The 72,089-nt window shown below is 39.4% G+C and overlaps 1 protein-coding gene across 2 annotated transcripts; it reads right to left on the bottom strand.

Moving 5' to 3' along the window:
• Nucleotides 1-37,346: 37,346 nt before the first annotated feature.
• Nucleotides 37,347-68,077, bottom strand: GAS2L3 (growth arrest specific 2 like 3). 2 transcript variants are annotated; one of them, XM_059934763.1, is made up of 9 exons: nucleotides 68,008-68,077; nucleotides 56,796-56,843; nucleotides 51,670-51,838; nucleotides 50,403-50,518; nucleotides 47,648-47,789; nucleotides 43,399-43,462; nucleotides 42,569-42,707; nucleotides 40,249-40,356; nucleotides 37,347-38,723 (listed from the first exon to the last, which is right to left on the bottom strand). In XM_059934763.1, the coding sequence occupies exons 2-9, from the start codon at nucleotides 56,817-56,819 to the stop codon at nucleotides 37,389-37,391; spliced, it is 2,097 nt and encodes a 698-aa protein (XP_059790746.1). In that variant the 5' UTR covers nucleotides 56,820-56,843; nucleotides 68,008-68,077; the 3' UTR covers nucleotides 37,347-37,388. The 2 variants fall into 2 exon arrangements, with proteins under 2 accessions (XP_059790746.1, XP_059790747.1); XM_059934764.1 differs by lacking the exon at nucleotides 68,008-68,077 and adding an exon at nucleotides 57,741-57,791.
• Between the last annotated feature and the right edge of the window lie 4,012 nt (nucleotides 68,078-72,089).

Raw genomic sequence — 72,089 nt, 5'->3', positions numbered from 1 at the left:
GACAGGGAGAATTGATTGGCTCATTCATTCATTTATTCAACAATAAATTGCTGAACTATCTAGAGGTAAATTTTTCAGACATTTCAAAGCTGGGTCTGCATGTGTAGAACTCTCTCTCTCTCTCTCTCTCTCCCACCCTTAGCTACACTTTCCTCTGACAGGCTCTTTTCACATGGGCCAAAGACAGCCCCCAGCTTTGTCTGCTAGCTTAGCAACCTCAGCTGAAATAGGGAGCCTCTTTCTCAACAGCTCTGGCAAAAGTGCTGAGGCTGGTCCTCAGTGGTCCGGGTGAGTCATGTGTCCATCCCTGAGCCACTCGTGTGCTTCCAAATTGGGACTTCAAGCTCAAGCAACCCACTCCCTGGTGGAGCTGGACGTGGGATCAGTCCCACCCAAGCCTTATGGATGAAGAGTGGAAGGAGTGACTTCCTTAATGAAAAGTAGGGTGCTAATACCAAAAGAAGGGAGGCTGGACACTGGGAAGGCAAAAGCAAAAGATACACACAACTATAGGTCAGCTCTTGAACCTAGAGATGAGGTAGGGGAGGTGGTTCAGAGAGAACCTCATGGAAGAGTTGATGTGTGAAATAGGTTTCAAAGGGCCTTTGGAATTCAGCTGACAGATCAGAGATTTCAAAGCAAAGGGAAGACTATGTATACAGACCTAAGCACGTGAGACCGTGTGGCTTATTTAGAGGCAATGAGTAGGGTTAGGATATGATTTGAGGAGAAAACAATGTGGCAGGGAAGATGGGCAAGCATGAAGCCAGCGTGAAGGTCTTTGTGTGCCCAAACGAAGATAATTCCGGCACGCGTGTCTTCACACTTAAGGAGATTTTCCATGCTATTTCATTGACATTAAAGAAATGAATCTAGCACAAAAGAAAACTGAAGACCGAAATGATAATTTCTCTTTGTATATCCATTGCCTGGCACATATGGGCCCAATAAATGTTTATAGATCTGAAATGAAATGTCTTCTGAGCTAAATAAGATCATTTCTCTCCACCATACCCACATAGAATAGTGCTGGTACATTTTAAGTGCTCAATAAGCATTAGCTATTATGTCTTCATGGTCATTAAGTCAATTTTTGATGATATATACTTATCTTTCATCATTCCTCAGACTTTAGCTAATTTACTGTTACTTAATTCTCAGAAAACTTGAAATTAGAGTTGGAGATGCATTTAACTCAGCAACATTATTTTGCAGATTTGTACCTAAATCAGCAGCAACAACAACAAAAACTTAATACTGCTGTCTGGTGATTTAGAAAATATAAGTCAACTTTTGTATTTGGAAACTGTAAGATAAAGGGGATCCACAAACACCACATAGAGAGTGGGTCTGCAAGATTGGTAAGGATTATTTTTCATTTGAGTAAGACAAGGTCAGTTCACCCTTTGATGAGTTTCTCAATCTCGTTTCTTTGCTGGCTAGTCTTCCCACTTTCCCAGAGCTCCTAGGAATCTATAAAATAACAGATGATCATGCCAACCACTCCTCTTGGGGTTATTATTATTACATATGTATAATAACCACAAGGTTATGAAACTAGATGTCAACAAGAATCAATTAAAACATTGAAAGAGTAATGGTGTAAAGAAACTGGAATTCCATCCCTAGCCAGAATCCCCATCTGCCTGTGGCTTCCTCGTCATGTGCAGTGGTTGAGGGGGCAGAGAATCCTCTGGGCATATTTCCCACAGAGGCCTCTATGGGATGTTCTTGGTCTCCCTTTCGCTTGCCCCAGAACCTCAGTTTTGGGTTTGTCTCTGTCAGTCATTTTGAAACCTTATGTTCACACTTGATAGCCTTAATGGAGGGAGAGAGGAGAAACCATTCATTGTTAATTCGATAAAGATCTATCAAGAACCTACAACATGTCAGGAACATTCTAGAAACTGGGGTTACAGAATCTCTGCCCTCATGGAGTTTTCATTCGCATGAAGGGAGACACATATTAAGCAAATAAATATATAACGTGAGATGGTAATAATATCCAATATATAGGCAGAGAAGGAGGGACAGGAGAGCAGGAAATGGGTGATCAGGGAAGGCATCCCTTTGAAGATGAAATGTGAACAAAGACCTGAAGGATATAAGGGAACAGCCATGCTGATCGTTGAGGGAAGACTGTTCCAGAAACTGGAACAGCAAGTACAGATGTCTTGAGGAGGAATGTATCTGGTGTGATAGAGGAAGGCCAGAAACCCAGTGTGTCCAGGACAAAAAGAAAAAAAGGGACAATAATAGGAGATTACATCAAAAGGGAACAGACACTGCAAGGTCCCTGTCGGCAGCTGGGAATATCCACAATTTTTTTCTTTGTAGTCACCTTATGTGTCTCCTCTGTGTGCTGTCATTTCCTGCTTCTCTTACCTTTACTCAGCAGACATTGTCCTTTCTCTTTCTCAGGAATATTTGTCATTTTTACTGCCCAGAATCCCACACCTCCTTTTCTAAAGCAGCAAGGTGATTTTTTTTTTGGAAAGAGCATCTCTCCCATTGCTTCTGTCAAAGTGCTCCCCACGGCTGCCTCAGCCCAACCAATCACACTGTCTGTCCCTGGAATTAGAGTCTTCACCAAGATGAACTGAGGCTTAATCAACTTGACTAGGGTTCCCCCAAAAGACTGTCCAGTAGTTTCTGGTCCCTGGTTCCCCAAAGCTGCCCTGGTGTCTATCCTTTCTGGAACTTGACTATCTAGCTCTTCTTTCAATTCCATAATCTAACCAAGACTTTCCAGTAAATTTATTTTTAACTTAACAAAGCACCCCTAACTTATCATCAACCACCCTGGCTCTTCTTCCTGTCATGACTCATATCATATGGTCCCCATTAATGCTAAGTTGTGGACTTGTGGGAACCTGTCCTTTCATAGCTAAAATAATTTGTCATTATAACACTAAATTTTCAATCTGAAGAAAATGTTAGCATTTTCCAACTGATTTATCAGGATAGTTGTTTTTTTTTAAGCAAAACCATTGTTTGCTATGATTTGACACATTGGGAAGAAAAAGTTACCACCACTACAAGGGATAGAATAAAATAAATAAATTCTTAAAGAGAAGGGATTAGAACATCACAATGAAACACACAAACTCTGGAATCACACAGCTTGAGTCTGCAGCTCAGCTCTGCCATCTGGCAGCTATTCAATCTTAGGCAAAGATTTATCTTTGGTTCCCCTGGAAGCAAACCCTGAGACAAGGACTCTAGTGCAAATATATGTCTCGGAAGTGATCCCAGGAAACACCAGTAGGGGAAGAGAGAGGGAAGGGGAGGCAGCCAACAGAAGGTTCTTTATCAATACAGGTAACTATGGGTCACTGGGTACAATCTTGCGAGGAGTCTCTGCGAGCCAGCACAGAAAAATGCCCCTCAGTTCTCTCCCACCCAAGGAGCAGGGGAGCTGGGGTATTTAGACACCAACTCCATCAGTCATTGGTTAAAGGGTGCTGGGGGGGCAGGGGTTTGTTGGGATCGGAATGGACGTATTCCCCAGCACTTCTAGCCTCCTCCAGCGGCCAGGGAAACAGATGCAGATCCTGGCAGTGGAAAGCCAGCCAGTGCCCACTGAAACGGTGACACGGGAGGGAGTACTGACCGCTCCCACTACACTACTTAGCTCTGTAAGCATCAGGTTCCCCATGTGTAAAATAGAATAATAATAATAGCACCCCACAGGGTGGGTATGAAGATGAAATGAGATGATGTGTGAGTAGCTGCGTGGCACATGAGTACACTGAGAGTTTGTACATGTTGAACATCGTGAAGGAGACAAAGAGGGAAGCCCATGGAAAGCCCAAGAGGAATCAGTAGGGAGAAATGGGAGGTGGTGAATGGGAAAACAACAAAAAAAACTTTTATGAATTAAAACATACAAAACAGACTTCGCGAAAGAAGCAATATTCTCAGCACATTCCAGCAGCAAACAGGCTTTCTGCAAAGAATTTTCAAGAGGTTTGCTTCTTGAGAGTCAGGAAGAAAGTTTGAACAGCAAAACCCGCCGTTCCCTGAAGGTTGGTAAATACAGCGGCTGGAAAGAGGAAAAAAGGGAAAGGATCTGTTTTTCTGAAACTATGCTTCTACCTTACTCTCTCTATCCGTGAGGAGGGTAGTTAGTTCTTTCAGTATGACAAGCACACAAGTTTCTGCCTTTTCTAAGATGGAAAGAAAATTAGTTCCTAAAGGCATTTCTTTCTTTCCAACAAGTCCTGTAGCTCCACATCCATAGGTGGGGGGAGGGTTGGGTAGGGGGAGGAGAAGAGAAACAGTAGATGATTCACCATTTGTGCCTCGGGAGGTACGAAGTGCTGGAGAGAAAACAAAGGGCCTTCAGCTGTGTGGAGGTGGGTTTGTTATTTTCTTTGGGTGTGGGAGAGAAGGCTAAGGAGACTTTTGAGCTGAGACCTGAAGGAAATCAATCAGCCATGGAGAAGAGTATTAAATGGCAAGTACAAAGGCCCTGAGGCAGGAAAGTGCTTAGTGTGTTTGAAGCACACAAAGGAAGCCTCTGTGGCTGGAACAGATAGAACCTGGACAGCCTTCCCAGAGGCTGAGGTGGGCCTGAGGGAAGGAAAGGGCAGGGAGGGAAGTGGAGGGGAGGGGAGGGGAGTGGAGGGAAGTGGGGGAGGGGAGTGGGGGAGGGGAGGGGAGGACAGTAAGCAGACGAGTGACATGATCACACTCACATTTTAGCAGGATCCCCCTGGCTGCTGATTTGAGAACAGGCCGTCCAGAAGCAAGGGTGGACACAGGAAGCCCAGGGAGGGAGGTGTCGTGGTCTGAAAGCGGGTTGGAAAAGAATTTCCAGACACAAGGCAGAATGTAAAGAAGATAGAATTTATTAGAGGGAAGGGTCGCTGCCAGAACAGCAGGCCGACTTCCTAGTAGTCTGGGAGAGTCCAGCCTGAACATGTGCTATTGATCAGTTTTTATAGCCAGAAAGGAATGGTCCGAGGTGAAAATTTCGTTTACTGATTGGTCGAGGCACATATACCTTCCTTCTATAGGGTGGGAGTGGGACAGGCCAGATGCCTTTCCTTATTTGGGACAGGTCCTGTTGCCCAGGTGGGCGTCATCGCCCAGGTGGGCTCAGGAATTTCGTAACCATCGCAACATGGTGGGGAGGGCGAGTAAGAGTCGGGTAGGGGGTGTAACACTGACACTTTTTCAGGCAGGGTCATCCTTTGTCCTTGGAGCACCACAGGAGGCGCCTGTAATAATCCAGGTGAGTGATGATGTGGCTTGGACCAGGGTGGTCATGGTGGTGGTAAGAGCTATTCATATTCTGGATCTACTGTGAACAGAGGGTCAAAAGAATTTGCAGATGAATTGGATGTGGGGTATGAGAGAGTAGAGAGGAATCAAGGAAGTCTCAACTTATTCAGTAAAACAACTTGTACTATGTGCCAGACACTGTCCTGGACACTGGAAATGCAACAAAAAAAATTTCTGCCTTCATGAAGGGTTTTCTCTAGTGGGGGAAACTGACCATAAAAAATACAAATATTCAGTATGTTAGGTATGCTGGATGGTGGTGAAGTGCTAACAAAACCAAAACAAGGATAGGGAATGTCAGGGGTAGGGATTGCAATTATAAAAGAGGGTTTCAGGAAGTCCTTGCTGAGAAGATAAGATCGGAACAAAGACCTGAAGGAGTGAACCGTGTGGTTATCCTGGGGAACAGCAGAGGGAACAACAAGTGCAAAGGCCCTGAGGGTTTTAGCACACTGATTTTGTGATGCCAATTAGACATCAAAGTGGAGCTGTCAAGTAGGTAGCTGGATGCATATTATGGAGAAGACTTTCTCAGTGGTTCTCTTGGCTTTGGGCTCACCCTCTTCCAGGTAAGGTGAACAACCGTCCTGGTTTCCCTGGGACTGAAGGGTTTTCCAGGACACAGAACTTTCAGTGCTAAAAGCAGGACAGTCCTGGGTACAAACAGTTGTTCACCCTAATTCCAGGTCATCCTGCATCTTTCTGTCAGAGGGATTCTTCTAAAACATAATCCTAAAAAATAGATCCTAAAAATCCTTCAGTTTTTCCTTCTAGCATGAAGGATCAAAGTTAAAGTTCTGTAGAACTCAGCACAAAAGTCCCTCCCACACTGGCCCCAGCATCTCTCCTGCCCCTCCTGCACCAGCAACCCATTATCTACCAGCTGCCCTCAAAGCCAACACATCTTTCTCAACAACCATCCAGCACTATGGCATCATTGCTTCTTGAATAAGTTGAGATATTTTAAATTGCCCACTACTGGCTTTCATACATCTGTTCTCTTTGCCCATCCCATCCCCCCCCCCTACTTCTCTGTGTCGCTAAAATACTTCTCTTGCTTAAGTCTCATTTCAAGGGCTACCTCCTGAAAGCCTTCCGGGTTGATATAGATATTGTATCTGCATGTCCATGGGGCTCGCTGTATCCTGCTAAGGGCTGAATCCAGGTGTGGTGGGTCCCAAATCTTATATAATTTGAGGATACTCTTTAAGAAAAATAATACAAAATTTCAAATACAGATTTAGGTATAAGAGTGAATATTTACTTAGAAGGGACACATACAAATGAGGAGTCCTGAGGCGTTGCAGTAAATTGCCCTCTGATCCCACTCTTTCCACCCTGTGTGGAAATTGGAGGTTCCCTTGTCTATCTCCCTCCCTAGGCTGTGAGACACCTGGGGGCAGATAACTTACCTGCTATGTCTTTGCATCCCAAGTGCCTGGTACGTGGAAGCAGCTCAATGGATGTTTGTTGACTGCCGAAATGAATGGTCAGGCTGGTGGTGACAAAGAACACTGGTCTGTGAGTCAGATCCTGGTTTTAGTGACACCTGCCAAGGACCAGTTGTATCACCTGAAGATAAGGAACAAGGAACTTAACCTCCCAGATATTAAAAGCCATTAGGTGACCTACCTGTGTGAAATGGCTAGGTAGACTGCCTGGCCAGAAGAGGCACTTAATAAATACTTGTTTCTCCTCTTTTCTTACCCTTGGGTTCTGTTTCCCTTCCATCAGTCACAGGCCCTCAGGGCTGGAATACAAGCCAGGAAATGGGACCCACTCTCTGTGAATACATGAACTTGTTTAGCTCCGCTGTCTTACATTTCAGAACGACAATCAGTGTTGCAGCTGAAATATTTTCCCTGCCGCTCATGAGTTAAGATTATTTAATTGATCTTTTAACCCTCCTATTTGTCTGCAGGTCAGCAGGAACATCCATAATGTGCCACTGTGCACTTGAACTCAGTCCAGGGTCTGTAAATAAGGATGGGAGAGTGCTGTTTCTGCTATTTAAGCCAATCAATGTTATTGTTTTAAAGGAACCAATTTCCTTCCTTGTAAACGCAAGTATATAATAAATAAATAATTCAGCATCCCTGAAATATTTATTATAGGCAGGTAGCATTTGCTCTCTGAGAAAAGCAACTTGTCTAAGAATTGGATGCCGTTGGGTACCAGCGGCTCCAGTAATCATAGACTCTGTCTGTTGCTTTCCATCATTTGTCTACTGCTCAAAGCAACCTTGGGAGTTAGGAAGTGTCTCCATTTTAAAGATGAATAAACACAAGAGTTATTAAATAAGTGTACAGAGCCAGTAAGTCCAGGAGACAGTATTGTAACTGGTCTCTTTCGGGCACACCTCTACTTTCTGTGCTGGGGAAGAATTACAGTCCACTTTATAAGTGTCAGCTCTTATAAAGGACAACAATCCCTGGGATTTCTTTCCAGATGAGCCATTCTGCTTCTCTGTACTGCCGGCATAGAACCAAGAATTTATTATACCGTGCATCACATCTCATTCCCTGTCCCCGGGTCAACAGCCGGCATCCCAAACCAGTCTGTGGTCTCTAAGGCTGAGTCGTGTGTTTGGACTAATGAAGATCTTCAGATGACAGCCCTGTGCATTTCTTTTCAAAATCTCTGCTTTTGAGATGACCTAGCTCACCTGGGTGTTTGCTAAATGTTATTCAGGTGGCTGTTACAGTCAGTCACTGCTTTTTCTTGGATGGAGATCACCAGTTGTTGATGATGATGATGGTGGGGATGGTTAAAGCTATGATTAACCCAGTACTTACTACATGCCAAGGACTGTGCTGACAACTTTGCAAAATGTCATTTAATTCTTAGAAAAACCCTTTGAGGTGGATGTTAATGTCTTCATTTTTTAACTGAGATGCTTGAGGCCTAAGAAGTTGCAGAAAATAACTAGTTCTAAACCACACAGGTAATAAGTAACCAGCACAACCAGGAGTCCAACTGGGGTCTCACCAATCATACAATGGATGCCCTGAGCCACTGTGACACCTCCAGTGGGAGAAGAGTCGGTATTCGCCATTAACTAACGTAAGCTCTAGTCATATGTAGGAGATATCTTTATTTCTAGGCAAAGGGTATCCATTCACCTATCCACCCATCCACTCATCCATCCATCCATCCCTCCATACATTTCCTCACACAGACCATTCCCTTTGACTGGAATGTTGCTCTGATCTCCCCGTAACTGTGGAGCTAACCCCCTTCTCCACCCTTAAGTCTCATTTTTAAGTTTCACCTCCTCCTGGAAGTTTTCCTAGCCTGACATTGTGTCCCATCTCTGTGCCCTCATGGTGCTCTATTTATCCTACTCAGGGGTGGATCCAGATTTTGCGGGGCCTGAACTACAAGGTACAGTCAAGGAGAATGACTTCCAGGGTAGAAACTCAAATGAAACAGGGCAACTAGACCTTAACTTCATTTCCTCTTTGAGTTTTGGGGTTTCCTGGATACTCAGTGTAGCATCATCATGGCCCTTTATAACTTAATGTTTAATCCAAGTGTTGGTGTTTTATTTTTCTAAAGTATCGAACCATTTCCGCTCTAGATACACCAAGCTTCAAAGGATTGAACACTATAATCGCTGTGATTCAGGTTTAAGTTGCTGAGCCTTAGATTCGACATCCCCACAGTTGTAGCCAATAGAAAAGTGAGAGCAAACAGCGTTGACCTAACCTGAGGCCCTAAATGCCAACACCTGTCATGATCATTTCAGTGGTCAGCTTAATTTGCAACGTGTGTTTATCAGATCTATTTCCGCTTATACAGACTTTGTTAAAACCAGATCACAATAAATATTATATTGTGTTAATAACCCATGCTGAAACTTAGAGATGTTTGCTTCTTACATACAATTCACAGGAACTCAGCGAATGTTATTATCCGTATTTTACCTGTATGGAAACTGAATCTGAGAGGTGTGATCTCCTTAAGGTCACACAAGCTAGTAAAAAGTAGAGCAAACCGAGTTATGATTACAATGTAAATGTCCTTTGTCCATACTGAATCTCCCAAGAACCAAATCATAAAACTAGACTTCATGGCTTCAGCGATCCTATTATAGATTTACACTTCTGCATGCAAATTAGTCTCACTAGAGAATGATAGATTGACATGGGCGACCCAAAGTAGTCAATATTTCTGCAAGTGGTAATTCCCAAGAGCCTGTATTGGAGCTCTCTAAGTATTACTCCCTTTCATTTACTTTGCTTTATTGTAATTATGGAATTCCCCCTCTGCTGCGACTGGTGAGTAGACGATGCCCTGAAATCTTACGTTGATTTAGATGGGATCATCTCTTTTGTTAATACTTCAGCTCAAACCTTCTCCGGAGAATGTTTGCTTATAAATCCCTAGATGTTTCTAGAGCTAACGTGAGACTCTTGGTCCTCAGAGGAATTTAAAGGAAAGCTATAAGTTGGTCATCAGAAGTCCCTTTGTGAGTTCCTGATGCTGTCTGGGGCACCAGGGCACCGGATCAGGCTTCCTCCTAATTCTGCTTCTCTGCCAATCAAGTGAAACAACCCCATGTCATATTCGTTTCTACTCTTCTGTGGCACAAGCTGTTTATCATCAGAATAAGCAGACTTGAAATTATAGGTGGAGCCCATGGTCCCCTCTCTCCCTTCCACCCCAGGCCACACTTCTTGGGAGTAAAAGGGTAATAATGGGATTACATTTACAGTAACAAATCATATTTCTCTACATCTCTCCCACTCCCCTGTCCCACCTTGTTTCCCCCAATTAGTTCTGGAAAGCCTGGGGTGGGGCCTCATGGACTCACCAGTACAGGATCCTGGGCATCCTCCTACGAGCCACTATTTCAGCCCCATTGCTGAAGTCTCTGCCCAGGTCAAACCACAGGGAGCAGGCCCAGTGTGGTACTCCCTCTGGTGCCCAGTAGAGGGCACTGTTTCCCATCACACCATTGCCATGGCTTTGCCTGCCTTTGCTCCTGAGGCACTGGGGTCCAGGAGAGCTGTCCACAGGCCCCCCTCCCTGTGGCGACCACAGCTGCCGCCATCCTTCACACTCTCTGCACTGGCCCTTCAAGTCTCACCATGACGCCACAGCTGCTTTGCCAGAAGGAGGAAGCGCTCTTTCCGTGCCTTTTGGACCCTCCCCAGGGCATGGCCCAAAGCAGGGCCAACTTGTGTTCCAGACACTCAGAGACGTGTGAGAGCAGCTCTTGGGTTTCTACAGTGGCTTCTCCTCTAGGACTCTGGGGGGAGCACTGGGAGGTGGCCTGCCCTGTACTCAAACCACTCCTGCCTCAGGCCGCTGGGACATTGTTCTTGGGCTGAATTTGTGTGCCTGCACCTCTGTCCTTAGCACCAGTTCTTCCCCAGGAGGATCTAATGGTCCTTCAAGCAAAGAGGATCCTGCTGGGCCCACCCACCAGTCTTTTCCCGGTACAGGTGAATCCAAGTAGCAAAAAGAGGTGTGCTCAAAACACCTGCTTCCAGCCCTGGGGTTACCAGCACTCAACTCCAAAACATGCAAGAACTTGTTGGGGTACTGGGTTGGTTGAATTCCACAAAGCAAGTTCAGCAGATTCTTCCCACTTGACACTGAAATTTTCAGGCATGAGAGGTCACTGCTGCACCCGTATCCCCACTCTAAACACACCACCATGGACGGGGTGGAAAGTCCACGCCGGCCACAAACTCATGCCAGGGACAGCCGTTCTGTGTCACCTCCACTGATCTTCCAGGCCTGAAATCAGCCAGGACATCTGTTAGCTCCTGCTTGAGGTGCCCCCTTCTTAGCAGTTGCTAAGGTACTTTAGAGCAGTAGTCCAGAAAAATGCAGCAATTGTGAGAATCTTTGCAATTCTGGAATCCCTGCAATATGCCTGCATTGTGATGGTACCTACATAAACCTCATGATTTCTTCTCTGGGAATTTTGCTTTTCTGAAAGACTGTTTGCAACTGGCCCCTTTGACAGCAACAAATACTGTGGGTTCTGATAGGACAAACTTCCTCCTGGAAAAAGTTGCAGAAAGAGGATAAATGAGGCCAAAACAAATACACATGGTAGCCCCCCAAAACATACCAACTCCAATGTTCGTATTTCCCTGACCTTCGAGTTTCAACTCCGGCTCATGCGGGGATTGCCTGCTGACAAAAATGTCAGTGCAATTGCTATCTGTTAGACTCACCCTTGGCTTCTCTCTCACCTGGAAAAATAATAACCTGACAAACACGGAATACCCTCAACACATATTCAATGCTCTGTTCATGTTGTTGCGCTTATAGGACAAATGGGGAGAATATAAGCAAGATGTTGACAGTGAGCAATGATCACTACCTGAGCAAGCACTGTTCTCAGCGCAGTCTGGTTTAGTCTGGGTAGAGTGAGGGAAAATTCAAGGGCACAGAGCAAATGGCAGAAGCCTTGAGAGATGCCCTAGACTTTTGTACACAGTTCTAGCAACCATCGATTCCCTAACATGAGCCAGGTGCTGTGAAGTGCTTACCCAGGTCCCCTCTTAATGTGCACAGCAGGTACCCTGAAGTGTGAATTATCATCCCTATTTATAACCCAGGAAACTGGGGCTCTTTGGTGACTTGCCATGGCTTTGCCAATGGCAAAGAAAAAGATCCTTGAGATTCTGACCAAGTCCTTAAATCATGACTGTATTACTCAAAACTCAGTTGCAAGAGACAGAAACTCAACTCAAACTAGCTTACGGGGGTGGTGGGGGGAGGAATTTATAGATGATCCAACTTCAGGCATGGCTAGATCCAGGGACTAACATATGTCACATGGACTAACTCTGTCTCTTTTTATTGATCTTTTCTATCTCCACTTGCCACTGCTTCATTTTGTGTATGTGAACTTTCTTCTCCTGCAGAGTTTCCTCCATAAAACCAGGAAGATGACCATAAATGGTTCCAGCCAACATTACCATTTATCTCACAATTCCAGAGGAAGAGAGAGCCTTCTCTTTCAGAATGCATGTGTAATCTCTCAAAGAAGAGGCTGGCTCTGTTCAGGTCACGTCCTGCTTATCCTTAAACCAGTCACCATGGTGGAGAGGTTAAGTCCCATGATTGACAGCCAACCAAGGCCACATGGAGAGGGAAGTTTGGTGGCCCATTGAAAGGAAGGTTGCTGTACAAACAACCCATGTGTTAATAGAACTACTAGGGACTTTAGTTAGATGTAATCCCTTATGAACTTGGATCTGCTGGTTTTCATGGTGTAATTTCCTTTCGTTTTACATGCTCTCCATTATCTGTGGTATACTCATGGAAATGGGATCAGAATGACAAAGGAGGAAGCCCCAAGGTTTGCGTATGTGTTTTAAAATTAAAGAGCCAGTGATTACCGGTTTTCTTTCTAGAACAAAAAGTATGTTGTTAAAATAGAGTTGCTGGAATCTTTTAAAAACTGTTTTAAGAGAATGCAGCATCACCTTGTGGTGTTCTTGCCAAAAATGTTTAACCCAAATTTAATCACGAAGGAAGAATCAGATAAGTGCAAAAAACTGGCTTGGACTCTCCAAAAAAGTCAGTTTCATAAAAGACCACACACACACACACACACACACAAACACACACACTCTAAAAGGCTGAGGAACCACACCAGGTTAAGGTGACTCAAGAGTCATGACAATTAAATAATTAAATACAGTGTGAGATCTTTGATTAGATCCTGGATTTACAAAAAAATTATAAGTGGCATTATTAAGACAATTTAGAAAGTTCAGTACTAAGATCTATATATTAGGTAATGATATCGTTTTCAATGTTGCATTTTCTGAGTGTGACTGTGGTTATGTAGAAGAATGTCCTTGGTCTTGGGAGAACATGCTGAAGTATTTAGGGATAAAGAGTCAGGATGATGCAGCTAATTTTTAAATGGTTCAGGGGGGAAAAATGTACACATAGACAGGGAGAGATAGAGGTGAGAGAGATGACAGAGTGTGAGAGGGTGAGCATGTGGCCAAATGTTAAGAATTGGTGAATCTAGGTGAAAGGTATATGGGTGTCATTAAATATATTCTATTCTTATACTTTTTCTCTAGGTTTCAAATTTTTCCAAATCAAATATTGTTGAGAAGGGGAAAAGAAATTTAGGTACAGTCTCATAACAACCTAAAATCTAACTCCCTCACCCATAATACAGTAAGTGAAGCCCGAAAAACTCACCGTGTAAAATGCGGGGTCATTATTGCCAGGTTAGTTAAATGACAGGCCAGTCTTAACAGCAAGAGCTGCAAGATCCATATCGGTTCACGTCCGGGCCGCTGAGGTTGGCGCCACCTGGTGGCAGTTGTCTGCTTCAGCGTCAATAAGGATGGGGACTGTTCTGGGTCCTGTATCAGTGGTGATTCCAGGAATCGCTAGGAAGTAGCACCCATGTCCTTGACCCGATTCGGGAGAGTGGCCAGGAGTATTCTGGAAACAAGGAGACCATTTCGTGGGCAGGGGTCGAGGTGAAGGCAGCCTGGGGCCAGTCTATGTGGGAAGTGCTGGCGTCCAGAGGCTGCCTGGCAGTGACAGTGAACGGCAGGCTTAGCTGCTCTCTGCCTGCAACAAAGTCCCTGGTTATGGGAACCTAATGTCCATCCGTGCAGTAGGGAAGTAGCTGGAAGAGTTTGACACAGCTCCGGGCTCAGAAGGGGGCATCATTTAGCCAGCGACAGCTAGGTCATATAGAATGTCACACCAGCAATTTCTAAAAATCAACAATTTAGAAATTATTTGATGCATCGTTTTCACTACAACTTACTTTGTTTAAAGCAGTTTTATTAGAGAACAAAAGGGAATGTATTTAAAAATTTTTATTTATATGCGAATTTAGGTGACTGTTGTTTTAAACTATTTTTAATATCACCTGTGTGCACATGTATGTTTTGAATAACCTATATATGTACATACACATGGGTATATATAAAAAATATACACACACATATATACACACATAGACACCCAGGAAGTATTCTAGCTTGTTTTCTGAATGGAAAATTGGTTACATAGTAATACATGTGCCCTTTCCCCACTGCTTCATTCTTTTTTTTTTTTTAATGCTGTTAATCTGAATAGCATACATGGTGTAGGTTATTTAATAAATCATAAAATCTTAACCATAAAACCATAAGTCTTAGTAAAATTTGCTAAGATTTATATCTTGCCTATTTTTAGAAAAGACTTGATGTGGTTTATTATGCTAAATCACATATAAAACAAGACAATGAAAAATATTTAGAAGATTGAAAAACCATCAAAAGAAGAGAGGAGCATGTGGTAAGCTAAATCATCCAAGTTTAGCTTTGGATTTCTTGGGGAACAAAAAGGAAACAAGATGGGCTGTTGCTTCTGGCTCTGCACCAGGGTCTAGTCTGGCTGGAAGGACTCCCAAGTGAGCAGGACAAATGGAGACAAGGAGTCGCTCAGTGGTAGCAGCTGGTGACACCAAAACTAGAGGAGTAGCATTGTGAGGGCATGGTGAGAGGCCATACTCTAAAAGCCACCAGAGCGCTCTGAATGGGCTGCCCAAGCCAAGAGGCCCAGAGCAGGGATTGGAACACCAATGAGACTAGGAAAGAGCATTCCTGAAGAACAGCTGGGTTTTTTCCCATGGTTTGGGAGGGAAAGCAGTATTTTTAAGACCAGGGATGCACAGGGCATAGATATATCTCTTCACCCCATAAAAGAAACCTATGTTCATCTTTCATATAAAGGGCGTTTGAGTCACATGGCGACTCTGGATTTTCTATAAATGGCACAGAAATGTTCTTCCATGAATGCTTCTCCTAATACTCCTCTACAAAAGATAGGACCCATGGTTTTGAAAAGGCTGGATAAGAGCTAAATGCATTTTGTGAAAATTAATAGCATTTCTGCAAACCACTGAGAAGTTATTAAGAAATATAATGAGAAAGAGATTCCAGTTGCAGTCGCAAGAAAAAAACATACTTGGGAATAATTTCTATGAGAAATGTGTATGACCTCTTTAAAGAAAATACAAAATTTTGCTTAAAGAGTTAAAATACTTGATTAATGGAAAGGTATACCATATTGGAAAACTAAATAGCATGTCAATTCTTTGCAGATTCATTCATAGATGAATTCCAACAGAATCATTTTCGTGGGAAAAAAAGGAAAATATTTTAAAGTTCATGTGAAGCAGTAAACAAAGGTAAATGTAGAATAACTTTCAAAAAGCAGTAGTAATGTCGTTGGTGGTAAAAAGTCTTACATGGTAGAAGATTCTAAAGCAAAATTTGAAATAGTGTGGTAATCTTTCAAGAACAGATCATTGGACTAGAATAAACATAGAAGATGGAGATCCTATTACATATAAGAATTTAAATGATTTTTCACAAAGCCATCACCAAATAACGTAGAGGAGAGAATAATTCAACAAATGGTACTAAGATACGTGACTATCAATTTGGCAGAAAAATAATTATTTAGGTTTTTATCTTACACATGTACCCCAGTAAGTTTCAAAAGGATTAAGTCTTTATATACAAAACTCAGACCATTTTTTTTAAAGTAAAATTAAATTAAATTAAAATTTATCAAACTTCTGGGGGCAGTGCAACTTTCCAAACTTGGGAGTGCGAGAGGTTTTACTGCACACAATTTTGAAACTTCTTCACATAAAAAATATAACCAAGGAAAAGACAGGTCGTCTGGAAAAACTATCTATACAACAAGGACATAGGCAGCAGTTAATATTTTTTACCTTTATGTAATAACATTCATGCACATTAGCAAGAAGACCACTATGATTGCTGGGGATAAAAATGAGCAAAGGACATTAATAGGAGAAATTGTTCAGCCTCAGTAGCGTAGTCAAAGAAATAAGAAGGAAAAGAACCGCAAATTAGCATTTTTCATTAAGTGAGTAAAACTTTAGGGAAAAAAGGTTACTACCCAGAGTTGGGGAAGGGAGAGAAGTGATGTGGAAGGTGTGCTCTGATCCCTCTGGCGGCGTAGGAAACCGAGAAAAGTTGTTTGAAAAGCAGTTGGCGATATTTATCAATAAATATAAAAACATGTTAACACTGATTAGTAATCCTAATAAAATTAATTTTATTTCTGACAAATCAAAATATTTTTAGATTAATTGCACTAAAGGGTTTTTCTTTTGTTTGAAGCTACTAGCACATAAAGTTGATGCACAAACTTTTTAGATATCAAGAAAAAATTCCCGCTGCCAGAACCACTCTTCCCTACAGCCCGACATCTTTGTTCTCCATTATGAATGCATTTGCGGAGTATCCCGAGCCTGATGTTAAGTTCGAGTAACTAGTAAATCTCAAGGTGGCTTAGAATTCTTTCTTCCCTCAGTAATGTGACCAGTCTTTCATCTAACAAGTATTTACTGCGCACGATCTGTATGCACACACTGGGGAGGGGTACACAGATTAGTAAGACTCAATTCGTGCCCGCAGGAAGTTTGGAGCCTGGCAGAGGAGTGTATATGTCATTTCAGGAGCATCCAGGCAAAAATCCAAAGTAGAAAAGAAAAAAATCACTATGAAAAATACCAAATGCTTTACAACACATCTGTTTTGAGATATCTACTGTATGCACATCACACCATCTTCAATGCAGGTTTCAAGAATGATTACAGTGCTGATCTCATATTACTTCATTAGTAAGTGAAAAAGCAACAGAAACTCAGTAGCGAAAAGCATCCTGAGGTGACCAGTCCTCGTCAGAGGCTCAGAGGTGGTGAGCAAAAGGTGACCACACACACATGGACCGCACACACTGACAGTTCCAGGAGAGAAGCAGGAGAGGTGGGAAGATGCAGAGAGATACTGAACCTCTCCTTTCCCTCTGGGATTCGCTGTGTGATATTTATTCTGACCTGAGAAGGGATGTGTTTGGTGTTTTAACACATGAATCCACTATCCACAAGAACCAGGATCTGCAAATACACATTCACAGGCTTGCCAGCCCTGGTCCAAAGTGGAAGGGCTTCTCGTGGTAAATTCCTCTTCATTCCCCGCTCAGAAGTTTGCTAAACTTCTTTCTGCACTAAGGAGCCACATTCTGCTTTTACCCACGTATTTGTGTACGTTTTATGTATTAAAAGGTGTCTAGTGTATAGTAAGCACTTAAACAAAAGGTTGTTTGGGTAAGGTTAATCCGGGCAGGCTGCACTGAAGAAGTGACTACCAAGGTGCTTCTTATGGAAAGAAGCTCATGTATAAGGCTATTTTATAAAGTTGATTTTTGTCATAAGCTTAATGCTTCACCTTAGCGTTCACTTCTGACGCTATTTCTTTGAACCACTGCATACTTGGTATGCATTGATTTTATCTGCTCCTAGAGACCTTAAGCAGTGAATAGAGGTTAATTTGTTATCTGGTCCACTGATTTTTCTCCTAAGAGAATGGATTTCATTTTCAGCATTTCCATCTATCAATTGCTACTCATACTTAAATGGATTCTCCTAGCTAACTTCTGTTGATGTCTAATATATTTTCGTTTTTTAATAAATTTTTTTTAAAAAATATTTATTTATTTATTATTTATTTTTGGTTGTGCTGGGTCTTCGTTTCTGTGCGAGGGCTTTCTCTAGTTGCGGCAAGTGGGGGCCACTCTTCATCGCGGTGCGCGGGCCTCTCACTATCGCGGCCTCTCTTGTTGTGGAGCACAGGCTCCAGACGCGCAGGCTCAGTAGTTGTGGCTCATGGGCGTAGTTGCTCCGCGGCATGTGGGATCTTCCCAGACCAGGGCTCGAACCCATGTCCCTTGCATTGGCAGGCAGATTCTCAACCACTGCGCCACCAGGGAAGCCCTATAAATTTTTTTTTTGGCCATGCCGCATGGCATGCGGGGTGATCTTAGTTCCCCGACCAGGGATCAAACCCATGGTCCCTGCAGTAGAAGCACAGAGTCTTAACCAGTGGACTGCCAAGGAAGTCCCTAATATTTTCTGAGTTACGCAATATACCTGTGGTTATTGTAGTATTTGGTCATGACTGTTTGCTCCCATACCTCATTCTTATTTCCAAACTCCCCAGAGTGTTGCAGATTATATGGGAGGTCTCCAATAAATAGTAACCCTATTCTTTGTCCAGGCTCTGGGCAAGATGAGAACTAAAATAATGAGTAAGGATAGAAGCCAAAATACCAATGTGATTCAAAATAGAAGCTAGATGGGAGGGTAGAGTTTAGGGTATTAACCAAATGGGCCTGTTGACTGGATTAGGCAAATTTAAGTACCAAATTCTGGGCAGAAATGAACTAGAAAATCTTCCCGACTCCCACCCACCCACCCACCCATCTCCCCCATACTTCTTAGAATTGCAGAGTAGAGTAGATATTCTCTCTGGGCAGGCAAACTCCTTCACAAAAGGAGTAAGGGGAGAATTCTTCCTATATTTACATGTCAGGTAAATTACTGCCTCCCTGGGGTGGAGTGAGGAAAGGGAGAGAGGTCAGGAGTTAAACTGATTGAGTGTCCTTCATTGGAAGGAAACATCAGGAGATGAGAAAAAGGGTTCCCCACTAACAAGATGCATATTGAGAGGCAATAACAAGAAATGGGAAGAGCAAGGAAATAAAAATCAAAATATTTGGCATTAATCCTGATTTTCATATTTTCTAGCCATGAAAACTTAAACAAATAAGAGCATCTCCCTGAGCCTCAGCTTTCTCATCTGTAAAATGGAGATAATATCTGTTCTTCTTACCCTCCAAAGTTTTTACAAGATGACATAAAATAATGCAACATTAAAAACTGTTAAGCATGATGATATGGTATTAGCAGATAAAAACTTACACAAAATCCTAACCGAAAATCATAGGTCAAGAGTTTGACCTCTTTGTGGATGGTTTCTTTCTCTCAGCTCTCAAGCAGCGTGTGGCTACTGTTATACTTGTTTCTTAAAAGGCTTCTAAGTTCCTTCACCATCCTTCTGTGCAGTTCTTGCTGTCACTCTAAGGTGACAAGAAATCCCCCAGGGACCTCCTGGACATTTCTGCCTCAGGTCCCCATCCCACTCCCCGTACTGTGTGGGCCCTCTGCTTTCCCCCGGAGCCCCTGCAGATGAGAGCTCGGAACTGGTTCATCTAATGAAGCACACGAGTAGTTCCTGAGAGGATTGTTATACCTGGTCCCTCACAATAGCTTGATTCTCCCTGATATATGGGCAGGAAATCTGAGGCGAACTTGTTCCTCCTCCAAGGCCCTTATCTTCATGAGTAGCAGCAGCAACTTCTTGGTTGCTAAGCTGAAAATCTGATCTGGGCTTCATTGCTGGTTTCTCCAGTGTCCTATTTAACCCTATAAACATGTTTGATATATTTTTCTGCCTTATCTTTTCTTTCAATATTTACTTTTTTTTTTTTTTAAGAATATTTAGCTCCTGTATTTTTTTTTTTTTAAACTTTGGGTTTTATTTATTTATTTATTTATTTATTTATTTATGGCTGTGTTGGGTCTTCGTTTCTGTGTGAGGGCTTCCTCTAGTTGTGGCAAGTGGGGGCCACTCTTCATCGCGGTGCGCGGGCCTCTCATTATCGCGGCCTCTCTTGTTGCGAAGCACAGGCTCCAGACGCGCAGGCTCAGTAATTGTGGCTCACGGGCCTAGTTGCTCCGTGGCATGTGGGATCTTCCCAGACCAGGGCTCGAACCCGTGTCCCCTGCATTGGCAGGCAGATTCTCAACCACTGCGCCACCAGGGAAGCCCTCAATATTTGATTTTTAAAAGTCAAATAAATTGGTTTCCAGTCACAATAGAGAAGTAAGAGTACATGGAATCTTTTCATTCCAGCCCAGATACATTAAAATGATAGTTTATATAGCCTCAAATTTAAAAATCTATAGTCACAATTAAAAAAAAAAGTTATTGTGGAACAGGAAGAGTCATCCAGAGTAATGAGTGAGGGATGAGGCCACAAGCTTACAAACTCATGCAGTAATCCAAACCCAAGAAAGATACTAACAAACCAAATAGGAAAGTTTATTAGCCAAAGAAATAGAAATGTAGCAATCCCCAAAGGATTTTTACTTACCTTGAAATCTTAAAAGAGATAAAGGATGGAGGCTGTAATCAAGAGCAAAGAATTATGAAAAACTACTAATAAAATAAAATAACAGAGAGTAAAATAGCAGATAGTCCAAATTACATCAGTAATCACAATAAATGTAGCTAGATTAAATTCACATAATAGACTTCTAGATTGAATGAAACAAGCAAAATATTTGCATGTGACACACCAAAGTGGAATCATTCCATTTCTTTTGAGCTGAGTGTGTATATATGCGTGTGTATATTATATGTGTGTTTCACAAGGGAGAGGGGGTAGGTTAATTCAATCTATATGCTCTTTGCAGAAGATTCTGGTGGCACATAAAAGTTTTTGTTGGTCCCAGTAGCACAATTTTAACTTTTGCATACATTCTTTTACAAGGTGTAATTCAATTAATTGAAATTTGTTTCATTGAAAGTTCATCTGAAATGTGCAAAATACTAATATAAAGCAGATCATAGTGGATATTCAAAAGGGTGGTGTCTATAAGAATGATTAAGAGACACTGCAAAATATCAGCTGGTTTATTCACTGTATGAGAAATAGGTCAACATTACCATTTTATTCTAAATGCAGTCATTAAAATCTTAGAGAGAGAAAATTTCACATATCACTGATTATTCATTTGACAATTTTAGCTAGAAGCTCTTCATTCTTTCCTGGGGCCTGTATAAATCAATTGTAACAAACTGTGCAATTATCATTCTTGCAACTGACTGCTTGGGGCAGATTTAAATTCCATTTTGCAAGCGAGCCAAAAACTCTCCTTTGCTTCCTAAGCTCAAAAGCCAGAAAGCAGCTGAAAGATGGTCACTGCTTTGTTCTTGAAGGGGGCTAATTACAGAGTTGTCTGTCTGCCTAGGATGGGCTCTTGCAGCCAGTGTGTAAATAGGGACAATTAGAGCTCTTTTTTCAAGCAGACATTATTTCTAAATAAAGAAACAGAACTAAAGATTTTAATTACTCTCATAGGAATTGTAACATTGAACAGAACCTGACCATTTTTTTCCCCTGACAATTCAGTTCAATGAACATGACAATTCTGTCACAAGAATGTTCTAATTTTAACATTTCTACAGATGGTTTGGTAGGAACGTGAAGTTGAGTCCTCCCTTCTTTCCTCACTAGATTTATTTTAATCCTACATCACAGTCAGTTTAAAATAATTTGCATAGTATTGGAATATGTATGTGTTTTGTTCCTACACCTTCTTAGAAGCATTATTTTTACATTTAAAAATATTCAACTAATCAATCATTTATTAAACCCTACACAGATTTTCCAAGCATTGCCCTTAACGCTTAGGAAACATTTTCTTGCTTAGTCCTCCTACCTACGTTAGGAGGGTTATTCTCAATTCATAGTTGAGGAAATTGAGGTGTGGTTACTTGACCAAGGTCACATAGCTAGTGAGTGGTGGAGCTGTGATTTAAATCTAGCCGACTTCCAGAGCCCTTTCCTGCCAGCAGAATTTAGAAAGCAGTACCAAACCGTGCCTGTTCCCATTAGGGAACTTGGCGAGGGAGACACGAGACATTATCAGGGGCCTTAGGAACAAAGGTAGGAATTTTGGCTTTGTGTGTGTGTGTGTGTGTGTGTGTGTGTGTGTGTGTGTGTGTGTGTGTGTGTGTGTTTCTAGGGGAGGGAGCCCTGAAGTCTTGGAGTTTGGAAGGTTATGGGGATCAGGACTGGGTGAGAGTGGTCTTGGCAGATTTTAGGTTGTGGTCCAAGATCAAATGACTGACCTTTCTCCTGGATCTGTTAGGCTTGTGGAAAGATGACTGCTTTGAGATGCTCCTTCTTTCTCTCATTTATTTTTATTCTGTATCCGTGTTCTGAACCTGATCCCGTTGCTTTATCTCACTGACTTTCCCCTCCTCTCTGTTCTGAGAGGATTTATTATCCACATGACACAAGTCAGTGGTTCGTTATGTATTGTTTTAGACTCTGTTTATTTTTTTTCAGAGTCATATGCCTCTGCTCAGATGGAATCACCCGATCCCTCTGAATGACTCATTTGGTGGGAACAACAAAACCAGGTTGCTGGAATGTTCTCTAACCCACAAAACCCCTCTGTGGGTAAGAAAAATTATATCATTTTGTTATTGTTCATTAAAAAGTAATCAGTGTTTCTCTGTTTCTTTTTTACATCCAGACCTAGAATTGTGTGTAGTATATAGGCTTGAGATTTAAAAATTAACTGGGATGCAAGGCGGGGTAGGCAGGTGCTAAAGAAAAAAAAGAGGCAGGGGAGTCATTTTACAATTTAATTGTGATCTCAGTGTTTCTCCCTCTCTCTTTTGCTTTTTCTTGGAAGGACAGTGTCACAGGTCAAGTGCTCCTGGAAAAAAGACTCTGAGATGGAGATCTTGCATGCATCCTGTCTACCGGGGAGTGCTCTCAGGTCAACACCTGGAAGGGAAGGGAAGGAGGCAGGACTGGGCAGAAGAAGGTGGGCTGTGATGCTATCACAAGAGACACTTCAGCTGACCCTGCAGGGAGCTCTGAAGCCTGGGTGGCCCTTCAGAAGGGTCCCGAATTAAGGAACGAGGAATGAGCCTTTACACCCATGTATCAAGCAGTCATTGACTGCAGGCTGCCCCCAGAAATGAAGTGTATCCATCCAAACAAAGCCAGTTAGGAATTGGGGAAGTTCAAAACTCAGGTGAGAGTAAGATGATGAACCTGCCAGCACTCCAGGCAGCTGGAGGAGTGAGTGCTTCAGTCCTGAAAGCTGGGGCTGCATCCATTAGAGGAGGTTCGGGAGGGGGGTTTGTTTCTTAATTATGAAATATTTAAGATGTACAAATGGAGAATAATATAACAAATACCCACATACCCATAATCCAGTTTATGAAACAGAACATTACAAATTCAGCTGAATTATATACTTAGTGTAGCTTTACGCAATCCCATTTCCTTCCCTCCCTGAAGAAGTAACCCCCATTCTAAGCCTGATGTTTCTCTTCTTCAGGTGAGGCAACCAATTGTCTTGGTGTGCCTGAAAATGGAGGGTTTCCAGGATATGGAACTTTCAGTGGTAAAACAAATTTCTAGGCAAACTGAGATGGTTGGTCACCTTAACAGGCATATTTTATACTTTTACTACATTTATATCAATTCATAAATAATATATTGTATTATATTCTATGTTTAAACTTTATGTAAAGAGGATCCTTATGCATTATTATTCTACACCTTGCTTATTTTAAAAACTCAATATAACGTTTGTGAGATTGAGTCATGTGGATAATTATAGCTCAAGTTCATTCATGTCACAGCTCCAGAAGATTCCACCACTGGGATACAACCACAATTTATTTATCCATTCTGCTGCTGGTGAGACATTTTGGTTGTTTCTAGCTGTTTGTTTCAAACTGTGCTACCATTTAGCACTATTGTTTCTGTCTCCAAGCACACGTCTGAGAATTTTCCTGTGTAGGAGTAGAATTACTGGACTGTCTTGTACACCCATCTTCACTTTTACTAGATAACTGGAAAACTGCCCTCCAACATAATTGGACTAATTTTCCTCCCCATTAGCTGTGTTTGAGGGTGGCTATTTCTCCACATCTTTACCAAAGTTTGGTATTATCAGACTTTGAAAATAAGTCTTTGAAAATAAGACTTTGAAATCTAAGGGATATGAAATTCTGTGTTTTTTTTTTTAACAAAAATCTGTTTATACTGTTCCCTACTGATGTTTATGTGTGCTAAAATGTAAATATTCATCAGATTCTGATTCTGTAGGATAACGACTTTGTTCTCACTGTGGACTCCAGGTGTAATTACTTTTTGAATACACAGAAACCATCACAATGCTTGTCACAGAGCAATCACTCAGTATATGCTTGTTGACTTAATGATCGGATCCATCAAATGTTCTATTTCTTGAGAATGTTTTCTTTCTTAAATATTTATGGAGGACCGAATAATCATTCATTCATTCAGCAAATGTTTATCAAATACCTACCATGTTCCAGGCACTGTTCCAAGTGTGGGCATGTAGCAGTGAAATAAACAAAATCCCTGCCCTTGTGAGGCTCATATTCTAGTCTTACGTACTTAGCTCCAAACTGCAGTAGATGAAGATACAGCGCATCAGTGAGGCATGAAGTGGTCAGAGAAGGTCATATGAGGGAGATGAAGCTAGGCTAGCCTTGGAGGATGGTGCGCTTAAGGTATCCAGAGGGAAGATACAGGGGCACTGAGATGGAAGAGAAAGTAATGTCTTTGTAGCAATGAAAAGAGGAGTGTTCAGGTGAGTAGAAGGATTTAAAGTTGGAACCAGAGAGTAGACCCAACAAAGGGCCTTGGAAGGAAGCTCAGAAATTCGAATTTGTGGAGTGAGAAACCCTGACTAAATGTTTTGTAACAAGGAAGCAACATGACAAAAGATCTGTTCCAGGAAGATAGGTCTGGTTGTCACCTGCAGAATGTGTTTAGTGTGAAAAGTCTGGAGTCTGGTGGTCAAACAGAGGCTGCTGCAAAAAGCCAGAAGCCTGGGAGTCTCCTAGACTCCCCCCCCCATACCCTGTCACCTCCACACACACACCTGCATCCAGGGAGTGGCCAAGTTGCATTGATCCAGTCTCTCTAGTAGCTCCTGGAGTCACAATGTTGGTAGACGGTTTTCCTAAAAGGCAAACCTGATCATGTCACTTCTCTGTTTCACATCCATCAACTGCCTCCATACGCCTCACAACACAATCCGAGTTCCAAGACATGGTTCACAAGGCCTCACATGGCCTAGCTTTGCCCACCTGTTCCCACGCCCTCAGAGCTCTGCATTCCAAACCGTGCATGATGTTTCACATTTCCGTGCCTCAGGACCCTGCCACTCCCTCTACTCAAAACATGTTTCCCCAAATGTCTGAAATCTCTTGTTTTTCTTTCAAGGTCCAGCTACTGCATTAGCTTCTTAGAGAAGCCTTCCCGTGACACATGGAGCGCTTACCACTCATTCCCAATGAACACCTCCATACACTCATCACATTGTGTCTGCAGGTTTGCTTACCAGTTTGTCTTCCTGCTAAAGAGTGAGTTTTTTGACAGCATGATCTCTGTCAAACCGTGGGCATAAACAGTACTTCTATTAGGGTCGACTCATATCTATTTTATTCACCATTACCCAAAGCCGAGCACATATGTGCCAGTAATAAATCTTCGTTGACATCATGGAAGACAGAAGGTACTTAATAAATGTTGAATGAACGCATGAGTGAATGGGTTGCAAGTGTAAGGTCATGGCAGGGGAGCTGAACTAAATTTTACAACCACCTAGGGATTCATATCTTTTGACTCACTGCCTATTGATTAAAATTTGTAAAGCTAGCCACCTGCAGGAACCCAGTTTATATAATATTTAGTGTCCCCTTTGTGACATGCCTAATGTTGTATGGCTCACAGACAGACCTTTATTTGGCGTATCTGTGCTGTTGAAGATGATGATGATATACTTATTATTAAATAACAAGTATCCTCAGTTTGTGATTAAACAAATGGCAGTATCAAGGGGCTTAATCACTAACTCAGTCTCACCCCATAACTAAAGATTCCGCATGCCACAACGAAGATCTCGCACGTGGCAACAAAGATGCCACGTGCCGCAACTAAGACCCGGCGCAGCCAAATAAATAAATAAATATTAAAAAAAAAAAAAAAGATGTAAAATCTCCCAGTTTACTGCCCTCACCCAGAGACATTTTCCTTCTTAGCTGACATTTCTTTTTTTGTGCACATTCCATTCATTTGCAAGTGAGGTCAAGCCATTTAACTTCAAATAAAGCCAGCCAGAGCATATGACCTTGAGATTTAAAACCACAAAATGAGAACAAAGTGAACAATCATTTTGTGTACTTTCTGGATATCACAGATCTCTTTTCAGATGAAAGGTCATTACATGGGGTGTTCTCCTGCAACTTCAAAAGGAAAGGGAAACATTAGAAGAGGCCAACAAATTATTCGTGTTGACATGCTCTAAAGCCTCGACTCAGTGCCCAGCTCATAGTAGGTCCTCACTTGACTGAATGAATGTTCATTCCTATTTGTTGTTATTAAGCTCTCGTATATGGCTACTTTTGACAATCATTGTATCTGTAAGATTCATTATGTTGTTGTGTATAGCAGTAGTTATTGCTGTTGTACTACTCAATTTTAAGAATATACCACAATTAATCCACTTGTTAAAAAGCTATCTATCTCTCCTCCATTGGATTTCTTTTGCACTTTTGTCAAAAATCAATTGGGTGTATTTGTGTGGATCTATTTCTAAATTCTCTGCACTTGATCTACCATTACCACACTTTTTTTAAATTCATATTTTCCACAAATATTTATTGAGCATCTGCTAGGTGCTAAGTACTTTGTTAGGCACTGCAAAGAGAGTGGAGACTCGTTTTCTTGGGTTTTTTTTGTTTTTTGCTTTGTTTTTTTAGCTTCCATATATGAGAGATCAGATGGTACTTGTCTTTCTGTCTGACTTATTTCACTTATCATAATGCCCTCAAGATCCATCCATGTTATTGCAAATGGCAAAATTTCCATCTATTTTATGGCTGAATAATATTCCATAATTATAAATCATATATTTATATGGCACTTCTTTATCCATTCGTCCATTGATGGGCACTTAGGTTGCTTCCATATATGGGCTATAATAAATAACGCTGCTATGAAAGTTGGGGTGTATATATCTTTTCAAGTTAGCACTTTCGTTTTTTTCAGTTATATACCCAGAAATAGAATCGCTGGATCATATGGTAACTGTATTTTTAATTTTTTGAGGAACCTCCATACTGTTTTCCATAGTGGCTACACAAATTTACATTCCTACCAACCATGTACAAGGGTTCCCTTTTCTCCACATCATGGCCAACACTTATTTCTTGTCTTTTTGATAATAGCCATTCTAACAGGTGTGAGGTGATATCTCATCTTGATCTTGATTTGCATTTCCCTGATGATTAGTGATGTTGAGCATCTTTTCATGTGTCTGTTGGCCATCTACATGTCTTCTTTCGAGAAACATCTATTCAGGTCTTCTGCCCATTTTTTAATTGGATTGTTTTCTTGCTATTGAGTTGTATGAGTGCTTCATATATTTTGGTGGTTAACCCCTTATCAAATACATGATTTGCAAATATTTTCTCCCATTCAATAGGTTGCCGTTTCATTTCGTTAATGGTTTCCTTTGCTGTGCAGTTTTTACTTTGATGTAGTCCCACTTGTTCATTTTTGTTTTTGTTGCTTTTGATTTCCTAATTTCTATTACCAGTATCAAAGATGGCAACTATACAAAAATTAGGAAAAAAGCAACTCTTTATTATGTTTGTAATTTTTATTCTTGAGAATTATTTCACTTTGTATCTTGATTTTGTTTGAAGAGAGTCCAAGCATTTCCTTCCTCTCTTTGACATCGTTATAGCTATAAATAAATTACCTTAACTCTTTCTTTTCCTTTGATAACTTTCCTTTTGCTTCCTGAACCAAGGCCAAATTCTTGAGCCAGGCCTTTAGATTTTACATAGTATGGATCCTATTCCCTGCTGTTCCTCTGCAAGCACCTTACACTGTAGCCCAAAGGAACCCTCTGCTATTTCCATACATGGTCCAGAATTTGCTACCTTTGCTCACACAGATGCCTCCAGCTGGAATACTCTTTTGTGCTGGCTGCAGCAGGAGTGGCAGGATTCAGAGCTTCAGCTATGGCTCAAGACAGGCTCCACCACTTACTGCTGTGTGACTCTTGAGTGAGGTACTTGTGCTGGTGACTCACCTGTTTGCTCTCAGACCCACCTCTTCCCTTTCCCCTTCAGGCTGTGTTTCCTAGACTCCAGCGTCAGCCAATGGAAGGCAGCAGTGGGCCGCTAGAGGGCGGGAGAAGGGGGAAGCCAGAGTGTTCCTCCTCTTCTCCGTGCAGCGGACAGCATCTCTGGCAGCAGCTCCCTCTCCTCCTTGGCTGTAGCTCCCGCCAGACTGGCCTGCTGTGGTTTCAGCTTCCTGAGGTGGAAAGAGAGGGAAGGAGTCCCGAGGATCTCTGCTGAGCCCCGCACCCGGCTATTCCTGAAGCAGTAAGACACACCCGCTGCAATTCTCATTTATGCGAGCCAAGATATTCTCTTTTAAAACTTAAGCCATTTTGGCTTGAGTTTTTCTACCATTAGCAACAAATAATCTTTATTAATTTAATCCCTCAATTAATTTACCTTCTCACTCATAGAGTAAGTGAAGAAAACTATTCTTAAATCACTATAAAGTAGGGTAGAAAATGCCATTTGCTGTAGGAGACAGAAGAGAGAGGGTGACTCCCATTGGGACCTGTGGTGGGAATAGAGCCAAGGCATTTGGCCTTTATTCAGGTTGGAATGGAAGCCCAGGAAGGTTTTTGAGCAGTGGTGTGTCAGGATTCAAGCTGAGCTGTAGGCAGATTACTGTGGGCTCAGTGTGGGCCTGCAGGGCAACTGCACAACTCCAGAGGGAGCCATTGACCTAGAATACACCATGAATGATGCGCCTAGAGCTGTACAATGTGCAGCCTTGAGCCATGCAGAGAGGCTGAAAGTGTGGTCAAAGAGCTACTGGGAGGCTATTGTCTTCCAGGAGAGAGGTGAGAAGGCCGTGAACTTGGGAAGTACCACAGGGAGGGGGATGAATTTGAGACACATTCTAAAATTATTTGAAAGTTTCAATGTGAGGAGAGGAAGGGATGTCAACAGAAATAGGGGAGTTGGGAGGAAGAGCAGATTTGGTGGAGATGGAAATTTTCTTTTTAGGTAAGAGATTTTGAGGTAGTAATGGGAGAAGGCAGATGGCTACTGACAGTGGAAGTGGGACTCAGGGAAACTGGGCTGAAAATAAAGATCTGGAAATCATTCACAGAGAACTGGAAGGAAGGGTGGGAGGGAGGAGGGAGGAAGGGAAGAAGAAAGGAAGAAAGGAGGAAAAAGAAAGAAGAAAAAAAGGAAGGAAGGGAGGAGAAAGCGAGAGAGAAAGAGAAAGAAAGAAAGAAAGAAGAAAGAAAGGAAGGAAGGAAGGGAGGAGAAAGAGAGAGAAAGAGAAAGAAAGAAAGAGAAAGAGAGAAGGGAAGGGAAGGGAGGGAAGGAGGAAGGGAGGAAGGAAGAAAGAGAAAGGAAGGAAGGAAAGAAGGAAGGAAGGAAGAGAAGGGAAATATTTTTTTGTTAGAAGAGGGCCAAGGAATAAATGGTCCTCAGGGAGTAGCTACATGAAAAGGGCAGAGAGGGAACACAAGTCAGAACACAGGAGTGAGGGATCAGAGAATCATGAGAAAAATCAGAATCGCGTCACGAGGACCAAGGGAGGAATTTCAAAAAGGAGGGGCTGGCCATTCCCATGACCCTCCTCCCTGCCACAGTAATCCCTGAAGTGTTCGTCAAGATGGAGCTTCCATCAACCTGGGTCCCCAAGCAACTAAGATGAGCAGAGCCCTAGATGTCCCTGATGGACATCTAGCATGACTGAGAAGTAACCTTTGTTGCTATAAGCCATGAAGAGTGTTTTCTTTTTTGTAGCAAAGCCTAGCCCATCCTGACCAACATGTGGTGGCCACTTGGGGATGTGGGAGAAAAAGAAGAGAGAAAGTGTGATTAGAGACTTGAGCATGTTTGTAGGATTAAGGGGGAAAGGCTGGGGAAAAGAGAGAAATTGGATGTAAGAGAAGGTATAGCTGGTTAGCCTTGGCTCTGGAGGAGGCCAAGGGCTGTGTTACTTCTGTGCACACCAGCATACCACAGATCAGACACACTGGATACATTGCCAACACACCTAACTAGGAGACACTTGTGACAGGCAATTTATGACCAGCACACTTCTCTGCCCAGTGAATCACTTCTGGAGAAAGCTAAAGAGCTGATGATCAAGTATTTGCTGAGATGATTAAGTGTCAGGCCTGCTGCTCACAGGTTGGTGTGACTTCCAGAGGAATGGAAGAAACATCTCCTCAGTGCCTCAGTCTCCTCATCTATAAAATGGGGATAGTAATAGAGTCTACCTCACAGAGTTGTAAAAATTAAATAAGTTACTACACATAAAGCATTTAGAACAGCATCTGGCACAAAGTGAGTTCTATTTAAGTATGATTTCAGAACCCCTTCAGGTTTTAGGATAAGCTCTAAATATGGTGATGAAATCTACTAATAGTTTCTTTTTTTTTTTTCCTGCAATCACTTAAACAGCAAGGAAGAATTGTAAGGAACAGCAAAGTTCTGGTTTCCAAGGAGGTAAACAGGCACTGATGAATATATTTAACATCTCTACCAGCTTCAAAACTAGTGTTATTAAATAAAAATCAATCTTAATTTATCTTATGCAGCTGTGCCATTTCAGCTAATAGGAATTCCTTAGGGAAAAAACAATCAAAGACTCAGCACAGGTAAAAGCCCTTGAATACTTTCAAGGAGTCATTGAAAATCATACTGGGACAGAATTTCAGGGTTAGAAATGATTCTGGCTGATAAAATACATTCTGGGCATCTCAGACGGTGTCTACAAAATACCAAAACCACCAAGAGAAAAAGTCAAAAGATCCGTTGTTTTTTAACATGATTCCCAAGCACTGGTTTCACTGATAGTTTTAACAAATTGATAAATTGTTTTGACACTGTAGTGTAAGGGTTGGAGAGGCTTCTTTAGAAGTTGGGAAGCGAGGGTCTAGAACATTCTCTCTCCCACTCAGAAAAAGGTTTTGAAATATCCCAGAGTGGGCCAATTCAGGGAAAGCTGGTGAGTCTCCAAGATCCAGGGATACAACAAACACTGCTGATTTGAACATTATTTATACCTGTCCTCAGTAACATCCACGTACTTGAGCATTTCCAGCCATCAAAAGTGCAGATTTGGATTTCGGAGGTCATATTGGCCTCAATGACCTTGAAAGAAAAGGTCAGTGCTGGAAATTGAAGGCTCCTTGATGCAAAGAGACCTCCCTATGTAGCTCAGGCCAAATTCAACCCAACTCTGGGCTTCTTTACCAAGAGAACTGGACAAATCAGTCATGCCTAGCCTTTTAAGGAAAACTGGCTGCAGCTTCTGCTAAGACAAGTGAACCAAGCTATTCCTTACGTCAAGGTAGCCATGCTCTAGACCACGTGACCTATCTGTTCACCATGCTGGTTCATCAAGGGGGATGGGTATATGGAGGGCAGCCAACTCATTGGTTGACTACTGACCTGTGCAGTGGCCTGGAGCAAAAAACTGCCCAAAATAGAACAATGGTAATTAACTAAACCAATCAGATTCTCTCTTGAGACTTTGAAGGGGTAAATGGTATCAGGTAGTTTTTGTTTGTTTGGTTGGTTGGCTGGGTTTTTTCAAAGATGCAAGAAAACCCACAAAGAGGATCAGAAGCTTGGAGGCTGGCTAGATTTATGTTCCTGGCAGAGCACCAAAGTGAAGGGGGGAACTCGGGCTGCAGAAGGGAGATGAGATTACCTGTCTCTAGAGCTCCCTATGTTTCTCAGCGACTCCAGTTCCAATTTCTGTGAGGCTCACTGTACAGATATTTCTGGGTTGCTGCCGGATTCCTATTGTCCTTTAGGTTCTATGTATCCATAAAACAACACAGTACTAAAGAAAACTGAAGTGAATCTGTTTCTTGCAACCAAAAGAGCTGCCCTAACACACCAGGTCTTCCCAGGACGCCTATGGGTCCCTTGGGGCTACAGGCCAGCCAGGAAGATGCTTCAAAGGCCCAGAAGGTGCTGTTCTGTGAGTCATAGCAATGCATTTTACAGGACAATTTTCCTGTCACCTGCTGAGGCAGTAGGAGGAGGCACTGAGATGTCAAATCACAGGGAGCATCTGCTCGAAGCTGTGTTCCTCCAACATAACTGAGGTGGCTGGAGGGAGACCAGCCTTCCCACAGGCAGCTGGTTTGAGATCCCACCTCAGTCTGTGGCACACTTGTTAAGACCAAGGTGGAGTTTGTGGTGGGGTCAGGGTGGGAATGAATCCCCACTGTCACAGGAAACATTCTAGAGTTAGAAGAGCATCCTTGTATTAGAGATGGGTGCTTCTTGATGGCTTATCCAGAGAAAGCTCACATTTCTTTCTGTTTCCCATACCTTGTTTAGGACTTGATTCTTTCTGCTCTATTTTCTGAGAAACAGTTGGTGGTGAATGACTCTTGTTCTTAAGGCTCAGATACAAATAAATACAAGTTTTTCACTTTTTCCTATGGGCTCCTGATCCGAAGCAATATGAGAAAAGACAGGCGGTTTTCACCAAGGTATCTTATCCCAGAAAGAACTGAGTGGGCTACAGTCAAAAAGAACATCATACTTTTTTTTTTTTAACCACTTGAATGAAGACTGTCCTCTCCTGGAGAGCAGTGACCAGTCTTACTACTGTATCCCTAGCATCTAGCTTAGTGTCTGCCACAGACACTCAGAAAAATTGTTTGCTAAATGAGCAAATGAGTGAGTTGGTGTTTCAGTGCCTTGTGGTTGAGTAGATTGTTTTGGAATAATCATCAATACAGGTAATACAAGGAATCTGCTGGGCTAGACCCAATGCATTTAGGACCCACTGAAGGGGCCAGCAATCGGGGTAACTCACATAGCTCCCGGGAACCACTGCCTTGACTTCACTCTGCTGCTCACAGGTTGGTGTGACTTCAGTAGCTAACATGCTCTATCAACAAACTCCCTGGGCTCAGTTTCCTCATCTGTTCAATGTGAGGACTGAATAAGGCAGTAGCAGGACCCTTGCTAATCTAAGTCTATACATGATGCTCTGAGTATCTTCTCAAACCCTGAAAATAAATATTTTAAAACAAAAACCTGGATAGTAAGTTGGGAAGTTCCTAACATTTTTCTTCTGTAAAAGTGCAGCATTCTCTGTTATTTAATGTAATGGAAGAAATCCATAACTTCAAGGCCTCTCTTATTACTGCCCTCTTCCCCTCTCCTGTCCATTCCCCTCCAGAAATAACCAGGTCATATCTGCAGGCTTCTTCAAACACTACCACAACATTTCCTCAGGAAAAAATCCTTTCACACACCATGCAATAAGTATTGCGCCTGGCAGAACACAGACAATTCAGAAATATTATATATTGTTTTATCATTGCCATCTCTCAAAACAAATCACTTCATCACCATACATACATCTTTTAAGATAAATCCCAAGTGTTTGCCGAGCATTTTTTACATTAGTCAATTATCCTCACCAGTGGCTGTGACTAATCAAAAGTAGTGTCATCATATTCAGATATGCAAACTGGCTATAGCCACAGCCAACTTCAAGAATATATCACTATACCTCATGAACTGATACAAAAGTCTTGCTCAACCCAGAAAGGATTCCTGTGATGTTTCTACACAATGTGAGAATTCAGGAATTTAGTTTTAAGTGACTACTGAAATAAACTTTGTTACATAAGCTACATGAAGATAAATAAACCAAAAGTTTAAAAAAAAAAAAAAGGAAAGGAAAAAAAAAAGAATCAACACCTAAATCATTTTTTAATGTCTGTATGGTGTTCTATTTTATGGTCATAACAATATTAATGATGTGTTATGATTAACATCCTTATAGCTAAATCTTTGCATGTATTATTTTTTCAAGATCGAGTCATATTGTGTTTTTCTACAAGAACAAAACAGTATATTTATAGGAAAATAGCTAATTTAATAAAATATGTGTCTTTATATTTTCAGATTTACTGGCAAGTGTTTCATTAATATTTTCCTAATATTCCCCAAAATTTCATAACATGAACTTGTTTAAAATTTTTACATTCACAAATGATTAGGAAAATATAATAAGAATTTTGATTTTGTCTAAGTGGTGTTTTTGTTTTCATTTGGAAACATCACAGAAAATACATATTTAATTAACTGCTTTTTATAATTGCTCTGATCATGAATATAGGATAAAATGAATATTTCAAGAATATTCTCACTGTATCAAAGTGTGAAATTAAAACAGAATTGCAGGAGTTGGAAATTCCTACTGTCAGTAGCCTTCTGTGAACACAATACTTGTGTGATCCATAGAATTCTGCTTTCATAACTAATAAATTATTTCTGTCATCAGAGATTATTAAATATGAGTCTAGCCTTACTGAGACAAACTTCTAGTAGATACAACAACTTGCGGAACAAATACCGTTACTTAATGGCAAAACCTTGATAATCTCCTAGGAGCAGTGAAATAAATTCCACAGGTATCAGAAGGGCATTTTAAATAGCAATAAAATTAAAACTATCCTCAAATTATTAATGCTTCATATATGCAATTTCTGACATGAACCAAGTGATCAGAATGTATTCAGAACACACAAAAATGTAAATTGAGGACTTGGTATATATGTTTAAACTTTAATACCTGAGAAAATATAAGTTAAAATCTGATACAAACACTGCTAGCACAAGAAAATATACACAAATTTGGATTCAGATGGAGTCAGTACGTAAACCTGGATATGACTGTATCATGACAACTTGTTAGTAAAGCCTTTTAAAGAAGTAACAGATTTTTGTATCAGATATATATTGCAGAAGGAACAGTAATTTTTTTTCTCAAAAAATTTCCCTTACCAATTAAGAACTGTTAACTCAGTGTGGAGAGGAAAGTTAGAGATCATCTAATTTATCTAAGCATTTTAAAGATATAAGCCTTAAACACCTACTGTAAGCTCAAACAATGCAAAAATAATCAGCATTTCATTTTCCTCTGAAGATTAATTTGATATGTTAGTCACGTTAACAAATTATAGAAACGAAAAATAAAAATATTTCATTGTTTTTTGAAAGTACACATTATTTCTTCTTCCAGGTACTTCAGTAATTTAAGCTTAATATTCATTTTACTAAATATTAAACAAAAAGAAACTTTTAAAATCTTGCACTACTATTAAGAAGAAATGATAATTTCTTTCTAACTTCAACAATGTACTTTTAAAATTGTGAAAACAATTAGAAACACTAGGTCTTTAAGGGCATTTCAAAATATATTTGAAGAAAGGATCTTTCAGCCACTGCTTACTTTAAAAAAAAATTTATTTTGGAAGAGTAAGCTATATATAAATAAAAATTCATCCAATGTGAATATAATTGGAGAAATTCCCTGATCATGAATACTGGATAAAATGTGTATTTCAAGAATATTCTCACTGTATCAAAGTATGAAATTATAACAGAATTATAGGAGTTGGAAATTCCTACCATCAGTAGCCCGATGAAGATAGGGCTATTTATGAATTAACTTACAATTTTTCAAAAAAATAAAACCAGTTCTTGGAACTGCCAGATGACACTTTTATTCCTGAAGTTACTGATACAGAATTGTTTGGTCTTACAAAGGAATAGACTCCTTCTTAAAGGTAAAATTCTTCCTCTTTGAAAGATGCATTAAATATTTCTCATCACTAAAAATGTAAAGCTTCTAGTACTTCTTGAACACTGACTTCACTTTCCAAAGATGTAAATATTATCTCCCTCAATGCCCAGATCAACAGTGGAACTCAACTAAATATTTGGTGACTGTCTCTTTTAAGGAGAGAAGCATCAATTATTTCAAAAACTAGCCTGCATACAGCTTTGATTTTAACTGTATTTCTCAGACAAAAGATAGCTTAGTTTTATACAAAAGTTTCTTGCTTTATAATCTACAAACATCAGTAGTCAGCTTAAGATGCTTATTCTATGATTGCACATTTGTGTGAACCATTATTTTTCTTTAGAAAACACATTTTAGTTTAAAATAGGGAAACACAAACCTCAATACTGAATATAATAACCTGTGATAGCTGATAATACTGTAAAGTTATTAAACACACCCCTAAAACTTCTGAAAGTACATTAACAATTTTTAAAATAGCCACAATCTATTAAAAAACATATTATTTACAAATATCATCCTAGATCGATAAGAGTCTATATAGTCACTACATGATCTGGGTAAGTTCCTTGGAGAATCTGCCTACAGAACAGAAAATGCTGCATACATACTGTCCATTTGCCACTGGAAAACTGAAGGCAGCATGACTTTATTGAAGAAAATTAACATAACTGGAAAACTCTAATTAAAACTTGTATTATTGTGCTAAAGAAAAATAGTAATCACATGACAGAATTTTTATGTAGCACCACTTTAATATTCTTTACTATCACCTTAATTTTAAGATTGTTAAAACATTATTCTGATGTTAAACAACATTATTTTAATGTAAAAATTGATATCTGCACTCACAGAAAATTAATTATTAAAAAATATTTCTAATATGCTAAAAGCTACTAAATCATTTCCCCTTTCACATTGCACAATGTCCATCTAAAATATAAGGTATAAGTTCTTATAAATAATATGTGAAAAAATTTTTTCCAAGTTTCAATTTATATTTCAATACCTTAATTTTATTTTTTTACCAAAAATATTGGTAACAAAATATTACCAAGGTTAATAGAAGTCAGTTAAAAAAATCAGTTCCTTCTGATTTGGAAAGCTTAAAAAATTTTTAAATAATAACAATTCTACCAAACCCAGAGTAACAGTAAGCTAATCAGCAGCAGCCATTGGTACTTAATATTGTTCCATCAGGCAATCCTGATCAGGAAACGAAATAAGATGTCTTTTGTAAGACAAGTGCCAAACCGTTGCTTTTAAACTAAAATGCAATAACTTATATTAAGAGCACCTCTGTTTCTATTAGCAGGTAATAACCTCCATATTTAACACATATTCAAAATACAGCAACTATAGTTATAAACCTAGTAGTGTTATTTAACTTTACATTTCCATTAATGGGCAGACATTAACAAAGATGTCATGGACTGAAAATCATATAAATGTCTATAACTAATAAGAATCTCCTGGTGATTTTACCACTGTTCACGTTAAAAGGGTACCTTCTGGTGAATTCAGGTATGTGAATTCTGATGAGTCCCCTCCTCGCCCCAACCTCTACCCCCATCTTATTGTACTTAATGTCTGAACCTATTTGGATAAACACAAATAGAAGAAACTTTTAAGGTGTGCAGCTAACACATTCACTCTCTTTCTTTCCTCTGTTCTCTTAGAATGACACATTATGTTTATTTTCTAGGTTTCTTACTTCCAGTCATAACAAAATAATGATCATCGTCTTCCGTCTTCTTTGCAGAAGGTTTTTTATCTCCACTAACTGCCTCCTTGCCAGATGAGGGTGGTTTCCTGGTTGCAGCCGGGGCTTTGCCACTTTTGGAAGGCCCTTTGGCTAAGCACTGGCTCTTGGTGGCAGTCTGTGCTGACTTTGGTTCAGGTTGTGCTTTGGCAGAAGACTGGGGAAGACTCACAATGGACAGCGGGGTACGGCCTGGGGACCTAGAGGAGCTGGGTCCTGTCTTCTGGGACATGCTTTTATTCTGAGGCTGCTTTTTGGCAACTGAAACCATATTCTTATCTTTCGACTTCTCTGCAGCTTTTGCAGGAGCAACTGAGGTTACAGAAAGTGGCTGGTTTAAATTCAAGGCTGACTTAAGTTTCTGTGCTGGCATTGCCCCCGCTTGCAGAGCTCCAACACGTGGCTGAGACTGTGTTCTCAGACCCGTGGTTATGGTTTTGGAACTGGATGTTGTCACTTTTGCAGGAGACTGGAAAGGAGGAGAAGGGTTAGGCCTTAGGTGCAGATTTGCCTTAGGTGGCTTTGGACACTTTGATGATGAATTTAAATGTGTAGCTGAGTGAGAGACTGCATAATCCCTGGAAGACGCATGATGGTGTTTCAAATGCTTTGGTTCAATTTTTCCAGGACACTTATTTGGCAAAAGTGTAGACTCAGGTACATCTCTTGACTTCTGGGCTGGAATAAGCTTGGCCTTTGGAGTACTGGGTGATGAGATACATTTTCTCAACGACTCAGATACACAAGGTGCAGTTCTTAATAAAGCTGGTGAAAAAGTGCTTTTACCTGCTGGATTTAAAGAAGCAGATGAAGATGATGCATCGTTTGAAGGAGACTGCGGTTTCTTTGCTACACCCTTTGAAGATGTGAGGTTGAGATGAGAGGACGCTGCTGGAGAATTTGGAAATTTAGAACGGACTGACCCACAGGCCAGACTGCCTCCTTTCAGGGAAGATGCTGGTGGCAACACACCTGGCAGACGTACCTGCTTCTCTTTGCTCCTTGGAATACCAACTGGTGTGCCAGGTTTTGAATTTTGTTTCTGAAACATGCTAACTGCTGACAAAGGATTCATTTCAGGAGGCTGAGCTGCTCTGGCGGACAAATCAGGCACACTTTCATTAGAAACTCCTTTTTGAAATGCTAGAATTTTCTGTTCTAGTGTAGCAAACTGTAATATTCGACAGGGGTCATATTTAAGCAAAAATCCTTGAAGAGTATCCCAGCCTCCACCGACACGGACCATGACATGTTTTCCATGAAGCATCTTTCCCCCAAAAGAAAGTAAAAAATAAAGCTGTAAAACTGTAAGGTGCAGTTACGGTTCATTAGCAGTCATAGTCTGTGATGTCTGTGACTATGAAATTCAGTGTATTTGCCAACAGCTTCACTATAAATTGCCAGTCTCTTTCTTGTATTACTAAAGTAATAAATTTAATTCATATTGAATCATGCAACTAACAACAGAGAATCCTCCAGTTTGTAAGGAAGATATTTACACATCCTAAAAATCCAAATTACTAATACGCAAAACTGCAAGGACTGAATATTGAAGGAAGAAAGGAAAAGGGAGAGTAAAGGAGGGGAGGAGAGAAAAAAAGTCTCATACTAAAGAAAAACATAATTACAGAAGAAAGATAAAAACTACCGAAACTTGTATGTTAGAATTTAATAAATTACTTTCATATGTATCACATCAATTTAATCTTTCAAAAACTTTGATACAATTTATTACTAGTTTTTCTTTGCAGATGAGAAAATTATGGCTCTGAGAGATTAAGGAAACTGTCCCAAACCACACAGCTTGGCCTGGCCTCAAACGTACCAGGCTACCCAACCCAAAAGGTGCTTTTGTGTTGATAAGATATATCCTGGGTCTGCCAGTGCAGCCCAAGCTGGACGGACTCAGACCCCTATTCATTCAGCAGGCAAATCTGCACGGTCGTATGAGACTGCTCTGCAAATTTTAACTCTAAATCCCATGCTCTGTGCACTATCACTATATCATACTGCTTAAAAAAAGAAAGCTAATTAAAAGACAAAATGCATATACCTGTTTCTGTATGAGTTGAACAGGGTATGGGGAGCTAATGATAATATATGAAATAAAAGAAAATATAGGTGGTAAAATTATATTTTTTACATACTTTTATATTACATTCCTAAATTGGGAATAGAACAGCTCTTGTATCAATAAGTGGACAGAATGATGAACAGGTAAACTTCAATCTCCTTATCAGCAAAGGGGACAATTAATCAATTGCAAATTACAGATGGGACAAAGGAAGAAAATAAGCATGTATATTAGCATATTAGTATAGATGCTGATGCTGTGTCAGTGAAAAAAAGGCTTCATACTTAAGACTCAAAGTCTATATTATTATCAACTGCAATGTTTCTATTTCTTTTTCTTCTTACTGACATTTAATCTTATTAGATGTTCTGGTTTTGCTTTTTTCTTCTTCTTATGATAGAAAATTATTCCTCTTTAGGAAATCTAAAAAATGGAACAAGTTACCTGAGGTATTCAAAGATTTTTCCCCCCAATTATATTCAATGTCCAAATAGTCTTAGCTTAATTAGTTGTTTGCTATGTTAAGCATGTTTACCTAAACACATTATATACTCTTGAAAATATTCCATATATTTCCTCCTATACAGTGAAATTCTTCCATTAATAACATCCTCTATTCCAATTTTTTAAAAAGTAAAAGGGGAACGAAAGAAGGTTGGTAAAGCAATAAATACAATTTCAAAACAAGATCTAAACAGGATGTAAACGGTGGACTTACTCTTATAAAAAGTATTTTATCTCCTAGTCGATACCGTCCTTCAGATAAGTACTCAATAGAAAATCGATGAGAACAACTACAAGGAGGGTCTTCAGCAATGTGTTTAACCTAAGATTAAAAATAAATGACAAGATTTAGTGCTTGTGACAAAAACTATTTTGTTTAATGTTAAAATGCAAGGTTATTTGATAGTTGGGAAAATCAAACTCAAAGATAAAAATTTAAAGACAGTTCAACTATTTATTATCTCTTCTCTTTTACTTGTTGACAAATATTGAGATTAGACATTAGCTAATCTAATAAAACCTAACAGTGAGGAAGTCTGGAGTCTCTCTCTCTCTCTCTCTGCCCAAGTGCAATAAGGCTCGTCGTGTACTCACTGATCACCGGAGAAGGTCTGTGAATGTGTACACAGTGAAGTCAATTCAAAACACATTCATTCAGTCATAGGAAACAGTTCATTACTAAGCTTGAATTGTTTTAAGACTTGGATTAATATATCTGTCAAATCAAAGATGGACCAGTCAGATAAAGTTTAACCAGGAATTTTCACTTGTCCCTTAACACCATGTGAAAGTAATACTGTATGTATGGGGGAATATCCAGATTTGTTCCAAAGTTACTGTTAAAATAGGCAGAGATGCATTTATAGCTATTGGGCTGGGCAAAAAGTTCATTCGGGTCTTTCCGTAACATCTTACGAAAAACCCAAGCGAACTTTTTGGCCTATCCAATATTCACCCAAGACTAGGTAAATTCTAAAAATTTCAACTCAAGAGGCATTTTTCTAAAAGCACTCACTTTGTTTCAATAGTCTGCTAAGGAGATGAGAACTGAGGAGAAAATCCTACCTCTACTCCTCAAGGGGCTTACAGAATTTTTAACTGCAGTACATATCTTAAAAATGGTAAAAACTGGAATAAAAATTAAAATTCAGAATTCTTTATTTAAAACATGGAAATTAATATAAATTGATTAAATGAAAATATTTGCTGAGATATGTTTGATTTGAAAAAAAAGTCACATATCAGCCACTATGGAAACCATTTTGTTTTCCTAAAATTATATTTTTGAAAAAGGCCATGTATATTTTTCTCAACTACTTGTCACACAGAGTATAACTAAACAAATTCACTTAATTGAATTTAGGCATGATGTTAAAGAAAGTCTCTTCAGATATACCCAACTTACCTGAGCACTAACAGAAATTTATGAGTGTCTTAATTATCTACACAAAATGGACACATGTGGATTCACCCGGGCCTGATCAGAAGGGTCCGGATTTATCTCCCTACATCATTCATTTAATAAAATAACATGATCATAAATAGAACTGATTTTCATAAGCCATTCAATGAAGTTTATCTTGTTCACAGTCCGGTTATATGAGCACATATGTACACACATGCATACACACACATACATACCACATGCATAAGATGGCTAAAAAATATTCTGAACTTGGGTAAAGAATTTACAATTATTTGAACCATTTACAAGTTAGATAACAAAGTAATTTGAAACGAGGTAATTATTTCAGTCATTATTTTCTATCCATTAAGGTTTCTTAGGTACACAGAATTGCAGTTGTATATTTCTTAACAGCACTCAAAATAATGAATCAGATAATAATTGTTCCTTAATTTTAAACACGACCATAAGATCTCAGCAGGTCACGTATGTATAGGTGGACTCTGAATATATTCATATAGCACATATATATTTAAAGAAATGTGTTCCTTTTAGTTTTCATAACAAGCTTGCAGGCATGAAGGGTCACTTATTTTCTTTGTTTAAAATACCCAAATACCACTTATATTCAGCAGTACAAATCAGCACTAACCCACAATCTAAATAAGTTGGTGAGCCTAAAAGGAGTAAGTGTTGTGAATAAAAAATGTTCTCTTCTGGTTTTAGCTATTGTGTAATTAACATTTTAACATTAAAGGAAATAGCTAAAGAAATTAAAATCATCTGTAAAGGTACTACCCTAATATCAATTATTTTCATTCTCCTTGTTCTGATACATACTTTTCACAAAATAAACATTTTTCTTGTTGCTATATAGTCTTTATAATGATTACAAAAAATGATTATTCTGCTAAAATAGTAAATCCTAATTTACCTAGCCATTGCCCAATTTGAGAGTATTTACATTGCTTCAAATTTTTCAGCCTTATAAATAATACTGCAATAAATACTTTCATTCATGCTACTTTTTTTTCCCTCTTCAAGTATAATAAAAATGAAAGAGGAACACTTTTGGCAAACTATGAGATTCTGACGCATCACAGTTGAAAGAAAGTGTGCAATTACTTACAGCTTCGTGAAGCTCTTCATGCTGACAGCATGATTTTGGAATGCTGATGGAATCTTCAGGCCCAGAGGTATTAAGTAAGGTCTCTTCTAGCTCAATTTCTTTCTCAAATTTTACTAATACTGGAGGCTCAACCCCATATCTGAAAACCAATCATGAGATCTCATCAAACAAGTGAAGTCTGAGCCAACTACTTCCATGTATATCACAATAGGTTATCTTCTGTATGACTCTCTTCTACCAGTTGTTTCACTGGGACATCTGGAAATGCTTTATAATGTCCCACAGATTGCCAAAAATTCAGATTATCATCTTTACATCATAGTATATATATATTTGGGTTACTGGATGCTCCCAACATTCAATCAGGGATCCTAAACGTACCTTTAAAAATCAGCTTGTTAAAAAAACCAGAAAACAAAAAACAAGTCATCTCGTGAGTGAAGATGGGGTCGAGCTAGGTATGGAGGATACCAGGCCTCAGCCTTCTTATCAGACCCTCTTTGTGTCCAAAGGACTTGCCTCGCCTTGAACTGCTTAAAGATTGCATGCTCTTACTCTACTTTTGATCTGAAAAATGTAAGTACCCACTTTTACAGTTTAATACTAAATGAAGGCAAGCTACATGAGCAAGCAGATGTTGACACGTGACATGGCTCACGTGAACAGAACAAAGTTAATAAAGAAACAAAAAGAAAGAAAAAATAGTAAATTAAGTTACCTTTATTCCAATCAAAAATTATTTTCATTTATAGAAAAGTGTTCTAGATAAAATAAAGCAGCTTAAAAAATGTTTATGACATTGAAATTCTGAAATATTGTGGAATACATACCTTGACACAATTCGACCAATTTCAAGAAGACAAAGATAAACCTGTCTCGGATCTTTGTGCAAAACTGTGAAAAATAAGACCACATATTTTAGAGGGCAAATTAAATAGGCAAATATATTTATGGCAAGAAAGAAGTAAAGTAAAAGAAAAGACGTAAAGTAAAAGAAAAGTAAAGTAAAGTAAAAAAAAACAGTAGCGTTACTTATTTGGAGACTTAGAAAAGACTTTTATTTTTTCTACATATTATCATCTTCCTTAAATTAAAAAGAAAATGGCTAACAAGAAGATTAAAATTTACCATGGATGCTTACCTGTGTAGTATTTTAAGTCTAAAACACTAAGAGCTTAGTAACATTAAATTATTAATATTTCAGATCTCTTAACAGGAGATATTACTGAAGAAACGTATCACTTCAATTTTATTCTAAACTATCTTTAGCACAGGACTATGTGTTAACAGCCTTCTTCAACTCTTCCAAAAATAGAAGAGGAGAGAGCACTTCTCTACTCATTCTATGAGGCCTATATTACCCTGATACCAAAGTCAGAAAAAGACATCACAAGAAAACTAAAGACAAATATCCTTTATGAACACAGATATAAAAAATTCTCAATGAAATACTGGCAAATTGAATCCAGCAGCAAGTGAGATTTATCCCAGAAAGGCAAGGTTGGTTCAACGTATGAAAATCAATCAATATAATTCACCATATTGATAAAATAAAGGAAAAGAAACATACAATTATCTCAGTAGACACAGAAAACGCTTTTGACAAAATCAAACACCCTTTCATGACAAAAAAAGACTCAACAAATTAGAAACAGAAGAGAACTTTATAAATATGAAAATAGACATCTCTGGAAAACCCATAGCTAACATCATTATTAATGGTGAAAGACTGAATGTCTTCCTCGAGGCTAAGACCAGGGAAAAGAAGGATGTCCACTCTTCCCACTTCTATTCAACATTGTACTTGAGGTTCTAGCCAGGGCATTTGGGCAAGAAAAATAAATAAAAGCCATCTAGATTGGAAAGCAAGAAGGAAAACTATATTTACAGGTGGTATGGTCCTTTGTTTAGAAAACCCTAAAGAATCTACAAAAAAACTAATAGAGCTAATAAGCAAGTTCAGCAAAGTTGCAGGATATGAGATCAATATACAAAAGTCATTGCACTTTATACATTAGCAATAAACAATCTGAAATGTAATTAAGGAAATGATTACATTCACAATAGCTTCAAGAAGAATAAAGTACTTAGGAATAAATTTAACCAAAGAATTGTAAGACTTGTACACTGAAAACTATAAAATATTGTTGAAAGAAATTAAATAAGATATAAATAAATTGAAAGACATCCTATGTTCATGGATTGGAACACATATATTGTTATTGTAATACTCTCCAAACTGACCTAGATTCAGTGCAATCCCTATCAAAATTCCAAGAGCCTTTTTTTTTTCCAGAAATGGACAAGCTGATGATAAAATTCATAAAGAACTGTAAGAAATATAAAATAGCCAAAACAACTTTTAAAAAGCACCAAGTTGGAAGACTCATACTACCCCATTTCAAAACTTACTACAAAACTACAGTAATCAGGACAGTGTTTACTGGCTTAAGGATAGACATACAGACCAGTGGAATGAAACAGTGTCCAGAAATAAACTCATATGTTTATGTTCAATTGATTTTCAACAAGGGTGCCAAGACAACTCAAAGGGGAAAAAACAGTCTTTTCAACAAATGGTGCTAAGACAACTGGATATCTACATGCAAAAGAATGAATTTAGACTCCTTCTTCACACCGTATACAAAAAATAACTCAAAATGCATTAAAGACCTAAACATAAAAGCTAAACCTATAAAAATCCTAGAAGGAAATATAGGTGAAAATCTGTGTGACCTTGGATTAGGCAATGGTTTTTTAGATATGACACCAAAAGCACAAGCAATCAAAGAAAAGATAAACTGAACTTCATCAAAATTAAAAACTTTTATGCATCAAAGGACACTATCAAGAAAGTGAAAAGGCAACCCAAAGACCAGAAGAACATATTTGCAAATCATATATCTAATAAGGGCCTAATATCCAGAATAAAGAAAGAACTCTTACAAGTCTACAAAAAAAAGACAATTGACTCCCCCAAAAATGAGCAGAAGATTTGAATGGACATTTCTGTAAAGAAGATATACAAATGGCCAATAAGCCCATGTGAAGATGCTCAACATCATTAGTCATTATGGAAATGCAAATCAAAACCACAATGAGATACCACTTCACACCCACTAGGATGGTTATACAGTTGGCCCTTGAACAACATGGTTTGAACTGTGTGGGTCCACTTACACATGGATTTTTTTCAATAAATACATACTACAGTACTATAAGATCCGTGGTTGGTTGAATCTGTGGATTCAGAACCGTGGACACAAAGGGCTGACTGTAAAGTTATATCCAGATTTTTGACTGCAGGGTTAGGGGACCGCTGCCCCTAGCTCCTGGATTGTTCAAGGGTCAGCTGTAATTTTAAAAAATAATAACAAGTGTTGACAACTATGTGAAGAAATTGGAACCTTTGTGCATTGCTAGTGGGAATGTAAAATGGTGTGGCCACTGTGAAAACAGTTTGGTAGTTCCTCAAACAGATAAACACAGAATTACCATATGACCCAATAATTCCACTCCTAGGTATATCCCTGAATTTAAAACATATGTGCACTCAAAAACTTGCACACAAATGTTCATAGTAGCATTATTAATAATAACCCCAAAATAGAAACAATCAAAATGTCCATCAGCTGATAGTAGATTTAAAAAAATGTGGTATATCCATACAAAGAAATATCGTTCAGCCATAAAAAGGAATGAAGTACTGTTAGAGGCTACAACATAAATGACCCACAATGCTAACTGAAAATAGCCAGACACAAAAGCTACATATTGCATGATTTTATTTATATGAAAAGTCCAGAGTATGCAAATCTATAGAGAAAGAAAGTAGACTGGTGGTTGCCAGAGGATGGAGATAGGGAGTAACTGGGTCCAACTGCTAATAGGTATGGGTTTTCTTTTTGGAGTGATGGAAATGTTCTGGAATTAATAAGTGGTGATATCTGCACAAATCGTGTGTATACTAAAAACCACTGAAGTCTACATTTTGAAATGATAAATTTTATGTTACGTGAACATACCTCAATTTTTTAAAATGCTATAAATAAACAGAAACCTAATATGCTTAATGATCAGCACACCTGGATTACACCAGGGTGCAAACTGGGGGGTAAAACAGCAATCCATTAGTTTTAATTCTACACTGGATAAGAATATCCAGAGGCATACTAAACAGGTAACAGTGGGGAACAGCTACCTGTCTGCAGGCAACAGGGTGTGCATGGTCAATAGAAATATTTACAATATTAATAACCTAAAACAATAATGAAACCAACTAAAAAATTGGTTTGCTTTTTATTATCACCATGAACCGGCAATTCTAAGCAATGTCAGTGACAAAATACTTCTCTCTACCAGGGCCGAATACTATTCCCATGACCCCCGCCGTTGGTATGCTACTGCTCTTATCAAAACATTATAAATTCTGTGTGTGTGTGTGTGTGTGTGTGTGTGTGTGTGTGTGTGCGCGCGCGCGCACACGCAGGCACACATAAGTACTTTGAGGAAATATACAGATAGTCTAAAACTTAGATAGCTTTCACTTTGGTCACTGCACAGATGTTTCTGTTGACTTAAATGAAATGAGAAAATACATCAATAATTCTTCAATAGAGCGTGACTTTTTAAAAGCATTAGTCCATTTAGATAACCAAATTGGCAGCTGCTGTTTACGAGGTAAATCTAAACACCATGAACATACATCATTTGGCCTTCTGTTATTTCTGTAATTATCTAGTTAAAGAGAAATTACTAGTAATTTAGACTTGATAGAGTAATTCTTGATGAAAACATTAATTAGTTAAGCATTAGTCCAGAACCTTCCCATAGCCAACTCATTTAGCAAGTAAAATATGTCCAGGTCATTCTAGATATATAGGATCTAAAACATAAATGAAAAGCTTTTATCATACATTTGATCTGGAATCTGATTCTCCAATTGTTTACATATATTTAGAGTATAAATGTTTCTAGTAAAATGAGATGTGGCATTTGAGTCCTTGTTTGGAAAGAAAAATTAGAAGTTAGGCATACAAAAATATCCTAATAAACATTAAACACAACAACAACACTTACCTAAACCTTCCGATTCAAAGAGGTAAGTCTCATCAACCCCGATGTGCCTGCACCAGTGAAGGAAGTTCGCAGTATTGTCTCTAGCAAAGAACGAACCTGATGCAGCATCTTTCTTACAGGGCACTTTTCTCATTGGAAAATTCTGGAAAAGACAGAAGAATAATTTCAAACATGCATCAAGGGTATTTTCATTAAATATCCATTTTAATATTACTAAATAAATATTCAGTGCATTGAATGTAACTAAAAAGTACATAGCACTAGAAGAAAAAGGCATCTTCAAAAATCATTTTATTTTGCTTTTCATTAAGCATATTCTAGAAAATGATTCCTAGGAGAACGGTCAGGTCAAAATTAGCAGTAGGATCACGCATCTCTAACCTTTCTTTTTAAAATGACACGAGAGTCTTAGTTAAGATAAAAAATAACAGTCCAATAATTCCAAAGCACATCTTTATATGTCTCCAAACACAGTTCAATACAAACACAAAATTATTGCTATGTTAAAGGTTTACACAGTCTCAATTTTGCTTACTTCCTTATTTGCAGATTCATAAATATGGTTCTGAGTTTCTTGAGGAGACTTTCAAACAAGGAAGTAGTAGCCCATTTGTAATTAAATTTCTTTGAAAATTGACAAGCTAAGTTTTACAGAATCCTAATTCTTTTTTAGTTCCTGGACCAAGAGTATTCAGATAATCCTGCTGAGGCTGAGGGTTTTTGTTTTTTTTTTTTTAAGAAATTATTCATCTTTTTTTTTTGGCTGCATTGGGTCTTCATTGCTGTGCATGGGCTTTCTCTAGCTGTGGCGAGTGGGGTCTCCTCTTCGTTGTGGTGCGCAGGCTTCTCATTGCGGTGGCTTCTCTTGTTGCGGAGCACGGGCCCTAGGCGTGCAGGCTTCAGTACTTGTGGCACGTGGGCTCAGTAGTTGTGGCTTGCGGGCTCTAGAGCGCAGGCTCAGTAGTTGTGGCACACAGGCTTAGTTGCTCTGCGGCATGTGGGATCTTCCCGTACCAGGGCTCGAACCTGCGTCCCCTGCACTGGCAGGCACATTCTTAACCACTGCACCACCAGGGAAGCCCAGCTGAGGGGTTTTTAGTTTTGTTTTAAATTTTTACTTGAATAAGAAATTCAAGCTTGCTTGCTTGCTTATTTATTTATTTATTTATCTATTTATTTATCTATTTATCTATCTATCTATCTATCTATTTATTTATTTATTTATTTATGGCTGTGTTGGGTCCTAGTTTCTGTGCGAGGGCTTTCTCCAGCCGCGGCAAGTGGGGGCCACTCTTCATCGCGGCCTCTCCTGCTGCGGAGCACAGGCTCCAGACGCGCAGGCTCAGTAGTTGTGGCTCACGGGCCCAGCCGCTCCGCGGCACGCGGGATCCTCCCAGTCCAGGGCCCGAACCCCTGTCCCCTGCATTGGCAGGCAGACTCTCAACCACTGAGCCACCAGGGAAGCCCCAAGCATATGATTTTTAAAAATGCAATGGGCACAGTAGAGTATAAGTCTTTCTCCTACCACTACCCCTCAGTTCCTTTCTCTCCCTGGAGGGAACCACACTATTACCAGTTCCTTATGTTTCCTTCCTGTTGCTATTATTTTCTAGGATTACAATAGCCTTGTGAGTTTCTCTAGCTGTATATAGGAAAAAAAAAAAAATCAACACAGCCAAATACAAAGGTGGTTAGTACCAACTGAAATCTTCTCATCCACATTTCAGTAAGACATCTCCATACACAAGCATATCTGTACCTACAGAATGCTACATAAACAGGCTATTCTGCAATCTGATTTGTGTATGTGTGCATGCACACTTAATGATAGGTTGCAGGCATCTTTTGGGGTAAAAAAACCCAAAACAAAACATTAAAATAGTCATTTCTAATGAATAGATAATATTCTACTCTGTTTAGGTACCATAATTAATTTTAAACAACTTCTCTACTGATGAGCATTTAGGTTGTTCTTAATTTTTTTTGCACAGTCGTTTTCGTGAATTTGTGGTTATTTTCTTAGAATAAATTCCTGGAATTAGAATTATGTTACGTATCAAAGGATGTGCTTTATTTTCAATGTGACATATGTTACCCATTGTCCCCCAAGAAAGATGGTACTACTTTATATTTCCACCAGCACTATGTTAATGTCTAGAATACACACTCACAGACACCAGATCCCATGAGTGAAAATACCCATATTTGATGAAAAGAGAGGAAACCTTACCTACTTCAAATCCCAACTTCAGGGTCAATGGTAGAAAAGTGTCTAAAAAAAGTATTATTCATTCAACCAATATTTATGAATTTACCATGAAGACAATATATAAAGAATAAAAAGATGATGATAATAGCTCTTAACTGTGTGCCAGGAACCATCACAACCTCTTTTTTCATTTAACTCTCACAGGAATCCTATAAGGAAGGTACTATTATTGTTCTCAAGAAGAACTAGCTATTTAGATATTTACTATGCACCAGGCATTATCTATATAAGCTAACCACTATCTATCTATTATCTCATTTAATGTTGCTGAATCCTCGAAAATATATCCTACAAGGTGAATGTTAATATCTCCATTTTACAAGTGAGAATATTTTTTCAGATGCTCAAAAAGATTAAGTAAATTATCCAAGATTTTACATATAGTTGCGTTGGAAGTTTACAACCTTGTAGAGATGATAAGAAATGTACATAAGCAAATCAGTATGTACCAAGGTATTAAATCATTACTGTCAAACATTTTCTTACCACTGGTTCTTCAGAGTTGCATGTTTTCACCATGTTTTGAAGAACATCAATCAGTTGGCATAACAGTACTCCATTATCAAGTTCTTCCAATAACCTTTCTGCCTTAACTTCAATACCTAAAAACATATTTCAAAGCTAAGAGTCTTCTAGAAACAGTAAATTCAAACAATATGGTTCAAGTTTAATTAAATGTAATCGGATTATAGCTGAAACACTAGACAAATATTAGATCAGACTCTGAGCATTCACTCTTAGAAGGTACAGTTAAAACAGCAGGTAATATCAAATTAAGAGAAAGTCAACTGAAACAAAAATATCTGTGGTGTAGAAGCACAGAAAAAATAAATGACATCTACTTTATTTCATTTAAAAACACCAAAGTGTTTTACAATTCAACATCCACTATTAAGGTTAAGTTCTGATTCACTGCACATTACAACTGCTTGCACAAGAAAGATTCTCTATAAGTAAGATGGTCTTTGTTGCTATTTAAAAATTAAGATAACAATGTAACAAGCACTCAGGAAATACCAACTTTTCACCTCTAAAACCCCTTATGTGGAAGCATTATTACATAATAAACTTTTAAGAAATTAACCAAATCTTCAAACTGATATGAGTGTTTAGTGCGTTTTTAATTCTCTTCAAAGACCATAGATGAACTTTATATATATATATTCCTTTTCACGAAAACCTTACAATGCTACATGAAATTCTGTTATTTAAAAGAATTTTTTTCTAGGGAGAAAGTTCAGAGCACTCATGTCCTCTGAGTAAAGAAATATGATGCCATGCATTCTCCAAGCCGATATTTCCTCCTAGGTTTCATATACCTCTGCCCCTCGGAGCCTCAGAAACAGGAATCATTTTAACTACAGCATATATTCCACTCAGAATCTCCTGCCTTACACAAGTTTAAGGAGAAAAAAAAAAAAAAATCAATAAAATACAGACCCTCAAGTTAGACCTATACACTTAAACAATTTTTTTAACATTAACAATTAAAATGTTGATTATTCACAGCTCTTACTACTGACCTCTTCCATTAAGCCTCAAACTTGCTTACTGTTCAAGCCCCGAGGGTCAGGGTCAATCAGAGTATCTTCCCAACTAGAATGTAAGCTTGGTGAGAAAAAGGACATCAAATATTTCCTTTACTAGAGGATCCCCAGCCTCTGGAACTATCATTCCTTGACAAAGAGTAAGATTCTCAATAAACATTTACTGATTAAGAGATTACAATTTTGAGCATCTTTGCAAGCCTCACCTAATAAACCAGATAACCAGATTGACAGATCTTCTTGCATAGGCAACAGGGTAGCTTCGTGCCTCACAGCTATCCACTCATCATACTGACAAACATCAGCCAAACCTGGCCCATGCCTGGGGGTCAGAGGACTCCGTGGACTTAGAGGCAGGTCTTCTCCAAACCACACCTAGAGAAAACACCAACCAACTGAATGGATGCAACCCTGTTAAAAGTCAGCATGCCTAACATTTATATTTAAATAATGAATTACAGACCATATTTAATATACACACATACAGAGCTGCAGCAGCTCACAGAAAGTTAATAAACTAGAAGCAAACTATTAGCCTAGATACTTGAGACGCTTTCCGTATTCAATTCTGTGATAAATGTAAGTGAATCCCTAATTAATGAATGGATTCTACCATCAAACCGAGGGGATGAAAGTCAACAAATAATTTTTTTCTTTCACTTGTTAGCTGCGTAAGTTTAACAAGTTACTTGACCAGAGTATCAGCATCTTGGCTGTAAAATGAATTAATAATACCTGCCTTATAAGATATATCTTTGTAGAATCTAGCATTGGGCCTCATAATATTTGTTGAATAATGGATAAATGAATGAACGCATAGTTGGCATTTTATAAACTTTAAATCATAATAACAGTGTTATCTAAAAAAAAAAATTCTAAATAATCTGGTCTGTCACTTGATTTTGCATGGCCCACAAGCTAAGAACGGTTTTTACATTTTAAAATGGTAGTTATGTAAGTACCTACATAATAGCTTTGATTCTGCCTACTGACTCACTAAGCTAAAAATGTTTACTACCTGGTCAATCCCTGGTTTAGAATAAAAACTGACATAAACATGCTAGCAAACCAACACTTGCAAAATTTTGAAATACAATTAGATATACTTTTAATATAAGATTAGTTAGAGAAAAGACTGTGTCAAATCTCAGCTCAGGAAGGGGTATCAGAGCCCAAGTGAAGTACAAAGGGGCTCTCACAGGAGGGCAGCTTGAAATGGAGGGTCAGAGCTTGAGTGAGGTGACAGGGCATCCGCGCACGGCAACGGCCCTGTGCAGCATCAGACCCTGAGCAGGCTAAAGAGGGTGTCCGCTGGGGACAACGGGGGAACGTCCCAGTGCAGGGTGTCAGAGCCCAACTGAGCTGAGACGGGCATCAGCTCAGGGAGGGGTGGCAGCAACAAAGGGAGACGGGTTACGTACACGGGGATTCATCAAATGGGAGCCAGGTTTCTCACTGCCAAAGAAAAGAGGTACAACTACGGACTGAGAGAAAACTAGAATGAACCCTATGGTGTTGGAATCGAGTAAGTTTTACCAGAAAGCAAAGAAGTGCTCAAAGAATGATGGGGACATGCAAAAGGACACAGAAGTCAGCTTGAAGGGACTTCTGCTGGCTAAATCAAGAAGAATTTGAGCATGAAAATAATGATATAAGTGGATTATAACACAATGAATAAAATGGACAACTCTGAGTCCACATAGATATAAACAAATGAATAAACTGGAATTTTGATGAGGAATGAGATTTCCATATACTTTCAAAGTACTTCCCCAGAAATACCTACTACAAAGAGAAAAAAAGAGTAATTTCACAGTAGAGAAACTCATCAGGCAGCAACTTAACCGAGTGACACAGGTGAACATGATCAACAACGGGATGAATCAAAATCACATGCAGCTGACAGGATACAACGAGACAACACAACAGCCCTCTGTGATAGTCCTGCCAAGATGCATAACCTGAATCTAATCATGAGAAAACATCAGGCAAATCTAAATTGAGGGACATTCTACAGAATAACTGGTCTGTAATACTCAAAAGTGTCAAGGTCATTAAAGAAATCAAATACTGATAAAGACTAAGGGGCACGACAACTAAACGCAACAGGTGATTCTGAACTGGACATTACTGGGACAACTGACAAATATTTGAATGTGGTCTGAGTATTAGATAGTAGTTCCGTACCAACGCTAATATCCTGATTCTGATGATTTCATTGTGGCTGTATAGGAGGGAGTCCTTGCACGCGATAAATGCGCTAAAGTACCAGAGGTAACGGGACATTAGATTTGCAACCTACTCTCAAATGGTTCAGCAAACAAATATCTCTGCTCTACACTTAACAACCACCTGGCAAGTTTATGACTGCTTTAAAATAAAATTTTAAAAAGTTTTTTAAAAAAGAGGCATAAGTATAGGTAACACCAAGTGAATCTAGTTCTTTCTTGATTTTTCAATGTAGATAATTCCCCCCCCTGAAATATATTAAACTTATTGAGGTTTATTTGAGGCAAGTGTTACTATACCAAATCAAAAGCCATAACAACACCATTGTTAATCCAGACAAACATAGAGGGGGAAAAAAAAGAGCTGCTTCCAATCTCCTATGATGAGAAATAAACACGTTTTTTAAAAATCTCACAGGCAAAGAAAGACAATGAATATATACCACAAGAGGCAAGCAGGAGTAGCAAAACTTAAAAAAAACACCGAAAGACTAGGAGAAACATTGTTATTTGAGGGGCATTATTTCAGAAATTGAGGGTAGAGATTGGGGAATGAACTCCTAAATACATGAGGATCCCATAAAGTTTTTGGAAAAAAACAAGATGTTATTTCCCCAAATTCTCTTAGAATTACTTCAAAGGGAGTATAGCAAAGATATAATATCTAAATCTTCCCTTCATAAGCATGTCTTGCTTCTGTAATCCCAGGACTCAGTATAAGACCTACCTCATGATAGGCAGTCAAAAATATTAGTTGAATACTTGAGGAACAGATACTAGCAAATGACTCTTTGTACCATCAAAATCAAGATGCATCTTACAATAAATGGTATTTTACAGTCAATAGAATGTTATTTGTCCTTTAACCATTTGGCTGAGCTGACAAAAGGCGGAGAAGATGCAAATGTTTGTCAAGGAAAGATGTACATTAGCTAGGAAAGTGGTTTTGAAAATATCATGTATGAAAATGGAGAAGCTAAAATTAACAAAAGTCATTCTAAGTTCTTGCCGCATTAGGGAGAAGAGTACTTGGATTTTCCTATTATTGCAAGCAGAAAACTATAAAAACCTGGGTTAGTCAGTGGCATATTAATGTTGTTAAAAGCTAGATGTTAATAACAAAACCTGCATGTATAAAGATTGTTCTCAATCATGCTGAAAGCTGTCATATTGCAGAGATTCCTAACCATAGGCAGTCTACAGAAGAACTTGAATCAGTATATAAACTTAACTTACATTTAGGCAAAAATTTAGGCCTACGTACTAATGGGCCTTTCCTCAGAGAGAGAGAGTTCATAGTTCCTGTTAGATTCTGGAAAGGGCTTGTGACCCAAAAGAGATTAGGAACTATCTAGTTCATTGATTTTTAGACTGTAAGTTTATTTACCAATCAGAATCAGGAACATAAAAAAGGGGCAAGGAAGACCTTCATGGATTAAATGAATAAGAAACCAGCTATCTACTGGGTGTCTCCTCTCTGCAAGGCACTTATGAAAAACGAAGCCTAATTAGCAAAGAGGTGAAAATCCGAGGAAGTTCTCACATTCACCAGGGAGAGAAGCAAAAACTTCCATGAGGGATGTCAAGGGTACTCTTGGAGAAGAATCAGTAGGGACAGATCTGTGGAATCTAGGTCAGAGACGGATTCGTGGAACTATAAGACAACACTATGAAAAAAAGTCACCAATTTAAGAAAGTATTAATGGCCATTAGGAGAGAAATGAGAAAAACATGGTCAATGTGGCAATGATAAAAAGCACTTTATAAGGAATAGAGAAAATATAATCACCATGAAACTGATGACATTTCTGAGACTTGGATACAAAGAGATGAATAGAAGTAATCAGATAAAAAATGGTTTTGAGAAATAAGGAGTTCTGAGCATACTCAATGTGGATTAGAGAGGACCCAAAGGGGAAGAATAAGACCTTTTGGGAGACTGCCATGAACTCCCAAGTCCCCAAAGGAAAACAGTACAAAAGAACTCTTTATTAGTAGAGTAGGAGGATATAGCTGCACAGCATAGGAGGGAGAAAGCAGCATCCCATTCAGAATTGTTCTTAACCATTTTATAAACAAGTTACCTTCTCTAGGCTATCACACACTGCTATCTTGATAAGCCTTCTTTCTAAATTAAAAAAAAAACTTTCACGACATAGTTATAATCTCCAGCTTTACATCCGGATAATTTTGTTGTACCAATGATACAACCAAAGTTCTGAAGTGCCTACTATGTAACAACACATTCCAGGAGGCACTTGGCTCATGTTATCTCATTGATTCCTCACAACTACCCTGAAAAATATGCGCTATTATCCTCACCTCAGAGGCAAGGGAGCGGGGACTCAGAGAGGTAAAATAACTTGCCAGGATCTCACAAGCAGAGTGGCAGAACAAAAATCAGACACAAAATCTGACTGACTCTAAAATTCTCACTTTCAAAGGCAAATTTTATTATCAGCTGCTTACATCTTCCTAGGTAGACCTTCAAGGTGATTTTTATCTTTAAGTTAAAATTCAGTCATGTTCTATTTATGTCAAAAGAAAGAAAACTTTTAAAGGATCTAAGAATAAATACCAATTCTGGAAATCATTCAAATGTAAGATTATTCTGGTTTGTCTTATTACCTCCATTTTGCTTCCCCTCACCAAAAAACTAACAAAAAAAAAACACTCTTTAAATTTTAAGTTTTAATGCCACATTATTTACAGGCATTACAGGGCACGTGTACAATTATCTAAAATTAAGAATTTATATTTGTTTTCATTGAAAGCTCTTTTAACTACAAACATATACTAAATTGTAATGAGAAGAAAATCACAAACTATTCCAATTCTTTTCCCAGGGTAGTACAAATACGATGAACCCACCAATCCTAAGATATTTTTGATTCTTACAAATATGCAGTATAAATGAAAGCTTAATATTAAAGTCTTTTCAGAACTAGAAAGTGAAAATATAGTATTCCTGTTATTAAATTTGATGCTTAAAAAAACCAGTAAAATAGAAAATTTTTGTGATCATTTTAGTTTTTTTCTAACTATTGTAATATTATATTAATCTCATTAACTTAAATATATATTTTCCCAAAAAAACCACTTACTTGAATTGCAGGCAGCATGGTCATCTATGCTGAAATGATATTGCTGCTCTGAAAATAAAACAAAACATTAATATGCAGACAATGGTAGCTTTCCTACTCCCCCAAATTACAAGGAATCTGCTTTATTCTCTTATCTGACTGAAAACCTAATACTTTTCTATTTGGAATAATTTGACCATAGGAGAAGGCAGTCATACTCCTAGTTTCTTACTTCATAAAAGTACTCCTCATTTGAAAGAGGAAAGTCTGAAACACACTTTAATATGTACTTTCTGGCACTAATATCAAAGTAATTCTTGAAGCATCTGACTAGTAAAATAAAACTAACAATAAAACTTAGCTTACATTAAAAGTGCTCCAGAATTTTCCCCTGTAAACACACTGTAAATATAATGTAAATACAAATATCACAACTGATACTGAAAGTCAAGTATCTCTCATCTGATCTTTACAAAGAGATAAAGTTCATCTGAACTTTGTATAAATTCTCAGGTTTAACCATAAGCTTCTTCCACCAGATGACAAGGTAATAAAGAAAAATGTCAATTTTAACTATGAAACAATACTCAATGCCTTTCCTTAATAATTTTCCATAAGTTATTTTCTCCATGAGGTGCTAAAGACCAAAAAAAAAAAAAAAAGCAATTTGAACTCTAAAGGACTATTCTTGAAACATACAAGAAAAAAAACCCACAACTTTAAGTTAGATTAATACAATTCTTTAATGTATATTCAGAGGAAAGAAAGTGAAGAGTTTGAAAACACTCAGAATAATAGAATATATAAAACCTAGGATTTTAGATTGCTTATAGCACCATAATATACTAGTCTATTTTTTATTGTAAACCACCATTAAAACATTCTAAGAAAAAATAGAAAATGGCTTATAAGGCTATCAATTTCCAAGGAAAAGTTACTTTCTCCCCTAAGTTATACCAAACATACCTCAGGTACAGTGCCAACTACACATCCCACTTTCCTCTCAGGAACATTTCTTCTAGTACCAAAGCTGAACTGGAGCTAAACCTAACTGAAAAGTCTGATGTTACACATCACGTTGTCTTCGCAAGAAGGCAAAGTACAGCAGAATGTCCTTGATGTCATTTTTCCTTCTCTCTACCCTAGCAAAAGGCCAAAGTACAATTGAGCATTACTAATGAGTTTGTTATGCTTCCCACGAGCTAACTCAGTGGGGAATACGTTTTCCTTTAGCATAAATAATCCTTTGTCCCCAACAAAGATCCACAGTAAGAAGCTTCCAAGACCATTTTTAAAAAATACAGCAAAGAAGCTGCTCCCATTAAAATAAGGAGTCCCACATAATCAGACAAGAGCTTGAACAGCTGGAACTGCCAACCCCAAACAAAAGAAGGCCTGAATTATAAGGCGTGTGCAAATCAAGAACAGTGACACAGTCACAAAGAAGCTATCACAAGAATGTTTAGTAGTTGCACTTTTTATGGAAAATTCAACAAAATTAGTTTTATGAAAGAAATGAAGAATTTGTGCACAACCTTCAATCACTGAACTTTAGCAGAGTCTATTTTATATATATATATAGATATATATATATATATCTATATATATATCTTCCCCCACATCATTCTTATGTAATAGAAAGAACTACTTTAAAGATGACAAAATGATAACCATCTGGATTACCTTTAAAAAGAAGTTATTTAATAAATGGTACTCAGATAAGTTATAATATATCTTCATATGTGAAAAACTATCAGGTACACAAATATATGCTTTTATTGGAAAACTTTCATAAACTGATGAGATTGTATCAGTGAATCATCATTAACTCCTGAGTATTTACTGTGTTCCAGATCCTAAGAGCCAGTTATTCCTACTTTCTAGTCATTCACTATTCTCTTTCCAAATCATTTTTGTCTCAAGCGTTGAATACCAAAAGCAGCTTCTTGTCTACAGTTAGCCCAGTCCCCAATCTGCATCACAATCCCAATTCTTGCTTCTTATTCAGTTTATTACCTGCTTTCCCCTTATCTATCTTTCCCTAAACGTCTCAGTCTCTACATTTTTTTTTTCCACATAAACCAATTATACTGAATCAGCAACTCTTCATTTCTGGATCTGCATCTTGATTAGCAATTTATTGGCTTTTTTTTGGTTCCTGTTTTTGTCTGTCTTTTTGGAGAAGACTACTTTAATTCTGTGCCATCTTGAGGAAGTCTCTTCCCTTGGATTTGGGGGGAAAAAAAAGAGCTCTCAAATGACCAAGTCCAAACTATTCGCTAACCCCGCTTTATTTAACAAGACAAACAGCTTATGCAGAGATCACAAGTGAATACTATACTTAATTTTTTAAATCTGGAGAAAATGTTAGAAGCCCAGAGTGCACTTATCCACCTGAATCTTAAACAGAATTTGGGCCTAGCCCACTTAGAAACAGTTTCAGCCCTGAGGCCCTCAAGATTATTTATGGTAAGGCTCTTCATACCAGTCTGACTTCAGATCATGATGGGAAAAAAATGTCAGCCCGTGGAGCTGCTCCTTTGTTCCACAGCTGTAGGCTCTGAAACTGAGTATATTTTAATTCCTCACTCACATTATAAAATATGGTGGGGAGAGCACAAGGTGGTATGTCTCAGTCCTGGTACAAATTGGGGGCCGATTTGGAAAAGAATGGCAAAAAAGCAAAGAAATAAAGTAAGTTTCCTCAGAAAAATAATAACATCAACTGCCACTGCAACACATATACATTCAGCAGCCAGCCGACAGATTACTGCCAAGACACATAAGCTGCAGGGATATGATAAATGCCCAAGCTGGCGCAGTGGTCACTGCTGAGGAGGGGAGGGAGATGAGATTAGGATGGAATGCACAGAGGCCTTTCAACTGTACCAGTAAGATTTTAGTTCAAGATAAGCAGTGAGAACACAGGTATTATTATACTGGTCTGTACGCCCTTCTGTGTGTCAAAAAAACATTTCATCATTTTTAATGTTTCATTTAGAAAAATAGTTAAAGAAGATATCCTGATTTGTTCAGGGAATAAAAAACAACTTTCTCAGCTTTAAAATTTTGAGTTAAATATTTCCTAATTGCCTAGAAGAAAAAATAGAAATGCTGTATCCATACCAAACATATTTCATATTTTTAAATGTATAGTAAAATAAATCACCATAAAGGCACCACTGGGGTAGTAGAAAGTAGCAGACCCATCTGCTTTGAGTTCCAGATGATCTTGGGATAGTTCACTTCTCTGAGCCTCCCGTGTTCTCATTTGTAAAATGGGATACCACCACCTCCCTTGTCTGCTTGTTGTAAAGATTAAATGAGGTGATACAAATAAAGTACCTGACACATAGCTAGCACTTAACAAATGAGTTGTTATGATAATACTATGATAGGACATAATTACAGTTCATTTAACATAATTCATCAAATTAAAAAGAGGTAAGAAAACAAAGCTAATACTGAGAAATCATTAAATGTAATTTGGAAAGCTTCTTTTACTAACATAAAAATAAATACGGTTATAAGTGAACATAAAAACTTTAAAATACCAATATCCATACTCAAATATGAATTTGTGACATAGAAGTCTCTTGCTAGAATAAGTCTTAAGGATTGCGTCACACACAGGCCCTTTGCTCCATTCAGGCTGTCCCCTCACCGTCCATTCTTATTGGTTTCACTCATTTCTGTGGCTCTATCACTGTTCAAGCTATATGTTTGTCCAAACGGTGTCCACTCCTTCATTTATTAAACAATCATTTATTCACACCCTTTATTAAACTGGGCACCGCAGGCAACAGACGCAGTGATGAACATAACAGACGTGACGCTCTCATGGAGCTAGTACGTTCATTTGTGTAGGTAGTGAATACACAAGGTTAAACCATGGTAATTGTTTTGAAAGAAAAAACAGAGAGACAGTAGGGGCCTACTTTAAGACTTTGATTGAGTGATTTAGAAATGGTTTTGCTGTAGGAAAAACATGAACTTGAAGAATGGTGGGAATTAGTCAGGGAGAGAGACGGGGAAGAGTTCTATGCATAGAGAATAATTTTTGCAAAGACTCTGTACAGAGAGCAAGAGAGTTTGGCGCATTCCGAGAACTGAAAGAAGCCAGTATGGCTGAAGCGTGGATAGGGTTGGAAAGTCAGGCAGTAGCCCCACCTCGTGACACCATGCTGAGGAAAGCAGATTTTATTATAATTGCAGTGGGAAGCCATGGAAGAGTTTTAACCAAGGGAGAGACATAATGTATTTCATAGTTTAACAGAGCTCCCTGAGGGGGAGAGAGAAACATGGGAGTGCAATAGTGATGGGTTTAACAGAGAAAGGGGGAAAAAAACAGAAGGAGAGGTGGGTAGAGATGTGGGAAAAAGAATTAGCGGAAACACTGAGAGAAGCAGAGCACAGAGGGGTAGAAACAGCGAGAGCAAAGGAAACTGAGCACACAGGAAATGAGATGGAGAGCAGCCTGGAAGGGGAAGGGGAGGGGATCCACTGCAGCAGTTCAGTGACCAATGACGGTGACTGGGCAGGGATGCTGACAAAGTACCCACCGGAGGAAAGTGGATGGCTTTGACATCTATTTTGGAGTTAGAATCAAGACTTGATAATGGTTAGGGATGGAGGGTGAAGGCGAGGGAGGTAAGGGCAGAGTGAAGTGTCAGGAACAACTCTTGGGTTTCTGGTTTAAGCAGTTGAGCGAATGGATAGTGGCAGCGTTTACTGCGATGAAGATGATGGGAGTCTGAACAGACTGAAGCGGGGAACCCAGCAGAGACAGGGCAAAAGTGCTATGTTTTGGTCATGTCTAATTTGAGAAGCCTTTAAAGACATTCAAGCGGAAATGTCAGGTTGGCAGTTGGAAATGCTAATCTAGAGCTAAGAAGAAAGTTCAGGAGGAGATAGAAATTGCCAGCAATCCTTGGGAGATAAAACCACTAGAAAGAATGAGATCATCCGAGAAAGAAATGGAGAAAGCAGTGACAAGGATCTAGGAACAAGTCCTGGAAAAAACCAACATGTAGTCACGAGAGAAAGAGTCAGCAAAGGAGACAGAGTCCTCACCTCGACTAATCCAGGTTTACAACTCTTCTGATTTACCTCCTTCCAGGAGCCCTTCCTGATTGGCCTGAATTAATTCTGCCTATATCTGTAGCTCTTGAATTCACAGAGCATTTTTCCCAACTACCTGTCCTAACAGTGCTTTATACTATTTTTTCGTTGTTTCTGTACATTGCTTGACCAAGTATATTATAAGTTCCTGGATTGCTGTTGGAAGTAGTGTTGAGAGAAGTATTCAAGCTGAAAGTTTAGGAAACACTTCCGGTGGGACATATGTGAACATCTCTAGGAAAAACCAGGTAGGTGAAATGTGACAGCAAAGCTTGGAAATAGCCATACAGCAGACATGTGTCTGACAGGAGACTTTTTTTGGGTATTATTTATTACTTTTCACTTTTATTTATTATGTGACCCGATAAACAATTTTGCCTCTCACCGAACATGTCCAAGGTGAAATATGTGGAGTGGTTACTAGTCAAGGTACCAGCAGGTTAAGTGAGCTGCCTGATATACCAGAGGAATCACTAAGAAAAAAATGACTAAAACTGGTGTATTTGGCAGAGGGTCCAAATGAACGGGACAGAACAGCTGTGCCAGTGCGTGAGGACTCTGGGAGCAATGTGCTACTCAGGAATTCATACGGTTGCCCTACTGGACAGGTACATTTTTATTACGGCTTTTAAATAAATTCCACTGTGGTAGATCACATAATGGTCCCCAAAGATGTCTATGTACTAAACCCCAAAACCTGTGAATATACTGCCTTCGTGGGCAAAATGGATCTTGCTGATTGAGTAAATTAAGGGCCTAAGGAGATGGGAGATTATCCTGGTGAGCCCAATGTAATTACCAGAGTCCTTATAAGAGGGAGGCAGGGCTTCCCTGGTGGCGCAGTGGTTGAGAATCTGCCTGCCAATGCAGGGGACACGGGTTCGAGCCCTGGTCTAGGAGGATCCCACATGCCGCGGAGCAACTGGGTCCCCCCCCCATGAGCCACAATTACTGAGCCTGCGCGTCTGGAGCCTGTGCTCCACAACAAGAGAGGCCGCGATAGTGAGAGGCCCGCGCACTTCGATGAAGAGTGGCCCCCGCTCGCCACAACTAGAGAAAGCCCTCACACAGAAACGAAGACCCAACACAGCCATAAATTAATTAATTAATTAATTAATTAAGAGGGAGGCAGAAAGGTCACAGCCAGAGAAGGGGATGTGAGAAGAGAAGCAGAGAGAGAGAAAGAGATGTCATGACACAAGAGGCAGAGAAAGAGAGAGACTGGAGCTGTTACACTGCTAGCTTTGAGAGGAAGGAGCCAGGAAACGCAGGTGCCCGCTAGAGGCTGGAAAAGGGAAAGAAAAGAACTCCCCCCACCCCCACCCCGAACCCTTAAAATGAACACAGCCCTACTAAGTCTTTTTCTTTTTTTTAGCTCATTTCAGAATTTTGACCTCCCAACTGTAAAATACATTTATGTTGTTTTAAACGACTAAGTTTGTGGTTATTTGTTCTAGCAGTAATAGGAAACTAATACACATCTTAAGCGAAGAAAGGAAGATATTCCCAAAGGGTCAAGACATTTGACCTCGAGAAAGCGATATGTATCCAAACATGGTTAGAAGGCCAATGCATTGAAGCAACGAGTAAAGGGCACCAGTTGTATATGTACACTTAAAAAAAAAAAAAAAGATGCAAAGTTTACAGGTAAAAGCCATTGTGAGTGTTGTGTGTGTGCTATCATCATCAACAATGACCCTGCCTTTGTACATCTGACATCATTCATTCACTCATTCATTTAAATATTTACAAAGGCTCCTAGCGTTTACTGTCTCAGGGAACAACACGCACACTCACCAAGTTCCAGGTCATGCGGACTCCTTCCTCTCTCACAGCTCCGCCCCAGGCTCCTACCCTACCTCAGCCAAAACCATCAATGGCCATATCTCGTTGTTTCTACCTTTACATTTTCTCTTCAATACCTATAGCCACTCCTTTAGTTCAAGCCACCACCATCCTTTTCCAGGTTTACTGAAACAGCCTCCAACCAGTCGCCCTCTCTCCACCCTCTCATGCCTCCAACCTGTTCTTCGTGTACTGCAGCCAGAGTGAGCCTTCACAAACTCTCATCTAAGGATGTTACTACTTCCCTGCTTAAAACACTTAATGGCTCTCCACTGCCTTCAGGATAAAGCCTAAACTCCTTAAGGAAGCCATCAAAGCCTTATAGGATCCCCTCGGCCTCACCTCTGACCCTTACACTCCAGCCATGTTGAACTTCTTTTGGCCCGTGGAGCACGCTGCTTCCTCACCTCTGTGATCCGTCTCCATGGAACGCTCCCCTTCCTCCTCCCTTTCAGACTCACTCCTGCCTGCCCTTCAGATTCAACTGCTCTAAAAAGCCTCCCTGAACCTCCTCCTCTGTTTAGGTTGTGTAGCAATATAGGCTTCTATTTTGCTGTACTCTACACTTAAAAAAAAATAAGATTCGTAAGGGGGTAACCTTCTCCATCTCTTCCACTTGTATGTAGAACTCAGTGTTAAATTTAGCCCTGGAATTACTCCTAAACAATAAATGTTGTATTTATTACTAAAGGAAATATGAAACAATAATGAAATAAATCTGTGGTATATTCCTTAAAGGTAAAGGTAGCTTCCAAAGCAGATGAAGATTTTTAAGAGAAAGAAGATTCTTACTACGTAATAAAACATCACACGTTATCTGCAAAATATAAAGGCTCTTCATTTGTTGGGAGTCTTTACTTTTTTATTTGAAAATTTCCTTTTGCACTGTTTGGCAGAGATCCAACCTGAATAATTTAATTTTGTATTAGACAGAATTATTAGTTTGTCATAAAATTTTGTGGGATACAAAAATTTTTTTAAAAACTTAAAATGTTTGCCTTTATATATGACAGACTAAAAGACTCTGGAAAACATACATATACAGTAACATAAAGAAATGTAAAAACAACATTAAGTGTCTATTAACAGGAAACCTCTAAAATAACTTACAGGACATTCATTCAGTGGATTCATTCAGCTTCTTAAAAGAATAAGAGCTATATGTACTGATATGAAAAGATGTCTATTATATGTCATGCAACCAAAAGCAATCTGCAGTGCAGTATTTAAGTATGTTACTGGGATCACAGTGTTTTCTAAACTCTGTGTGTGTGTGTGTGTGTGTGTGTGTGTGTGTGAAAAAGAAAAACTCCTGAACAAAGTTAAATAATTTTTTTCAAGAGCCAATTTTATTTTTGGGATCAAAAATATTAACAAATCATCCATCAAGGGAAAACAAAAGTCATAATGTTTAAAATTCCATATAAAGTGAGTCCTTCACCATAGCTTATACTTTCTTACAAAAAAGTTTGTTTTGTGAGAGCAGGCAGAAGTCTCTATCAGCACTTCAGCAATGGTTTTAATACTGTAAATCCCCATGACACTTTCAGCAGCAAAAACAAAACTGCATTTAATGTCTCTGCTACATTTCATACATTCTAGGTCTTTGTACATTAGTAATTCACTTATGAAATACATGGCAACATACTGTTAAAACCACCTACTCTGTAACAACGTAATAACATGAGAAAACTTTATGAGTTTTTAGAAGGAGAAACACTAAAGAGATACAATTATAATTATTGCCTGCATCTTATAAACATTACTTCTTAGGCACTTCTCTATGGCAGTTACATTTCAACTAAAATAGGGAAATTCAAAGTGAGACAACAGATTGACAGCCTCAAGTTTCCTAGTCTCTCAAATTCTATGTACACTGCATGGTTCATTAAGGATGTAAAGGTATATCTGATATCAAAGTATAGGAAGCAACAAATAATAGGAAGAAAGTAAAACACACATACATAGACATACATAGACATACATACACAGCCATGTTACTGTAAGAAAGCAAAACATAACAATACACATTAACCTTAATCTCCTACTTTCCTCATCAACAGCCAGATTGAAAAAACTTTTTGAAATACTGAACTTTCATTCTTATCTCCAAACTTAAATTGAGATTGACAGGAAAGAAAAAAAAAGTGCTGCTTAGTAAAAAGTACAGTAAATGAGCAAAAGCTAAATGGGAAAATATAAATTAGGAAACATTACTTCTGAACTGACCAATCATCCAAACATCACTGGACTCATTTACTTTTTTAATATAATAGCAGGTATACTGTTGACATTATTCCCTTATCACACACTTTGATTTACCATCACAAGTTACTTCTCACTATTTTTTAATGAAGTATTCAAAATAAACTGATACCCACAGCAGAAATGAACCTGGGCCATACAAACAACTCTGCAGAGAAGTTGCTTATAGCTGGGAATATAAATGCAAGAGTAGTGTGATTAAAAAAAAAAAAAAAGAGGCTGGACACTGGAGACAGTCTAGACTGAATTCTGGGTGGACCTTAGTAGCTTAATTCCTTTCTCTGAGCTTCAGTTTAATCTATAACATGGAGAAAACACCAAGGACACTGCAGGATTATTAAGAGGTTTAACAATAATATAAGTAAAGCATCTAGAACATTACCTGACACATTCTAGGTAATAATGCGTTTGATAAACAGTAGTGAGTGCTTAGTATGTGCCAGAAATAACTTTAAGTGCTTTACATGGACTAACTTAATCAATGAATGATAGCTACCATGACCTCTGGCACTGCCTTCACCTTCTGCTCCTCTCTGCCCTTTGGGGACAGCTTGAACCTTTTAATCCAAATTAAACAGCACAGAAATAATACAAGCTATGTGTCAGGCACCGTACTATGGATTATTTCACTTGATCTTCACAACGACCTTCACATCAATAAGGTAAGAACTATTTATTATTAACCTTCGTTTGCACAGTATGAAATTTAGGCTTAGAAAGATTAAGTAACTTGCCTAAGGTCACACACATAGTAAAGTGTGACTTCAGAGCCCCCGTGTTTAGAAACTCTGCTACATTAAAAGAAACATTACTTATAATTCCTTAATATCAAAATAGCAGAGACACCCACTATTCAAAATCTGTTGGTTTTTAATGAGCTTTTGAAACAGATGAGTCAGACAGGCAACATGTATCAGGATTCTACACCAGACGGCTATCACCAGTTTCCACTTTTTCATTCAAATCTATTCCAAACTCCTCCCAAAGGGAATCTGAGGTGGTGAGAATTCCAATTCCTAATTATTTAAGTCCCAAGTGAGGTGATCAGACAGCAGTTCACAAACTGCTTATCTTCTGAGAGAGTAGGTATTAGCACTCTCCACACAAACGAAGCAAAACCCAAACTCTGACCTAGACTGGGCCTGGAAAAAAAAAAATCTCTTCACTTAATAACGACTCAACTTCACCAGACGTACCACAAAGCGCTCTAAATCCGTAAGACTCAATCCCGTGGTTCGAAAAGATTAGTTAGGAACCAGGAGTGACTGCATGGTCAAGCACTCCCTCCAAAACTTTCCTCCGACTTCCAAGGCAACCTACAAACCTCCCCGCAACGCAGCCTTTCAAACCGAGACGTGTGGGTGGGGAAAGCATAGAGCACAGCCTCCAGTTATTCGGCGACACGGGCCTTGCAACGACTGGAGGGAACATATAGGGAAGAAACTGTAAACTCTGCCAGAGTGCAAAATGACTATGCGTCATTCTCCTTCCAAGGTCAGTGACTTCACCACTTCTTCCTGAGGGAGACACTAAGGAATCAAGTGACCCTATATGTGCTAGGTGCTTGGAAATGAAGGTGCCCCTGGAGAGCCTAAACTAGCTTCAGGCTCTGATCCCTCCTTGGATTCTAAAGCAGAGCGGCAGCGGGTCGCTACCTCTCCCCTAACCTAGCACACCCACACCTGCCGTCCCCCGCCCCAGCACACCCACACCTGCCGTCCCCCGCCCCAGCACACCTGTGGCCCCTCGCACCGCACCCGGGTGGGCATGGGAAGGCAGGCATAACTTCACCTTGACGGCCCCGGGGACCAATCAGAGCACGAGACTCCCGCAGCGGGCCAATCGCACAGCGTCTTGGATCCCGCAGCTCGGGCCCAACCGAACCACCGCTTCCCCTCCGCGGAGCGCTGGGGGCTCTTCGAGCGCAAGCTGAGGCGCGGCAGCCCCGAGAAGGCAAGTAAGAGTTCGCGAGGAAAGAGAAGGCAAACAGAGAAGTACTCACCCGCCCAGGCATAGGACGGTCACTGCTCCCTGTGGGGCGACATCGCGCTCAATCTTTGCCTGGCCGGCACGCCCCTGCCCAACCGCCGCCGCCGCCGCCGCCTCTGCCTCGAGCTTCGCAGCAGTTCGCCGCCGCCTGTTTCGAAGGAACCAATCAGAAGGCGGAGAGGGGGCGTGGCTGGAGGCCCCGCCCCCAGGCCGCCGTGGGGCAGGAGACCCGCGCGCCTCTCGGTCGAGGGTCGCTTCGCCTTCCTCCGCCTGGCGTCTCACAACTCGGGGGGGCCAAGCTCCTCTTCTCACAGAAAATGGCTTGGTCACAGAGTACGTCCTCTCATCTGGCCCCTGAGCGACAGCAACAAACCCTTTTCGTCCCGATTAGCAGGAGAGGTGAATCAACTTCTCCAAGCATCCCGGAATAGTGCGCGGTAGAGTTGCTCTGAGTTTTATCCTGTTCTGTTAAGAGCCCCTCCCAATTCTAAATCCACCCGCGATCTGGCTGTACTGAGGACGCTACGGTTTCCGGATACAAACTGTCACCTTGCAGGAATGGGAGTCCTGTGAGGGGTGTGGGGAGGGGGATGGAGAGAAATCCTGTAGCTCCAGGCCACAACTGAAAGCGGAAAGAGGATGTTGGCTTTTCCTTGAGGAAACACCGGAGCAGGGTCTGGGGGAGGGGAGGAGAAGGGGTAACCTCAACGCAAAGAGAGCTGCTTACTAGCTCCCAGAGTTGAAGTATGGAGACTGGTCTTGAATGTAACAAGAGGTAAGTCTGTGATCACTAACTGTGGCTTATTATGGGGCAAAGCCGGTGCCGAAAGCCTGGAAGGCCAGGCCTTTCCCCTCTTCTTAGTTTTATTTTGTCACATCATGTTGCCTCTCTGGGCCTCAGTTTCCCATCTGTAAAGAGTGGAATTGCCTGGAATGATGTTCCCCAGCATTTATTCCTTCATTCACCCATCAAAAACAATGAGGAGGTACTGTTGCTCCTGAAGAGACTAAAGTGAAGACGACAGCCCCTGCCTTCACGTGCCCAGCAGCGTGGTAAAGACTCAGTGGAAACCAGTGGAAGTCTGCGAAAAGAGGGAACACCTAACAGTCTTGGAGGGTGATGGTCAGAGGTTTAAAAGGACTTGAATTTTGAAGGACGAATACGAATCTGTCAAGAGAGAGTATAATTTGGAGTAAGGAGTGCTTTCTAGGCAGAGAGAACAACAAGCTTCCAGGGATGTGAGAGCAGTTGTTCTGGGAATAGTAGTTCTGAATGATTAAAGTTTGGGGATTCGGAGGTAGATCAGGCTGGAGGAGTAAGCACAGATGAAAACCCTCATAGGTACTGAGGAATTTAGATTCTGTCTTGCAGGCAATTGTGATTGATTTGTGTTTCAGGAAAAGAAAAAAAATTCATTTTTGAGGATTTTTGAAGAAAGGAGTAAGACTGGCAGCAATTCTAAAAATGAAAAGATGATAATTACATAAACTAGCTGAGAAGGGAGGGTGAGAAAGAGGGTCTGGAGATATTCAAGAGGCTGATTTATCTGGACTTGGTATCATGTGATGGCGATGCCGCTCTAAGGAACACAGGGAAAACAACTGTGGGGGAAGAATAATGCATTTTGGTGTGGGGTTGTGTTCACTTTGAAATGTGAAAGGAACGTGCAGGTTGAGGTGTTCAGAAGATGGTTGGAAAGTTAGGTCTGAAGCTGGTTAAATTAGTTTGTGAAAGAGATACAGATTTGAGAAGTCAATTCAATAAATACTGTTAAGCACTTTCTCTGCACCAGACTCCATCCTAAGCACTGGGGTCCTGCTCTCACAGAGCTTACCTTCTGGGTTAAGCAGGTGAAGATGGTCATCCAAAAGTTGACATTTAAGTGGTCATTGAACCTGATGCCCAAGAGTGGTTGCTCCATTTTTTTACTGATGTCTATCCCAGAACCCTTTGCTGCCCATGACTGCTATAGATTCATTTTCACAGGACCTGTTGTTCAAATCAACCTATGTCTTATAGTGTTTCTATTTAAAACTAAAGGGCAGGACTTACCTGGTGGTGCAGTGGTTAAGAATCCGCCTGCCAGGGCTTCCCTGGTGGCGCAGTGGTTGAGAGTCTGCCTGCCAATGCAGGGGACACGGGTTTGAGCCCTGGTCTGGGAAGATCCCACATGCCGTGGAGCGGCTGGGCCCGTGAGCCACAACTACTGAGCCTGCACCTCTGGAGCCTGTGCTCCGCAACAAGAGAGGCCGCGATGGTGAGAGGCCCGCGCACCGCGATGAAGAGTGGCCCCTGCTTGCCTCAACTGGAGAAAGCCCTCGCACAGAGACGAAGACCCAACACAGCCAAAAATAAATTAATTAATTAATTAATTTAAAAAAAAAAAAAAAGAATCCACCTGCCAATGCAGGGGACACGGGTTCAAGCCCTGGTCCGGGAAGATCCCACATGCTGCGGAGCCACTAAGCCCACGTGCCACAACTACTGAGCCTGCACGCCTAGAGCCCGTGCTCCGCAACAAGAGAAGCCACCACAATGAGAAGCCCATGCACCGCAATGAAGAGTAGCCCCCGCTCGCCGCAACTAGAGAAAGCCCGTGCAGCAACAAAGACCCAACGCAGCCAAAAATTATAAAAAAAAAAACAAAAACAAAAAACTAAAGGGCAATTTTCCATACCATTTCATTTAGCCAAATTTCAAGTGGAGTTCTGGTTTTAAATTGGATTTGTTGAGCCTTAATATCAAAATATGTACACTTCTCTACAGAACCTTAAGAATAAGTAAATTGTGTTACACGGATCTTGTTTGATGAGCCAGTAGTTAACATTTATTTTTTCTTACATGCATACTATGTAACTAAACATTTGAATACCACTTATTAAAAACGGAAACTATGCTATTTGAAGTATGTACACATTCTCATTCAAATACACACACACACACCACTTGATATTTCTCTAAGCCATTTGCTGAAACTTTGGCAGCAGGGTATTTTTATGGTTGCTTTCTTTTTATTTTCATTGTCTGTTCGGTTTGTCTTGGTAACTCCTCTACCTTATAAAGATACAGGATATTGTGATGGAAAGTGAATCCGAAGTCAGGAAATCTGTGCAAATCTCTTCTCAAGCCCATCTTCCTCACTGGTTAAATGTGGGGATTGGGTAAGGAGTTCCCTTCTAGATTCTTTGATTCTTGTTGCTTTTCCCTTATGTGTGAAAAAGAGAAAAGTTCCCCTTGTTGCTCCCTCAACCTCACTTTTACATGAATTCCCAGTTAGTACCCTGCCCCCTAAGCACACTCACCATCTTACCTACCTTGATTTTAACACTGCAATTAGTAATTGAGGGTTTCACCTAATGAGCTGCAATCTACTTTCATGTGTACATTTTCTAATTGGTGGTTAGGTTAATAGCAATGTTTTAGATGTTCTCACTTGAAATTGGCATGGTTGTGACATGCAAAGCAAGACTCACCAGTTTGCTTCCATCAGATAATAAACTATTTTAGTTCTGACTTTCCCGAGATTGTGATTATGTGCCCACTTTAAGAAAGCACCATGTGTGGAGATCAAATTTTTCAAGTTATTACATTAGGGATATTCGTTCATCTGACTAAACATCTCTACAGAATACAGAAGAGTCTCTTATATAACCTTTGAATATTGAAATATGATTTTTTTTCCCCACAGCTCTTCAAGAATGCTCTATTTCTTGAAGTTTACTGTAGTTGTTGGAGAATTCTTTTTCTTTTGATTGGTTTATTAGTTGTTTTTTCTGCATTTTGTAGTTTCTGCTGTTGTTTTTAATGTTTTGTCATTATTGACTATCAATCTATGGATTGTGCCTTGTATGAACTGCTGGATGAAATTTTGGGACAATAGAGATCTTGATTCGTTCACAATTAAGCTACTCATTCAGCAGATGATCTGAGAGCCAACTACATTAAAAACAAGACTAAAAGTTCTATTATAAAGGAATGTTATTGATTTACATTAACAAATATCTGTAAGTAATTCAATGATATAAAATTGTATGATAACAACAGTTGTGATTAATACTATAATATTATATCTATATAGTGAGTTGAATAGTGTT

Source organism: Balaenoptera ricei, chromosome 10, assembly GCF_028023285.1.
Source record: "Balaenoptera ricei isolate mBalRic1 chromosome 10, mBalRic1.hap2, whole genome shotgun sequence".
Taxonomy (NCBI): domain Eukaryota; kingdom Metazoa; phylum Chordata; class Mammalia; order Artiodactyla; family Balaenopteridae; genus Balaenoptera; species Balaenoptera ricei.
This window is presented reverse-complemented; position numbering and strand designations above follow the sequence as displayed.

Excerpts from the sequence above, each read along its gene's own strand:
- GAS2L3 (XM_059934763.1), bottom strand. The coding sequence starts at position 56,819 with ATGACCATGCTGCCTGCAATTCAA. Across the intron at positions 50,519-51,669 it reads CTGGTTATCTGGTTTATTAG|GTATTGAAGTTAAGGCAGAA; the intron begins GTGAGGCTTGCA and ends ATATGTTTTTAG. Across the intron at positions 38,724-40,248 it reads ATAAAATACTTTTTATAAGA|ATGCTTCATGGAAAACATGT; the intron begins GTAAGTCCACCG and ends TTTGGGGGAAAG.